The sequence below is a fragment of the Saccopteryx leptura genome, chromosome 2 (genome assembly GCF_036850995.1).
Source record: "Saccopteryx leptura isolate mSacLep1 chromosome 2, mSacLep1_pri_phased_curated, whole genome shotgun sequence".
Taxonomy (NCBI): Eukaryota; Metazoa; Chordata; class Mammalia; order Chiroptera; family Emballonuridae; genus Saccopteryx; species Saccopteryx leptura.
This window is the reverse complement of record NC_089504.1, coordinates 193,876,344-193,948,432: the sequence shown is the minus strand read 5'-3', so window position 1 is coordinate 193,948,432 and position 72,089 is coordinate 193,876,344. Positions and strand designations below refer to the sequence as shown.

The 72,089-nt window shown below is 39.2% G+C and overlaps 1 protein-coding gene across 4 annotated transcripts; it reads right to left on the bottom strand.

Annotated features, from left to right (window-relative positions):
• Positions 1 to 28,303: 28,303 nt before the first annotated feature.
• C2H21orf91 (chromosome 2 C21orf91 homolog) lies at positions 28,304 to 65,790 on the bottom strand. Of its 4 annotated transcripts, none has more exons than XM_066369878.1 (5): positions 65,649 to 65,787; positions 64,293 to 64,426; positions 43,124 to 43,663; positions 31,984 to 32,046; positions 28,304 to 30,576 (listed from the first exon to the last, which is right to left on the bottom strand). In XM_066369878.1, exons 1-5 carry the CDS (start codon positions 65,654 to 65,656, stop codon positions 30,410 to 30,412), a joined length of 912 nt encoding a protein of 303 aa, XP_066225975.1. In that variant the 5' UTR covers positions 65,657 to 65,787; the 3' UTR covers positions 28,304 to 30,409. The 4 variants fall into 4 exon arrangements, 3 of the variants coding, with proteins under 3 accessions (XP_066225975.1, XP_066225978.1, XP_066225977.1); XM_066369881.1 differs by lacking the exon at positions 65,649 to 65,787 and adding an exon at positions 65,276 to 65,377; XR_010749313.1 differs by having other exon boundaries at positions 30,558 to 30,576; positions 43,104 to 43,663; positions 65,649 to 65,790.
• Between the last annotated feature and the right edge of the window lie 6,299 nt (positions 65,791 to 72,089).

Genomic DNA, 72,089 nt, shown 5'->3' with positions numbered 1-72,089 from the left:
AATTTTAACTTATAAATTAGGACAATAAGTGATTAATAATAGTAATATAGAATGATTATCATAATATACTATAATAAAAGTTATGTGAATGTGGTTTCTCTCTGTCAATCTTAAAATACTTTATTGTATGATATCTTTTTCTTGAAAAATGATATGAAATGATAAGTCAAGAACTTTCCCCATTTCACTTAAAGGAAGTACTTTAGGGCTCCTCTTTGGCATATCTGAATTGCCAACATCATTACTTTGCATTTTGGGTCCACTATTAAGTAAAATAAAAGTTACTTGAACACAAGTCCTGCAATACCAAGACAGCCGACCTCATAACCAAGATAGCTACCAAATAGCTAAGTGGCAGGTAGTGTATACAGCATGGATATGCTGGACAAAAGGACCATTCATGGCTAGGGCATGAAAGAGTAGGATGGCACAAGATTTCATCGTGCTATTCAGAATAGCGCACAGGTCAAAATTTATGAATGGTTTATTTCTGGAATGTTCCATTTAGTATTTCCAGACCTCATTTGGCCACTGGTAAGCAAAACTGCGGTAAGTAGGGGCTACTGTGTGTGAGTCAGAAAGGAAGAATCTTTCCAGAGCTAGCATATTAAGATGCTATGATTTAAGAGATGGCCTAAGAAATGTTTGAGAGCAGCACATGCTTCTGTGTCCTACTTTTTTTGTTCGGGCACTCTGCTGTCTCTCATTTCAAGACATAACTGTTTGGGCTACATGGTTTTATTTGTTGCAATGAGCAGACTACTCTCTAATATTTTTATTAAGGAGCATAATTTCTGTCCTCACCACCCCCATATACTGGCTTCTTCTTTTCTCTCCTCTTTTCTTTTTTCTTTTTTTTTTTTTTTTGTATTTTTCTGAAGCTGGAAACGGGGAGAGACAGTCAGACAGACTCCCGCATGCACCAGACCGGGATCCACCCGGCACGCCCACCAGGGGCGATGCTCTGCCCACCAGGGGGCATGCTCTGCCCCTCCGGGGCTGTCGCTCTGTCACGACCAGAGCCACTCTAGCGCCTGGGGCAGAGGCCAAGGAGCCATCCCCAGCGCCCGGGCCATCTTTGCTCCAATGGAGCCTCGCTGCGGGAGGGGAAGAGAGAGACAGAGAGGAAGGAGAGGGGGAGGGGTGGAGAAGCAGATGGGCACTTCTCCTGTGTGCCCTGGCCAGGAATCGAACCTGAGACTTCTGCACGCCAGGCCGACGCTCTACCACTGAGCCAACTGGCCAGGGCCTCCTCTTTTCTTTTTTAAGTCCTTGAAAAAGCCTTGTTTTACAAAACCCTCCTGTGCAAGAATTAGTTTTCTCAGCAAAATTAAAAGTAAATCTTCTTTGAAACTCAGAGACTTTTATACATTTCTAAATTATTGAATTTCTCGTAAAAGTCCCTGTCTTCTAATGAAAATCTCTGCTGCTGGTTGTGTGTAATGCAAACAGCTGCCCTAGTTCTCTCCCCAGAGGTGAAGGGAATCTGTTTCTAAAGAAACCATGCAACATTTAAGAGTTGTAGAAATAAGGAGTGACGTCACAGAAATGGCGCCGTGAGCAGCGCGTCCGACAGATCTCCCCAAAATCACAACAAATTTATCAACTAGAAACAGGAAAATTTATTCTCGGAGCATTCCGGAGTTCCACACAAACTGAAAGCGAAAGGACTATTATCATTTGAATCTGAGAGACGAGGGTGTGGAGGAAGCTACCGCAGGGACGTTCATTCAAGCCGCGAGGAAGTGCGCCTGTGGTGAGTCAGCCCACACTCGGGAGCCGCGAGCAGCGAGCAGCAGCTGCGAGCAGCAGCAGGCGCGTGCCCGGTTCGGTTGCAGAGCGAGCACCGCCCACACTCCGGAGCGGCGAGCAGCCGCTGGCGCACCCGGTCCGGTTGCAGAGCGAGCACCGCTAATGTTCCCAGCGGCCCGCGCACTGCGAGTGAGAGTCACCAGCCACCGGTGCCCGGAGCACCCCATTCGCGCGTGTACCCTGGGCATTCCATGCTCCCAGAGCGCCCTGCTGGCCCGCACACCCAGGGTGCCCCATCATCCTGCGCCCGGTGCGCCCCAGCCGCCAGCAGCGGGGGGAGCGGGAGAGGCCCCAGGGCGGTATTCCCTACTTGGGAGATTCTCTCCGTGGGCGGGGCACCTCACCCAGCCATTCAAGCTAACAATCAAGCGTTGGGGGAGGGGCGCACGCAGGCAGCCTGAAATACCTTCGGGAGCACAGCTGCGACCCAATCACTGAAATTAGCTTAACCCGTGAAATCTGCGCACCCTCGGTTCTAATTGATAAGATCTCTCTCAGTTCAGCGACCCAAGACAAGAGGCGTGATATTTTTTAGTGCCTCTCGCTAAAGGGGCGGGGGCAACTTCTGATTGATAGAGCCTCCATATTCAGGGATAAACGCTAACAAGAAGGACTTGGCAGATAATAAGATCTATACTACACTAGTCGCAAGCAGAGACTAGTGCCTCTTCTTCCCAGCCGAAACAGGCTACAAAGTGTGGAAAGCCTGGGTTGAGAGGTCCAACTGAATGCTAGGCGCTGAACAGTCACCTTGACAACAATTGACTCCCACCCCCGCCTGATTACACTGGAGGCCCTGACTGCCAGAGCCTTTCCCAAAGCCTTGCACTGAGTGGGGATAGAGTGGGGATTTCCCAGCTCTTTGAGCCTCTTACTCCCCAGGCAGAAGCAGTTGCAGCCTTATAGCTGGATCACCAGGCTGCTAATTCAGGAAGGGGGGACTAGGAGAGAGAATCCAGGAAAGCAAACTCTCTCATCGTTGGACCCTGCAAACGCCAACAAGCCTTGACTACCAGCAAGACTAAAGCCAATTATATGACATTGCCATAGAATCCCATCAACTGCAAATCCCTACCTAAGTGTGACACAGGGGCAGAGCCTGGGGTAGAGTCACCGACCAGGAAGAGGGAGAGAAAAGAAAAAGGAAGAAGTTAACATCTCAAAATCAAGAAAAATCCACAGACTTTACAACTTGTTCCACTAATTTTTTTTTTTTGTTGTTGTTGTTTGTTTCTTCTATCTTATTGCCTTTATTTCCTCCACCTCGGTCCTTCTATTCTCTGCCCATCTTATGCTTCCCTTTTCTTGAACTACACTACCCATAAGTGTTACATTTTATTTCTCTTCTTCATCCTCACCCTCCTTTAAGGTTATACTCCAAAACACTTAACTCTCACTCTCTCCTCTTTTGTTTTATTTTGTTTTGCTTTATCTTGTTTTTTTCTCTTCCTTTTTTATTTCTTCCTTCGTTTTTCTCTTTTTCTTATTTTTTCCTTTCTATTCGTTTTTTCTTTTCTCGTTTTACTTTCATGCCATTTAATCCTCAATCACGAACAAATTAGTTAATTTGGGACTCAAGGCTTTTTTTGGCTTTCTTTTTCTTTTTCGCTTTTGTTTTTGTTTTTTTCTTGTTTGTTTATTTTTGTGGCATTTTGGGTCCTCCCAACCCAAGGTCTCCATTGTATTTAGTCTTCGCTCCACTTAATACAACAGATTTTTACTTATCATTTTTATTTTTTTCTTCTTTATTATTCTTTTTTTTGTCCTTTTTTCTGGTTCCCTCTTATCCCTCTCATTATATCTCTTAGTTGACCATCACTCACAAGCAAATCATCTTATGCTTGTCTAAGATTTTCTTCCTTTTTTTATTTTTTATTTTTTTTTGCATTTAGTAGGTCCCTACTCCCCTTTTTTTGCCCCTTGAACTCTTCACCCCAAATCAGGCCCTCCATTATAGGCACGATAGTTCCCTGAGGAGGGGAGAGGAGGGAAAGAGAAGAAAGAAAAAAAGGGGGAAATAAAAAATTATTACTGTTTTTTTTTGTGGGGTGTTTTACCTTTTTTTTTTTTTTTTTTTTTACTTTTTACTCTTTATTAATTCTAATTAGTGCTATCAAACAAGACCACCCTCAGATGCCAATAAGAAAGAGGAAATCGAATATTATGGATACAAAAGAAAGAGAGGTAACACAAATAGATGTGGAATAATCTATGGAGAAAAGACTTAACATATTGGAAGCCTTGGAGCTAAATGACAGAGAATTTAAAATAGAAATCTTAAAAATACTCAGAGATATACAAGAAAACACAGAAAGGCAATATAGGGAGATCAGAAAACAACTCAATGAACACAAAGAATATATTACCAAGGAAATTGAAACTATAAAAACAAATCAAACAGAAATGAAAAACTCAATTCACGAGCTGAAAAACGAGGTAACAAGCTTAGCTAGCAGAACAGCCCAGATTAAAGATAGGATTAGTGAAATAGAAGACAAACAACTTGAGGCACAACAGAGAGAAGAAGAAAGAGACTCAAAAATAATAAAAAACGAGAAAGCCCTACAGGAATTGTCTGACTCCATCAGAAAGAATAACATAAGAATAATAGGTATATCAGAGGGAGAAGAGAAAGAAAATGGAATGGAATGGAGAATATACTCAAACAAATAATAGACGAGAACTTCCCAAGCCTGTGGAAAGAACTAAAGCCTCAAATGCAAGAAGCAAACAGAACACCGAGTTTTCTTAACCCCAACAAACCCACTCCAAGGCACATCATAATAAAGATGACACAAACCAATGACAAAGAAAAAATTCTCAAGGCAGCCAGGGAAAAGAAGAGTACAACATATAAAGGAAGGCCTATTAGATTATCATCAGATTTCTCAGCAGAAACTCTACAAGCTAGAAGAGAGTGGACCCCAATATTTAAAGCCCTGAAAGAGAGGAACTTTCAGCCAAGAATACTATACCCATCAAAGCTATCCTTCAAGTATGAAGGAGATATAAAAACATTCACAAATACAGAAAAGATGAGAGAATTTATCACGAGAAAGCCCCCACTCCAGGAAATACTAAAGGGGGTTTTCCAACCAGATTCAAAGAACAAAAGAAAACAACACCACAAGTAACAGCTCCACCAAGAACACAATAAAACCAAACTTAAACTGTGACAACAAAGGGAAAAAAAGGGGGGAGAGGATGGAGATTAACAGTAGCAAAGGACGATGAAGTGCAGAAATACTCATAAGATAGGGTACTACAATGAATATGGTAGGTACCCTTTTCATTACTTAATGGTAACCACCCTAGAAAAAACCACCACAAAAACACTTGACTTAAAAAAGGTAGCAACAGAGGAAAGAAGTATGGAACACAAACAAACAAAAACAAATGATAGAAAAACAAAAGAGAAGAATCAAACTAGATACAAAACTAACAGAAAGCAATTTATAAAATGGCAGTAGGGAACCCACAAGTGTCAATAATTACACTAAATGTAAATGGATTTAACTTACCAATAAAAAGACACAGAGTAGCAGAATGGATTAAAAAAGAAAATCCAACTATATGCTGCCTACAAGAAACACATCTAAGCAACAAGGATAAAAACAAATTCAAAGTGAAAGGCTGGAAAACAATACTCCAAGCAAACAACACCCAAAAAAAAGCAGGCGTAGCAATACTCATATCTGATAATGCTGACTACAACACAGAAAAAGTACTCAGAGACAAAAATGGTCATTTCATAATGATTAAGGGGACACTGAATCAAGAAGACATAACAATCCTTAATATATATGCACCAAATCAAGGAGCACCAAAATATATAAGACAGCTACTTATTGACCTTAAAACAAAAACTAACAAAAATACAATCATACTTGGAGACCTCAATACTCCGCTGACGGCTCTAGGTCGGTCATCCAAACAGAGAATCAATAAAGAGATAGTGGCCTTAAACGAAATACTAGAACACCTGGATATGATAGACATCTACAGGACACTTCATCCCAAAGCGACAGAGTATACATTTTTCTCTAGTGTACATGGAACATGCTCAAGAATTGACCATATGTTGGGCCACAAAGACAATATCAGCAAATTTAGAAAAATTGAAATTGTACCAAGCATATTTTCTGATCATAAAGCCTTGAAACTAGAATTCAACTGCAAAAAAGAGGGGGAAAAACCCACAAAAATGTGGAAACTAAACAACATACTTCTAAAAAATGAATGGGTCAAAGAAGAAATAAGCGCAGAGATCAAAAGATATATACAGACAAATGAAAATGACAATACGACATATCAGAATCTCTGGGATGCAGCAAAAGCAGTAATAAGAGGAAAGTTCATATCACTTCAGGCCTATATGAACAAACAAGAGAGAGCCGAAGTAAACCACTTAACTTCACACCTTAAGGAACTAGAAAAAGAAGAACAAAGACAACCCAAAACCAGCCGAAGAAAGGAGATAATAAAAATCAGAGCAGAAATAAATGAAATAGAGAACAGAAAAACTATAGAAAAAATCAATAAAACAAGGAGCTGGTTCTTTGAAAAGATCAACAAAATTGACAAACCCTTGGCAAGACTCACCAAGGAAAAAAGGCACAGGACTCAAATAAATAAAATCCAAAATGAAAGAGGAGAGATCACCACAGATATCATAGATATACAAAGAATTATTGTAGAATACTATGAAAAATTATATGCCACCAAATACAACAATCTAGAAGAAATGGATAAATTCCTAGAACAATACAACCTTCCTAGACTGAGTCATGAAGAAGCAGAAAGCCTAAACAGACCAATCAGCAGGGAGGAAATAGAAAAAACTATTAAAAACCTCCCCAAAAATAAAAGTCCAGGCCCAGACGGTTATACTAGTGAATTCTATCAAACATTCAAAGAAGACTTGGTTCCTATTCTACTCAAAGTCTTCCAAAAACTTGAAGAAGAAGCAATACTTCCAAACACATTTTATGAGGCCAACATAACCCTCATACCAAAACCTGGCAAGGATGGCACAAAGAAAGAAAACTACAGACCAATATCTCTAATGAATACAGATGCTAAAATTCTAAACAAAATACTGGCAAACCGAATACAACAACATATTAAAAAAATAATACATCATGATCAAGTGGGATTCATCCCAGAATCTCAAGGATGGCTCAACATACGCAAAACGGTTAATGTAATACACCATATCAACAAAACAAAGAACAAAAACCACATGATCTTATCAATAGACGCAGAAAAGGCTTTTGATAAAATACAACACAATTTTATGTTTAAGACTCTCAACAAAATGGGTATAGAAGGAAAATATCTCAACATGATAAAGGCCATATATGATAAACCATCAGCCAACATCATTTTAAACGGCATAAAACTGAGGACTTTCTACCTTAAATCAGGAACAAGACAGGATTGTCCACTCTCTCCACTCTTATTTAACGTGGTGCTAGAAGTTCTGGCCAGAGCAATCAGACAAGACAAAGAAATAAAAGGCATCCATATCGGAAAAGAAGAAGTAAAGGTATCACTTTTTGCTGATGATATGATCCTATACATCGAAAACCTGAAGGACTCCACAAAAAGATTATTAGAAACAATAAACCAATACTGTAAGGTCGCAGGATACAAAATTAACATACAGAAGTCCATAGCCTTTCTCTATGCCAACAATGAAATATTAGGAAACGAACTCAAAAAAATAATCCCCTTCACGATTGCAACAAAAAAAATAAAATACCTAGGAATAAACATAACAAAGAATGTAAAGGACCTATATAATGAAAATTACAAAGCATTGTTAAGGGAAATCAAAAAAGATACAATGAGATGGAAAAATATTCCTTGTTCTTGGATAGGAAGAATAAATATAATCAAAATAGCCATATTACCCAAAGCAATATACAAATTTAATGCAATTCCCATCAAAATCCCTATGAGATTTTTTAAAGAAATGGAACAAAAAATCATCAGATTTATATGGAACTATCAAAAACCCCAAATAGCCAAAACAATCCTAAGGAAAAAGAATGAAGCTGGGGGCATTACAATACCTGACTTTAAACTATATTATAGGGCCACGATAATCAAAACAGCATGGTATTGGCAGAAAAATAGACACTCAGACCAATGGAACAGAATAGAAAGCCCAGAAATAAAACCACATATATATGGTCAAATAATCTTTGATAAAGGGGCCAACAACACACAATGGAGAAAAGAAAGCCTCTTCAACAAATGGTGTTGGGAAAACTGGAAAGCCACATGCAAAAGAATGAAACTCGACTACAGCCTGTCCCCGTGTACTAAAATTAATTCAAAATGGATCAAAGACCTAAATATAAGACCTGAAACAATAAAGTACATAGAAGAAGACATAGGTACTAAACTCATGGACCTGGGTTTTAAAGAACATTTTATGAACTTGACTCCAATGGCAAGAGAAGTGAAGGCAAAGATAAATGAATGGGACTACATCAGAATAAAAAGTTTTTGCTCAGCAAGAGAAGCTGATATCAAAATAAACAGACAGCCAACTAAATGGGAAATGATATTTTCAAACAACAGCTCAGATAAGGGCCTAATATCCAAAATTTACAAAGAACTCATAAAACTCAACAACAAACAAACAATCCAATAAAAAAATGGGAAGAGGACATGAACAGACACTTCTCCCAGGAAGAAATATAAATGGCCAACAGATATATGAAAAGATGCTCAGCTTCATTAGTTATTAGAGAAATGCAAATCAAAACTACAATGAGATACCACCTCACCCCTGTTAGATTAGCTATTATCAACAAGACGGGTAATAGCAAATGTTGGAGAGGCTGTGGAGAAAAAGGAACCCTCATTCACTGTTGGTGGGACTGTAAAGTAGTACAACCATTATGGAGGAAAGTATGGTGGTTCCTCAAAAAACTGCAAATAGAACTACCTTATGACCCAGCAATCCCTCTACTGGGTATATACCCCAAAACCTCAGAAACATTGATATGTGAAGACACATGTAGCCCCATGTTCATTGCAGCACTGTTCACAGTGGCCAAGACATGGAAACAACCAAAAAGCCCTTCAATAGAAGACTGGATAAAGAAGATGTGGCACATATACACTATGGAATACTACTCAGCCATAAGAAATGATGACATCAGATCATTTACAGCAAAATGGTGGGATCTTGATAACATTATAAGGAGTGAAATAAGTAAATCAGAAAAAAACAAGAACTACATGATTCCATACATTGGTGGAACATAAAAATGAGACTAAGAGACATGGACAAGAGTGTGGTGGTTACCAGGGGTGGGGGGAGGGAGGACAGGGGGAGAGTTAGGGGGAGGGGGAGGGGCACAGAGAACTAGATAGAGGATGGCGAAGGACAATCTGACTTTGGGCGAGGGGTATGCAACATAATCTAATGACAAAATAACCTAGACATGTTTTCTTTGAATATATGTACCCTGATTTATTAATGTCATCCCATTACCATTAATAAAAATTCATTTAAAAAAAAAAAAAGAGTTGTAGAAATATGTTAATTTTATGAAACATTTTAATTTCACCCCTCCCCAAATAAGGCATAAAATTTAATCCTTCCAATTCTTTAGAGTTTGAGAACTTGTTAAAAAGGGAGGCTCCCAAGTACCCAGAGTCCCTGCAATCAGCAGTGGTTTGTGGGTTTTTTTTAATGGCTTAGTAAGGTTTTTAAAAATGTTTTTAAGGATTTTATTTATTGATTTTTTTTAGAGAGAGGAGAAAGAGAGAAATGCAGGAGGGAGGGGGTAAGCAGCAAGCATCAACTCATACTTGCTTTTCATATACGCCTTGACCTGGCAAGCCCAGGGTTTCAAACTGGTGGCCTCAGCATTCCAGGTCAATGCCTTATCCATTATGCCACTACCGGACAGGTTCCAATGAACCGTTTTGACCTTGAACAGCTTTTCCCTGTTTATAAACTCTCCACAACAGAACCTTTGAAGTGCTTTGAAGGTCATCAAGTTCTTAGGATGTCAGGTTCTCTTTCAAAACATTAACACCATCTCACAATGCATCATGACATCATTTAATGGGCGTATGGAGTGGATAGGTGAGGGATCGCTCATGCATAGATTCTTTTTCTGCTTTTATAGTGTGAATGTTTAATAAGGATCTTTTGGTAATTGTGTCATTATTTAAGGAAGCAAGGACACTAGTGAGTTTTGTGTTCTCCTATTTGGTACAAAAATGCTATGGCAAATTTCATGTCCCAAATTCTGCTCCAACTTTTGGGGTGTGTGTGGGGTGGTGAGAGTGGGTTGAAACAATTAGATAGAAATAGGTTTGATAAGGGAGGTCAACACCCAGCCTCCTGGGGAACTATGATTTCACCTTCCTAACCCTATGGTCCTTACATAATTGTCTATTTTATGGCATTGCTCCATTTTCCTGCTTCCCCATCACTTCCCCCTGAAAAACCTGAAGTCCACTGAGCAAAAGATGCTGATGCCAAACATTCAAGCAGTTTCAGGAATGCTGAGAAGGTTGAAACATTTTATTTTGGTTCCCTCCCTGGCATGTTTGTCTACAGATGTTAAAGCAAAATGCTAGGAGTTATTGAAACAGGGTTTCCTTGATAACTGCTACAACTGCTGAGGCACCAGCATTCCCTCCCACATGGAAACTGTTTCTCTCAAATCTTGCTCCTATTGTTAAACTAACTAAAAGCAAACTAAAGATGAAGTATGATGACAAATTCCCAAGAAATGTTTCACTATTTGCTCCTTTAGAGTAAGGTAAAGTCATTCTTTAAACAATAACTACAGTCATAACAAAAAATCCCTACTCAGCAGAATGTGCTTTTGTTTTCCTTCATGTAAATTACTGCCTGGTTATGGTTTAGTAACACAATAGACTCTAGTTCAAGGCCCCTATAAAGCTTGCAGGCTGAGAAGAGCTTCAGTCGGATATATTGCCACTTTGGGTAAAGAAATGAAATCCCAGAGTTTAATTGTGGTGGAAGTGGAGCTGTGAAATTATAAAGCAAATCGAGTTGGGTAGACATTTCTGTTGAGGTGGAGCTGTGAAATTATAAAGCAAATCGAGTTGGGTAGACATTTCTGTTGAGGTAGGGTTGCTAAGACAGTCAAGTACTTGAAACCTCCCAGCGGCCTAACTCATCCAGCACACTTGACTTCTCTCACTTGGTTTAATTTCTGAACAAATTTATGAACATTTGTTTGTGTTGATTGTTCCTGTCAAGTGATTCAATACTGCAAGTGTTACCATTGAGTTGAATGAGTGCTTTAAAAACTTTTCCAAAGGAAAAAAAAAACTATTCTTGAATAACAGAGGGGTTAAGTCTACAGTGATCACGATGTGGTTTTCATTTTCTATTTCTTAAGAGAAAGATTTAAAAAAAAATTATTTTGTTGATATTGAAGGGATGCAGAAGGTGATGGGGTGTAGAGCCACTGAATTATAGGAGCTGTCTGTTTATGTGCCTGTTGCAAAATGGGTTTTTATGACCCAATGATGGGTTTATGAATAGGCATTTGAATGATCGCTGAAGAAACAGCATCTTTTGTTAGTTATTGCCGCTTTTTAAGCTAAAATACCATCTCTGATCTGGTCCATTTAGTTAATATATGACTATTTAAATTTATAATTTCTCCATTCATCTAGCTACTCTGTAGTATGAGGGCTGGTTACAATGCAAATCTGTTGATGCTTAAAAACCCAAACAAACAGGGAAAACCATAAAAGGTGACAAGAGCAGTACAGTTTATATAGAGAGATTAGAATGGCTCAATGTTGGAGCTACTGGTTGAGAGCCCAGCCCCTAACAGCCAGAATGCCTCATCTCAAATCCTACCTCTTATAACCAACCACATGAGGTAGTTAAGTCAGTTTTGGCGTGCCTCAGTTTCCCACCTATAAAGTAAGAGTACCCACCACTTACATGTTAAGAGGAATAATTTATTTAATGTATGTAAATTGTTAGAACTCATGGCATATGGCAATTATTGTATAGCTTTTTGTTGTCATTTCCTATTATAATTTATTGCATGGTCCTTTGGTCAGCTATCCTGACTTTTAGTCTAGTGCTCTTTATTTTCTATTGCAGCTACTCAGAGAAGAACCTAATCTGTAGTTTCAAATGTGCTACATTATGCTAGTAAAAACAAACCAAAAGTGTACGTAGGTATGGGTACACACTGTTTTTTTAATGCAGTAGTCTACACTTCAAGTACGGTGATGTGCTTCATAACAATGGAGCTATGTTCTGACAAATGTGCTGTTAGGCAATTTCATTGTGGGCAAACATTACAGAGTGTACTTAACCAGGCCTAAATGGTATATAGTCTACTACATACCTAGGTTACAAGCCTGTACAGATATCACTGTACAAAACAGCACAAGATTAAATCAAGTACACAAGAAAATGATGCAATCAAGAGACATGGTAAACATGAGATGTAAGAAAAACTGTTTTATGGGAATTTTTCTTCATAAGTAAAAAGAATACATTCTAAAGTAATGATAAAAGTATAGTACAGTAAATATCGTGGGCCTGTGTCGCTAGTAATTGCCCAGGTCCTGAGTAAGAACAGCACAGAATGAAGAAATAAACTGAGAGAAAAAGGGTGGGATTGGGAGGTCTCCGCAAACTGATAGCAATCCAGAGCAAAGCAATGGCAGGAGTCTGCTTTGTTATATAGTGCAGAGCTCTATGCAAATAAGGAAGTCTCTGATACAAAGTCACACATCTGAGGCATAAACAGGAATTCTCTTAAGGCCAAGAATCCATTTAAGGTATAAACAGGAATCCCCTCATCATGCATAACTGAAATCAACCAACATCAGAACAAACAAAGGGCCTGAGGAAGGGCATGTAACTTGCCTTTAGCAACTTAATCAAACAAGTGGGGATGGGATGAGTAGAAACATTCAGCTTTATCCCCAATTTGGAGGTGTGAGGAAGAGTTTAGCCTCAGCAACCTAATCAAGAAAGTGAGGTGGGAGGATAGGCAGCAAGGACCCTGTCAGCTTACTGCCAGTCTCCCACATCTGTCCCCCCAAAATCTAAACTGCAAGGACCCTGTCAGCTTGCAGTCTCCAACAAGTGAACACATCAATAACATAGTTGTTTATTATCAAGTATTATACACTGCACATAATTGTGCATGCTGTACTATATATGACTGGCAGGGCAGGTTTGTCTACACAGCATCACCACAAACACGTGAGTAGGGCATTGCACAATGACATTACAATAGCTATGACATTCTTAGGCAATAGGAATTTTTCAGCTCCATCTGAAATTTATGGGTCCACCATGGTATATGTGGTGGTCATTACCAGACTTCCTTATGAGGCACATGACTGTGATGGTACAGAAATGTCTCTGTTTCTTTCCATGGAAGAAGGTCATGTAGACTGTTGTAGGTGCCTAAGTGAGCTCTCCTTAGCCATCACGCTCACCATCCTGCCCCAGAGTGACCTTCCAAACAAATGTGAGCCATCTTCTAGTGGAAATTTTAAAGTCACCAGTGATAAGAGTTAGCAGTTGAAAACCTTAAAGAAAACATCTTGGCTGGATAGTTTGTCACAGTCTCGGTTTGCACAAGTCAAATGGGTGGGACTTTAGAGTCTGACACCTCATCAGAGTGATAATGGTCACAAATTCCAGGCCAAGACCAGAAACACACCTCCAAAACCTTTATATTTTTATAAGTGACACTAGGTTTTCATCACTGACCACAATCAGCATTGAATTAATTATTTCGGCTCTCTTCAAGATTCTGGCTCTGTTCTGAAAACAAAAAAGTACTTTTACCTTACGGCCAAAATGTAAATGTGTGACAAGTACTTTTCTCTGGGCAAGTGACTCACTGCAGTTGTAATGACAAGCTCTCTTCTGTTTGATAGTTGATCAGTGAACTGGATGTGGAACTGTAGGGAAGACGCAGTTTTCGGGAATAAGACAAGATCATCTATAAAAGAAACTTCTACTTGTTAAAGTCATCTACTCCAGCCCAAGTTAATGGCTATCCAAACTTGGAAAGAATGTTATTTATAGGTTCAATCCATCCTCTCAACATTAATTTAATGAGATTCTACTAACTACCAGTCCATGTGCAAGGTGTGAAGACACAAGATGAGGAAAATGCCTACAGGGCATTTTCAGGTTTTGGCTGAGACTGACCTTAGATAAATGCTTGTCAAAGTAGAGCTATCAGCAAAGGGTTATGGGAGCACAGAAATTTGGAGAAATCTTTTCTGAAGATTGGACATGTACAGTGGGGTCTTAAAAGGTAAAGAGGAATTTCCGGAGAGAGAATTGGGGCTGGGCATTCCAGAAATAGCCAGAGAGTGTATATGGAGGCAGAGAGGAGGGGCCATACATGATGTGTGTAGGGAATGACTAGAGGGTACATTTCATAGAAAAGTGTAGTAAAAACTAATGTTAGTAAAAGTAATTGTGTCCAATCATACAGAGCTTTGATTATTCTCTTGATGGGTTTGAAAGTTTGAACCCCACCCTCAGGCAATATGCCATTCGTAAGAGGGAGTATGATGTGAATCAATCAACATAAAAAAACCTTCCAAACCTGTAAGAATTTTTATAAGTTTATTTGAGCCAAACTGTAGACAATTGCCAGGAAGCAAAGCCTCAACAGATTGAGAAAGTGCTCCAGAAAATGGTGGTTTCACCACTTATTTTATACATCAGAATCAAAGGGGAAGTCATAAGGAGGTTACATAAAATTGTTTGGTGATAGATTAGGGAGGAGGGAGAAAGTAAAGTGGGGGGAGAGGAAATCTCTGGGATTAGGTAAAAAGTAAAAGTATATATGCTGAAACTTCTTTACATGGGTGGGAATGAGACAGTTAACAATTAAAGGGTCACACAACAGTAACAATGAGGGGTCTATTGGCTTCTATTCTGGTGGGATGTCTGGCCCTATGGAGAAGGAAGAGGACCCTTACATTCCAAAGGCATGTTATTAGGTGCATTATCATAGATGCAAAAGACAGCAGACAGGCATGAGCAAAAGCAAACATTGACCTTTGTTTAGAGAAAGTTCTTCCCTAGGACATGACTACCCATCATAAACTTCTCTTAGTTAGAAAGGTTTGATTTAGACCATCCTGTGTTTACCTTAGTTCCCTGAATTCATGTAAAGCCAGTAGCCACGGCCACCATCAGAGCCACCTGGCCCATGAAGGTTTGCATTTGATTTGGACAGATAGTAATGAAACAATAGAGCCAAGAACTGGTGGGCCATTAGCTTTAATCCTAGCTTGCACCCAGTGGACAAGAAATACACACAGTGGGAAAACACTTACCTTTCTGTTGTAGTAATATAAGATTATAGTAATTAAATATATAGAAATATAAAAATATGGAAGATATATAAAAGTAATTAAAATGATATTAAAAATAATTATTAAAATTAAATAAAGTTATGCTATTTAGATAGGAATTAATATAGTGGCTTAGTGCCATAACTCTGTAATGTGATAAACAGACTGATTTACAAGCAGGGGCCAGTTAGTATGTGTGTGAAGTTATATAATACATAGATAAGAAGTAACTTGGTACCATAACTCTGTAATGTGATAAACAGACTCTGACTTTCAAGAACAGCCCAGTTAGTATGTGTGTGAAGTTATATATAGATAAGAAGTGGCTTGGTATTATTTACATTAACTTTGTAAATTAATGTAAATAAGAGTATTTTAAAAAGTGGTTTAATGTAAACATTTCAGTAGATTGACATAGAGGGGATTCCCTGCAAGGAACTCCCAAAAAGGTGGTTTGAGGTGATAATCCTGTAGATTGACACCTGTTAGAAGGCATTGGCCAGAAATAGTACTAAAGCTGAGGGGCCCCCGTGCTGCAGTAGTCACCCAGACTCCAACGTTGATGTGGACTGTCTCCACACTGCTCTGAGCTCTGACCAAAGACAGCCAAGAGGATCACGTTGATGGGGCCCTCTTAAGCTGTACCCAGGCATGCCAAAAGGATTTGTGAGTAATAAATTCAATTGTCCCAGTAGAGCTCAAGCTCTACGTCGATCAGGTGTCCTTGATTCATCTTCCCCGTGCTTATCAGCAGGCCTGGCAGCCTCTTCGAGACTACTCTTGAGGTGGCTATGAGGATGCTACTGTTAACTGCCACTGGAGGAAAGACACGACCAACATACAAATTAGTTGCAATAATCACACAGGCAATTTATTACTCACAAATCCTTTTGGCGTGCTTGGGTACAGCTTAAGGGGACCTGTTGGCGTGCTCCTCTCGGCTGTCTTTGGTCAGAGCTCAGAGTGCCGTGGAGACAGTCCACATCAAAGTTGGAGTCTGGGTGACTACTGCAGCACGGGGCCCCTCAGCTTTAGTATCTTTTCCCATCATGTGTATTTCTCACCTGCTGGGTGCGAACTATGATTAAAGCTAATGGCCCACCAGTTTTTGGCTCCGTTGTTTCATTACCGTCTGTCTGAATCAAATGCAAACCTGCACAGGCCAGGCAGCTGTGATGGTGGCCGTGGCTACTGGCCATACAAATAATAAATATAATAAATACAACATAACATGGGACATTTAGGGCCTTTTACACAGAGATGCCATCACCTGTTGACAGAGGAAGTTCCACCCACATAGCTGAGAGCCTCTCAAACATATGACTGGAATAATATATAATTTCAGTGTTATAAAGTAGCGTACCTTAATTCCATAGGTTATATAGAGACACCAAGGCAGGATACAGAAGAATTTTTAAGAGGAGCTTTATTAATAAGACGGCTGCATATGACTTACATGAGGTATAGCTAACCCAAATCATGTAGTCTCGAATATAGCTCTGAGGCTAATTATATACACTTGATCACATACAGGTTGGGCAGAAAAGGAAGGGGAAACATGACACAATAATCAATCATTAACAATCTTATAACATTTGTCTGCAGGATCTATAAAAAACATTCCTACATATTAAAACATATAAGGTAACACAATAGTGATGTCATTTTACATATCAAAGACATTCACAAATCTTTTAGTGTCTACCTCCCATCCTTTTTTCTAGAGGTATATGTTACTCTCAGGATTCTAGGAAGGGAGGAAGAGTTAAAATCAGTGTAGGATAGGCAAATATTGTCTCTTATTGAAAGGGAAAGAAAGTTCTTCAGATAACCTTTATTCTTTCAATGCCTGAATTTTCCTTTTTAAAATGGCGTTGCCAATACTGAGTTTTATAGTTCTTTGGCACCTTACCACATCAGCATCTCTGCTTTCAAGAACCAGTCAGGATCCGCAGGATATGTGTTTTCCTTTTTTTTTTTCCCACTAGGTAATAGCAATGGGTATTTATAAGCTTTTAGATTTCCTAGAAATAAATTTTGCTGAAATTGGCTTTTTAAAGAAAATCAAATCAAAAGATTTGAGACTCTCAAAGGCCCCTTTGGCACCACACATCCAGTAGTTTCTTATGATATTTATGTATCTCACATGCAGATTTACTTGGTCCTGGGACACAAGGCCAAGTTGAGTCAGTCAGGACAGAAATTCCATCGCACTTGTTCTAAGTACCCAATCCACAATTCTGCGGATTTTCATAGAGGCACGTAGTCCAAATAAGTGTTTGAAAAGTTTTATTAAAGGAGGAAATTTATTAAATATGCCGGCCACATATATCTTACACAGGGCTGCAGTCCCAATCGTGTGTCTCATTAATATTCTAAGGGTTGGTTATATATCCTTAATGGGCAGGAAAAAAGCATGACATTACAATCTTAGTCTTTACCTACATAGGTTTGGGAAAAGGATGAAGGGAGGGGGGATGGGACACAATTCATTAGCAAGTTTATAACATCTGTCTATAGGATTCATAAAAATATGCATTATATGCATTATTATTCTACACATTAAAACTTACAAGACAACACAATGGTAAAAATGTCATCCTATATACCACAAGACATTCCTGTATTTCTAGTGTTCCTTTGGTATTCCTTTGCCCGGAAATACACACATTAACTACATGCTTTCCGGAGGGGAGAGGTAGTTTCCATGGGGACAAATGCCTATAAATGGCCCATTAAAATAAGAAAAGGTTTAATTTAATTTTCCCATTTCCAACAGGTGTCAGAGAATCCACGTCTCCTTCCCCTCTGCATTTACAACACAATGCCATTGGCCATCTTGGTTTTATGCTAATCACACAAGTACAGAGATCATTTACAAATCTTTCTGTACACCTAGCCCAAGTTAATAAAATGTTCTTTAAGCTTCCTCAAATATTAATATTAATTCTGTAGCCTTTGGTACCTTACAACACACCTGGGTGAAAAGCAGTAGAACCCTGCAGGATGTGGACATCCATTGGCTAGTACTTCTCTCTCACAGGTAATGTGGTTTTGCAGGTCACTGGCTCAACTTCCCCTGTGCTTTCCTTTCTGTTAAGTGTCCCAGTCTCTCTGTAAGGCAGCAGCAGTGTGCAGAGCTCCACATTTTTCTGGTGCTTTTGAGAGAAACAGTGTACAGCAACTGGAGAGGAACTTAGCAGGGGGTCCAGATGCTGCTTTGCCTATTCTCAGTTGTTGACCCCATACCTCATGGGTGGGGAGGGATCTCTCAAGCTCCTCTACCAACCAGGACTATGCAAATTTGTTTCAAGAATGTGTGCTTTGGGCTGGTAGTATTTGAGATTGAGCAATATCTTTCTCTGATACAAAACAATTCTCTGGAGAGTTAATTGTGAGGTGGAGGTAGGAGAAAGCAAGGAGAATAAGAGAGGTACACAACAAACATTATTACACAAAGGATTATTTTAAAAATAATGGAAAGCTATTCCTCTAAACCCCCTTAGAACTTATGGAAACACTTAGAACAGTGGAGGAGCCTCGTGAGTGCTTTTCCTTCTCTGGGGATCTGAGGATCTGAGCTGACTGTGGAGTGCTGCTGGAGCTCCTGGCTGTGGGGTGTCTGGATAAGGTACTGCCAGGACCATGGGTCCTGGAAGTACCGAATTCGTCAAGTGTCAAAATAAAATGAAAAGTAGAGATCAACTGTAATGGTTAATTTTATGTGTCAACTGTGTTATGCACAGTGGTCAGACACCAGTTAAGATGTTGCTGTGGAACTATTTTATTTTTAGATGTGATTAATATTTAAGTTGGGTATCTTTTTTTTATTTTAATTTTTAATTTATTGTGTTGACATGGTTTCAGGTGTTCCACTCAATATAACACCTTCTACACACCGCATCATGCCCCACACAAAGTCTCTTTCCACCCCCCTACCTTGCCCCTCTGCCCCTACCTGCATTCTCCCCTTTCCCTCTGGCTATTGCCACCATGCTGTGTCTATATGTTATATATATATCAAAGAAGGTGAAGAGATTAGCCAAAAGTGCTCAGGAGTGGAAAGAAGTGTTAGAACCCAAGTTCCCCAAAAGTCAGTTTAGCAATTGCCTTGCTCCTCATAACTTCCTCTTCTGACTTCATCACTTTCAGTTCAGTTGCCACTTTCCCCTAGAAGAGCCCTTTTCCTGTTACATTGCCTTTTCATGGCTTTGAAGACACCAACCAGAAACCCTGTTTAGCAATGCCTTGGCGTTCTTCCACATTCTACATATGACTGGTCTCTATAAACCTTCTTTTACCTAGATTAGACACTTACCCACATCTCTCTGATGAGAGAGGGCTTGGCCTTCAAAACAGTCCTAGTCACTCGTGCCTGTGGTCCCAATGCCTGAGGGGATGAATGAAAATAATTGCTTGAAAATTATTGTCTGTCCTGGCAGGATAGCTCAGTTGGTTGGAATGCCATCCCAAAGTGCAGAGGCTGCGGATTCGATCCTTAGGGCACATATAGGAACAGATCAATGTTCCTATCTTTCTCTCCCCCACCCCACTCCCCACTTCCTCTCTGTATAAAATCAATAAACTAAACATTTAAAAAATCTTGCCTAAGTTAAGGTTACAGAATTCATTCCCTCCCCCTTCACACTATTTGTGTAGCTTTTCATATTTCTCATTTTTCCTACACTTGAAATTTCATCTTTTGAGTAAGGTTTTGTCAGTTTTCTTTTGGAGCACAAACTTATCCAAATTCAGATTCTCACCTGTTTTCACTAGTGCTCTCAGTTTCATTTAGTCCAATTGCAAAAAAATGTACATAGTCATTCTCTGTGTATATTTACAACAACAAAGTCTGAATGCAACTTCAGAGCAGGTCAACCAACAGTGAGTCATGAACCTCAAATTTCCACTTCTAAACAGTCCAGCAACCCTTCCTGTTGTAGCCAAGATCCTCTCATTTCTCAGGAAGCAGCTACTCACCACTTCCCTTGAGCCATTCACCCCATCATCTCTTCCTTCTCACTCTACACAATAGGAGCAGCCAGGTGGGGACTCTGTCGTTACCCTCCAACAAATCTCCCCCAAGCATTCATCTGCAGTTTGACCTTCTCTCCATTGTCAAAGCCTGAGGTGACCCTAAACCTCTTCAAAGACAAATCATTCTAGGTGTGCTATCCTGTTTCATCTTTTCAGTACTTTATCCCTTCATTGCTACCTCTCTATCTTCAGCCTTTCCACTAGATTGGTCCTCTTAGTATCTATTCACTTTCAAGTACTTCTCAACTTAGAAAAAAAAAAAAAGAAGAACCTTGGATACACATCCTCTCTGACTTCACCTTTACTTTTTAGCTAAACTTAGAGGGCAGACCCCCCAATCCACTATCTTACTCCTCTCTCCACACACATTTTCAATTCATTGTGATCAATTTTTGCTTCCAAAGGTCCATTAAAATTGTTCTCATTGAATTCCTCATTGCTAAATCTACAGATATTTTCCAATCCTTATTTATTTAATCCCTTGGCAGAATCCTTTTTAGTTGACCAACAAAGTCTTCAAGGTTTATGTCTCTTGCCTATAGGACTTGTGAAAATTCCTAGCATAAAACAGTTTCAAGTTGATGAAAGAATTAAAATGGGAACTAGGTGGGAGCCAAATGGTGAAGGCTTTTACTGCTGAGCTAAGAGGACTTGTACTCTCTAGGCAATGGTAATCTAGAAAATCTTTGAGAAGGAGGTAGAATGATCACATCTTTGGAGTAGTAAACTCTGGATGGTTTGGAGCAATGGTATGCAATGCACTGTGTAAACCAGCGGCACTAACACCACCTGGGAACTTGTTAGAAGACCATTCTTAGGGTCCACCCCTGACCTTTTCATTCAGAAACACTGTTTGTGTGGCCTACTGATGTACGTTTCAGGAAACTCAAAGTCAGAGAACCACTGGTTGGGAGGAGAAATGGAGACAAAACAAATGCAAGTTAGCAAAAGCCTCCAAGTCACGGAGGTGCTGTGGAGCATGGACATGTGGAGTGGAGGTGCAGTGTTCAGGCATTGGAGGAGGGCCTGAAGCATTTCAGTCAGGAGCCACTGACTTACTCTTAGAGGCCATCCCGATGCTGCCTGAGAAGTTTTTCATTCTCTCAACGAATCCTTACTGGGCTGAGAGTCATTTAGTATCAATGGGGAGAACACAGGCCTAACCCAGAGCTCAATTTATAACCATTGCTGTTTCTTTTTAGACCATCTCCTCCAAGATCCTAGTAGATACAAACTGTGGCCACTTTTAGTAATTAGTGACTTTGGTAAGGTCTCCAAAGTCACCCTACCTGTGAAGAGTGAACAGTTAACAGGCACACTGACTATTGCATTACAAAAACATTTACTCTTTCCAGAATCTTCCTTTCAATTTCAGCTAGTCCAAAAGGCAGTCCACATAGTCCAGAAGGATAGTTTAGATACATGGTAGCTCTCAGCAGTTCACTTTTATTTTATTTTTTTTGTATTTTTCCAAGTGTGAGAAGTGACGGGGGTGGGGTGGGGGTAGGCAGTCAGACAGACTCCTGCATGCGCTCAGCCAGGATCCACCCGGCATGCCCACTAGGGGGCAATGCTCTGCCCATCTGAGGTGTTGTTCTGTTGCAACTGGAGCCATTCTAGTGCCTGAGGCAGAGGCCATAGAGCCGTCCTCAGCGCCTGGGCCAACTTTGCTCCAATGGAGCATTGGCTGCAGGAAGGAAGAGGGAGACAGAGAGAATAGAGAAGGGGAAGGGTGGAGAAACAGATGGGTGCTTCTCCTGTGTGCCCTGGCCGGGAATTGAACCCGAGACTTCCACATGCCAGGCCGACGCTCTACTGCTGAGCCAATTGGCCAGGGCAGCAGTTCACTTTTATAAACCAGTTTTGTAAGATTTCAGAGTAGGAGGGTGCTGGACGTGGACATGGACTCAGTGGATGAAGTTAGGTGTGACAGAGTTCTCAGTTGCAAGCTAGAGAAAGTGGCTAGTTGGCTTAGGCTAAAAGAAAATTTATCTAATAGGCAAGAGATCATCCAGGAGGCTTGGAAACCAGGCAGGAACAAAGGCGATTAATCAACTACTGGGTTCATAGCCCAATTTACAGAGCAGTGGCTGCTCAACTCCAGATGCCAGGAGTCCCCACTGGATGTAGGATAGCAGATGTTGCCTCTACCAGTAGTCAGATGCTGCTCCTTTTAACATGGTCCTTTCCTACCCACTTTCTTCATGTCAGCAGTCAGGGGCAGGTACCCCAGATGCAAGAGAGGCTGGAGGTGTAATTTTAAAAAATGCATTAATTTTAGAGAGGGAGGGGATAGAGAGAAAGAGTTGAAGAGAGAAACATTGATTTTTTGCTCTACCCATGTATGCATTCATTGGTTGCTTCTTTTATGTGCCCTGACCAGGTATTGAACCTGCAACCTTGGTGCACCCAGCCAACCCTCCAACCCAATGAGCCACCTGGCCATGGCCTGGGATTGTAATTTTTTGCTTCTAGTGGTGAAAGTAGTCTCTGCCATCTGACCACTGGGCTGGGATTCTGATGCAGGGAACCAAACACAAACATACAAGAAAATCACACTGATGCTAACTTGCAAACCGTGTGTAATTTTCAAGAAAAAAGAATCTAAGAAATCATCTCATTCAGATTCCAAAAGTAAAACCTTTGAAAATCTTTGTATGCGCTCTGTCTAGGTAGCTCAGTTAGTTAGAGCATTATCTGGATAGACATGCCCAGGCTTCAGGCTCGATCCCTGGTTTGGGCATATACAAGAATTAACCAGTGATGGCATGAATGAGTGGAACAACAAAATTAATGTCATTCTGTCCCTTCCTCTCTCTCTAAAGATCAATAAAAAAAACTAAAACCGAAGACTTTTTATGAATAGAGTACCAATATATAAATTACATGGAAGGGCATTGTTCTGCCTGCAGTTCTCCCTCAGCACACTCACACCTAGTTGCTAGTCTCTAAGACACCTGCAAGAATCCCAGGCCATCTCATGACACTTAAAAATGAGGGAGAGCAAATCATTTTACAGATTGTTTGAAAATTCCCAAGGCTTGGGAACTGAGCAGGAACAAAGGTGATAAACCAGTGGCAGGCTTACGTTACCAGTTGTTTGTTTGATCTAGCTGAGTGAATTCAGGCTTAGAAAGGTGACCTGAGGTCGCTGGTTCGAAACCTTGGGCTTCCCTGGTCAAGGCACATACGGGCAGCAATATTGCAAGTTGATTCTTCCCACTTTTCCTCTTTCTGTCTCTTAAAAAAAAAAATTAAATTAACAAATTTCCTGTAACGTCACTAAGTATTTTATATGGAACAACTTCATTTGTGGTCTGGTGTTCTTTTGAGTACCTTCTCCAAACCAGACTTTTTTGGCCATCATCTTCTGGAAAACAAAGTGGTGTGACTTAGACTGTTAAGACTTGTGAAGAGGCCCTTGCTGGGTAGCTCTGTTGGTTAGAGTGTCATCCCGATGCAACAAGGCTGTGAGTTTGATCCCTGGACAGGGCACTTAAGAATCAGCCAATCAATGCATAAAGAAGTGGAACAACAAATTGATGTTTCTCCTTTCCTCTCCCTAAAATCAATAAAAAAAACCAAACCCAATTTGTGAAACTAAACTTCTTAGTCCTCCAATTAAATGTTTCAATTCTCAAACACCCCTTATTTTGTATTCTGCCTCTAATCTTTTGTACAACTATCTTTGTTTCCTAGTTTTAAATTTTTAAAATTACTAACATATAAATTAGTTTAAAATCATTCATGAAGAAAATGGTAATAAATATTCAGATTCATAATACTAATCATAAGTGACTTTGAATATTTTGTTACATTTCTATTTTTAAAATTCTTTTAGTCCTGGCTGGTTAGGTTAGTTGGTTGGAGTGTCATCCTGAAACACCAAGGTTGTGGGCTTGATTCTTGGTCTGGGTACATATGGGTAGCAACCAATAAATGCACAGCTAAGTGGAACAACAAATGAATGCTTCTTGCTCTCTCGAAAGTCAATCAATAAAAAAAATCAACATATATATATTTTTCTTCTTTTTCCAAGTGAGAGGAGGGGAGATAAGACAGACTTCTGCATGTGTCCTGACTGGGATCCACCTGGCAACCCGTCTGGGGCTGATGCTCTGCCCATCTGGGCTTATGCTTGCAGTTGAGCTATTTTTAGCACCTGAGGTGGAGGCTCCATGGAGCCACCATCCTCAATGTCCAGGGCTTATGTGCTCGAACCAATTGAGCCATGGATGCAGGAGGGTAAGAGAGAGAGAGAGAGAGAGAGAGAGAGAGAGAAGGGGGAATGTGAGGGGGCGGAGAAGCAGATGGGTGCTTCTTCTGTGTTCTGACTGGGAATCAAACCTGGGACATCCAAACACTGGTTTGACGCTCTACCACTGAGCCGACCTGATCAGGGCCAAAAATATCAGTACTAAAAAAAAAAAAATTTGCCTGACCAGGCGGTGGGACAGTGTATAGAGCATTGGACTGGGATACAAAGGACCCAGGTTCAAAACCCCAAGGTCGCCAGCTTGAGTGTGGGCTCATCTGGCTTGAGCGCAGGGTAACTGACTTGAACATGGGATCATAGACATGACTCCATGGTCACTGGCTTGAGCCTAAAGGTTGCTGACTTGAAGACCAAGATTGCTGGCTTGAGCCCAAGGTTGCTGGTTTGAACACGGGGTCACAAGCTCTGCTGTAGCCCCCCCGTAAAGGCACATATGAGAAAGCAAGCCCCCCAGAAAAGGCACATATGAACAACCAAGGTACTGCAATGAAGAATTGATGCTTATCTTTCTCCCTTCCTGTCTGTCCCTATCTGTCCCTCTCTCTCTTTGTAAAAAAGAAAAATTCTTCTAAAAGCCAATCTAAAATAAATTCATAATAGATTCATTCCTATTAGCCCCAACTAGAAACAACTTATATGTCCATCAACAGGTAAATGAATAAACAAATTGTATTCAGCATAAAAAGGGACTAAACTTCTGATTCTTGCATTAATATATAAATTTCAAAACATCCAGTTGAATGAAAAAAGCCAGAGGCGAATAAGCACATACTGTATAACATTTGTATAAAGTTCTAGAGCAGGCAAACACAAATTATGACAGGTCAGAACAGCAGGTGGAAGAGAAATGAGGAGAAAGGAGATTGGAAAGGAGCACAGACGGGTGATGGTAATACAGTTGTAATACGTTTGTTAAAACTCAAAATGTATTTACTGTATGTCAAGTACACTCTAATTTAAAAAGTTACATAAACATCCACTGAATCACGGGACCCTTATCACCTGCATCTGGACTCTTGGGATGGAAATAATTTTCACTTAAGTTTCAAAGAAAAAGTCTCACAGTAATTATGAAATCATTAGATGACAATTCCAAGTAAGCCTTAAGCCTGCAAAATGAAACCCTCTATATAGGACAAGCATTAAAAAAAATGTTCTTGTAAAAATATTCACTGAGACTAACATAACAAAATATTTATTTTATTGTTATAAAATTAAAAATAGTAGATAAGCATAATTACAGTTCCAAAGCAGAGCAATACAAATATGTAAATCATTGCAGTTTTAAATAAAAAGTTTCACAGCCAAGTAATGTCTAAATAAACATTTTTAAGATCAATTTGCTTTTCGCCCCTGCAGCTGAATTTTCTTTTTCCTAAAATCTTAGCACAATTTTGTAAAAGAAAGTTCTAACCTCAAAGAGACATTAAGTTCAATGAGCTACTCAGACTTAAAGAAAGGTTAACACATATTGCAAAAGTAGGAATGGCTTGAACAGAAATCGTTACTGAACACTTCCTAAACTGCCTTTCAAGGCAGCAAAATGGAAATAAACATTCTATACATTTGAAAGAGGAAACACACATTTACTAAAATTCTCTTTGCTTTATGTGTAGGTGAGAAAAGTCCAATTGACACTTTTTTGGTGGTATGGGACGGGAAATATTTATCTCCATGATTTTGTTTCACTCCAGTATTACTAAAACACAGTCGTGATCTGGACTCTTATAAAAACTGAAAATAGGAAAAGTATGTATTACAAATTAGATGCTAAAAAATCTTAATGCTAGAGACTTGCCATGACATGGTTCACAGCAACATGACCAAATTGCTTAACACATTGAATGCACTGTAACAAGGGCAGTTATGACATGATGAAGGTAATAAAAATACTGAGTAGCAAGACAACCTTGTACAGTATTATAGCCCTTCTCTAAGATACCGGTACTTCTGTCAGAGCGTATTACCTTATTATCCAGGTTAAGTAAGCTCTCCCATCTCACCACCTAAAAAAACTGAATTTGGTAGAATAACTTGTTTTCTCTTACTTATTTTCACCATAAATTTTCTCAAGTATTTATTTCCACCAGCCTAAAATTAAAAATACAATTAAACCCTGAAATAAAATAAATTATTTTTGCTTTACAACCAATCTGAACAAAAAAATATTTAAAGAATTTAGTACTAAACTTCTCAGCAAGTACTTTAAAATACTCAAATATCTAACCTTAGCATAAGTAATAACATCTGTCAGTAAACTAATTGGCATAAATCAGACAAATAACACTACAATAACTTGACAATGCATCATTTAAATTTTCATGTCACGTAACCTAATTTTATGGTCACTAACCTGAACCTCTTACTAACCTACAGAAATAATTTATTCTTTAAAAGTTCCTACATAAGTTTAGAGCATATACATTTGGTATTACACTTTATACTAACAATGCAAAATTTCTTCCAAAACCAAAAACAAAACTGGCAAACATAATCAGATCCAAAAAATTAATTAAAAAAAAAACTAGCAAAAACTAACAAGACTTAAAATAGTGTAAACACTAAGGTAAAAGACATAAACAAAAAGAAAAGTACTTTAAACTATTTTCAGTGGTAAAGAATATGGTAAAATGAAAAACTCAAGAAATCTTAAGATGCCTGTCAAAATAAAATATATTTTGACTATATTTCTGAAATTACTTTCCAACATGAAATTCATTTTAAAAATAATCCTCAAGGCCCTGGCCGGTTGGCTCAGTGGTAGAGCATCGGCCTGGCGTGCAGGGGACCCGGGTTCGATTCCCGGCCAGGGCACATAGGAGAAGCCCCCATTTGCTTCTCCACCCCCCCCCTCCTTCCTCTCTGTCTCTCTCTTCCCCTCCCGCAGCCAAGGCTCCATTGGAGCAAAGATGGCCCGGGCGCTGGGGATGGCTCCTTGGCCTCTGCCCCAGGCGCTAGAGTGGCTCTGGTCGCAACAGAGTGACGCCCCGGAGGGGCAGAGCGTCGCCCCTGGTGGGCGTGCCGGGTGGATCCCGGTCGGGTGCATGCGGGAGTCTGTCTGGCTGTCTCTCCGTTTCCAGCTTCAGAAAAATACAAAAAAAAAAAAATAATAAATAAAATAAATAATCCTCAAATGTATACAAAAATAGGCAGTTTGTGGTGAAATGAGCATATGATTTTAAAAAAACAAACATTTCTTTGCCCAGAATCATGCATAAGAAACTACAAAACACTATTCTGCTGCCTGTGTCATCTATTGGTGTCTTGAGTGCGTAACTTTAAAAAAAAAAAGACAAATTAGGATATTAAATTCAAGGATCAAAGGATTACAAAAGGCCAAACAGATTTGAAAACTTAAATCAAGAGAACAGTCTTGGGTGGTCAAAATCACTTTGAGTTCAAACTGATTTTTGAAAACAATCCAACTTGCCTAATTATGAAATCTAACATGAAATAATGTCTTATTTCATTCCCCTTAAATCATATAAGCTCTGAAATAATTAATAATAGATAATTTGCAGTCTCTTTTGCCATTGTTGAAACTGAAGATATAGATTTTCTTCTCAACTTCCTCATGTTGTTAGGTTGTTTCATATTCTCTCAAGGTAGAATTCAATTCTGTCCCTTAACCTTATTTTAGAATATATAATAATTGCATATTCAAATAAGAAAACTAACACTGAAATATAAAATAAGTTTATAAACTGCTGTGCAAAATCCTCTAATAAATTTTTTTTAAAAACTAGTTTATCCAAATAAAGTACTAGGTTTGAGTACCAGCACCACAGATTTTTTAAGAGCACCTTTCCTTTGAGGAGCTTAATTTAAATGAAATAAATCAGAGTCCCTGATTAAGACCTTGATACTTGATAATCCCTACTTGTTCCTAACTCATTAGTAAAGCTGTGTATTTGCCAGAAATTCTTCAAGAAATAAGCGCATACTTTCTTTGGATAACACTGTTGTGTTCAGGGCTGCACCATATGGCTCATATTCTGGAAATATGGTATTACTGTTATCAAATGCAACACATCCCAAAGTTTTATGGCTGTCCCAGTGATCTAAACAGAAGCCGGAATGTGTGCAAGCACACTGGCTGGTAACATCCTTAATGGATAAGCACTAAGATGCTGGTAACATCCAGAAGTCTTTCATCAACCTGTAAATTTATGACTTTTGATATTGCACACATCCAATTTAAAGCTTATCAATAACTAAGGCAATGTATCCTCACGCCTGCATTTAAAATTCATTTTGGATGGTTCAAAGAATCCAGAGACATTGAAAGCATTTTTTAAATCACCCTCCAAAAAGCAGTTATATCATACTTCAAAGAAAACAAAACAAAAATGAATGAATGCAATATCAAGTAATACAACTTGAACATATTTTAGCATTGTAAAAAGCTGTTTTCTATTAGTCTGAGGTGTTTCTTTGCTTAGTCAAACACTGTCTGTGTTTAAGACTAAAATCTGACCCACACTAAGGCAGGCTGCCAAATTTAAGGCAGAAGTCATATATACCTTCATGCATGAAGCTGCCAAATAATGGGCTTTTTTGTAGATTCTTTCAAGCAAGGGAGCTTACCTTAAAAATACATTCTAAGCACCAGATGAAAACAGAATTTAGAGCCCATTTTAATTCTGCATTGGTTATAGTTTTTACTATAATACATTAAAAATTTGTCTAGCTGCTTGAGACAACCTATTAATTCAGAGCTCTTTGGAAACACAGGCAACAAATGAATATCCTTTTACAAATGGATTTTTGAATTCGAGTTTTGTTTTTTTATGTCAAGTAATCTTCTCTTTCTTTTAAATTCTGAAGTTCAGAAAAATACCTCAGCATTCTTTCTTTGGGCACTAATTTCAAAGATGTTGACACAGAATTTGGACAGTTCAAGGATTCTTAACCCTTTATCAGAAGTGGCACACAAAATAATTGTAATTTTTTTCAAAAACAGGACAATTATTTCATAGGCATTTAATTTGAATACCGATATTACATTTGATTTGCAAGTGAGGCTTCACTTATTCTGTCCCAATCCTAACACATCAAAGTTATTAGAACAAAAGTAATAATGAAATAGAAGAGGCTTTTACTTCTATGGAGACAAGTTGACAAACAAAAGCTGGATTAGCATTTTCTTCCTGAACAAACTCAGAACTTGCTTTCATTAGAAAAAATTAGATATTTTATTTTCTTGTATAGTTGCATTAAAAGGTTATTAATTCTTCTTTTACAAGAGTTATTAGAAGTCAATCAATTATCGATAGATTTCTACTCCAAAATACACTTATCTCTGGAAAACAAGGTAATAGTTGTAAAAGCAGAATATTAAGAGAATAAAATGTAGTGATCTGAAATATGTGTAACATATCCACACATAAAAATGTAAATTCAATATGCAGAGCCATTCAAACACACATTTACAAAGAGAACGGAAAGGTACCTAAAATAATAATTTTATATATAAAATTTTCATATTAAAATATTGCTTATAATAAATAAGAGGTGTATTATGAATTTCATTTCCCTCTTAAAATTTTTATCTTTAGTTCAGACTCATCTAAGGAGTTTATTTTCAAAACCTATTGTTTTGAAAGGTGAATTACATTTTAAACTAGGTTTAATAAAATCACACTGTAACAGTATAAATAGTCACATGTGGTAAAAGAGAGGGCCATTTAGTAATTATGGGAAAAGAGACTCCCCAAATAAACCAAAATGCTCAACCCCAGAAGACTGGATCTGCTCTATTTGACAAAGATGTCAATACTGCCTTTAAGCTTTGCAAATTTAATGACCATAACAAAATGGACCATAACTTTCTTCAACTTGTTCAAAGTTCGTATGCCTGGCAGACCAGTAGATACATAGCAGGACCCAGGAAGGAAGCTGCAGTTCAGTTCAGTTGTTTATGGGCAGGTGGGTCTTCATTCCTGCTCGCCCCACTTGCAGACATGGTAACTTGGAATAGTTCTTTAGAAGCTGTTCGATGGCAACATGGCGGACGTGGAGCTCTGAGGCCAAAGAATCTTTTTCTTGTACTTGGTGTGTTAACTCTTCAAAAACTTCTATAAAGATTTAAAAAGGAATTCCATTTTTAGCACACAGAAAGCAAATCCTATGATTTATATTTCAAGTACTTGAACTGAATGCACTGGGTGAATGTTTGCAATGAAAGTGATTTGACACCAAGGAAACAGTTGTGTTTTGATCATTCAAGGGTGCTGCACACTTTGCCCAGCCAGCTGGAGTGTGGTACTCTTCTCCATTAAGTGAAACTTAAGTGTCATAAGTAATGACTAGATAGATGAGCAGCAGAAGTGCAGTTACAGCTACCAAAACACTTCTCAATTCTAAATATATAGAAACAGGTTCAGTCAATATCTAATATGACTGATGGAAAGGAAAGGAAGTATACATTAGTGTCTAGGTCTGGAAACCCCTCTAAGAGGCTTTGAAATCAGACTACCTAGAATACTGACTCCCTGTTCTTACTCTTATGAATCTCAGGCAAGTAACTTAATCTGTTTTAATTCCCTCTTCTGCATTACCTCAATGAGTAAACCCTTCACAATTACTGTGAGAATTTGATAAACTCATACTTATAAACTACTTACCACAGAATATGTATATGATAAATATATGTTGCTATTACTATTATTATTATTATTTTCTTTTTGTGAGAGGCTTTGTGATGAAGAAATAACACTAGCTTTGGAGTTAAAAAGATAGGGGCATTAGAGTCTTTAATCTGTTACTGACTGAATGCATGATTTTTGTAAGCAACTTAACTGACTCTGCAGTGTAGTTTTCTCACCAAAATGGGAATTGTGAAATAAAAGAAAAAAGAGAAAATTCGGGAATTTGAACACTAACTGTTAATTTAACTGTTGGTGTTAGCATTGTGGTTCATGATGTTAAAAGAATAACAAACTTGTGTTATTATTTTTAGATGTGATGAGGTTGTGATTCCTTATAAAAAGTTATCTTTTTGAGAAAACAGTATGTTGTCTGGGATTAGTTTCAAAATAACCCATGCTGGCGGAGGTGGGGGGAGGCGAGGGAAAGGAGTGCGGGAAGAGAGGCAGGAAACTCAGCTGTGCTTCTTGTAATGGTTGAAGCTGATGAAGGGGGTCAAGGGACTCACTAGACTATTCTGACTCTTTTGTGTTTCAATTGTTCCAAACCAGGGCTAACTCCCTCTAACTGGCAGGGAGTTCAGAACTTGGCACAATAGGAGTCAACAGGAAAGAAGGTAGAGATTAAGCTGTCGTCTCCATTTCCACATAAAAAAGAAAAAAACGATTTCCCCTGCAACTCACAAGTTGTTCTCTTACTCTCTTTGCTCTGAAAACTCTAACAGGTTCTAATCCTATTTCCAGGTTTCAATGCAGATGAAACTAATGGTACTCGGTCATAAGGGATTTTCTGTATCCAAACTGTCACATGCAAGAAGACACTGAAAGACTCTTTACCCTGTACTTGCTGTCGGAGCCTTGCATTCAGTTGCGTTACCTCACCAAAAGTCATCGAATTCACTGAAACATGAAAATACAACCATTATTACCACAACAACCAGGGAAAATAAGCTGCCTACACCACTAACACAATATACTATTTATACACACACACACACACACACACACACACACACACACACACACACACACACACACACACACGTACTTAACTGCCAACATAACATTTGGCAGTACCTTAGGATTCCTTCATTAATTACTACTACAGTATGGAGGTTTAAAACCCTAACCTTAACCCACAGTAAGAAATGTATTTTACATCACACCCAGTATACCTCCCCTGAAACAAAAGTTTCACCATGTTCAGTCCACTGGATTCTGATATATCCCATTCTATTTGCTTTTAAAAAGTGTGAGTCACTACCCAAGTCAATTTTGCTTCAACAATACATAGTTTATGACCCCCAGTTTGCAAGATACTACTGGAAATTACTGTGAAAACAGTCTGAAAAATCAAGTTGTCTATTTAGTTATATAGCCTTATCTATGAAGAATCAAAAAGTTTTATAAAGATATACGGATGGTCCTTTCTTACTCTAAAATCAACTTGATTTTAAGTCAATTAAAATGATCTCAGCTTCTGTGGGTTTTTATTGATGCAGATGCAATGAGTCACTTTTCTAACTTTAAAATAACACATTACCCTTGGCCTTCAGTAAAATGTTAGATTTTTGCTTTTAAAATGTCACTCCCGAAAAACAAGAGATGACATCAGAGTAATGGCGGGGTAGGAACCGATACCGATAAATCTCCCCCAAAACTCAACAAGATCTTCAACCAGAAACAGAAAAACCTATACTTGGAGCCTCCAGATGCTTCGCAATATACCCGAAGGTATGGTCGAGTGAAAAATTGGCTAAATATATAACCAAACCCCGAAGGAAATAGGGAGTAAGAAATGCTCCGCCTTCCTCACTAACCTAAACAGGGTGGCTTCCTCTGGTAACTGTGAATATAGAAACTGAGGCGGTCAAAGGGGGTGAATAGATCTAGGCCACGGCACAAACGGCCGAACCAGGCTGTGGCACGGAGATCCAAGCCGAGGAAAAACTGATCCTGTGGCAACCTGGGCAATACAAGCTAACACTCGCGCCAAACCCAAAGAAAGAAAGACAAGCGGGGCAGCCATTTTACCCGATCTCCTGGTCGGTGCGCAGTTAGTGGGCGAGAAATTTCTTCATAAGCCCCGGGAATGGGTGTCCATGTTACCCCACAGAGAGGCAGAGTCAGAGGCCTTTCTGTGGGCCGAAAGCAGAATCTCTGGGCAGCCCCAGCACCCTGGGAAAGCCGCACATGGGAGGGAGTGAGAACTAATTCCAACGGTGGAAATTTTCCATGCTGGTGGGGGTTTCACTCAGAGGGAAACGCGGCCGGCCTCATATCCTGGTCTGCGTGCGCAGATAGTGAGTGAGAGAATCCTCCGAGTGCCTCGGCAGTGCGCGCCCGTGTTATCGCACAGGGGCAGAGTCAGGGGCCTTTGTGTGGGCCAAAGCGGAATCTCGGGCCGCCCCAGCGCCTTGCAAAAGCCGCACACGGGGACGCAGCGAGAGCCAATTCCAACGCTGCAACTTTTCCATGCGGTTGGGGGTTTCACTCAGAGCGTGAGACTGCTGGCCGGATATCCTGGTCTGCGCACACAGATAGTGAGGAGAGTTTCCTCCAAGCGCCCCGAAAGTGGGCGCCCGCCTGTGTTACTGGACAGAGTGGCAGAGCCAGTGGTCTTTGAGTGGTCGGAAAGCCCGCCTGATTATGCTAGCGGCTCTGACTGACTGAGCCTTACCCAGAGCCCTGTGCTGTGTGGAAATAGAGTGGGGAGTTGCCAGCTCTTTGAGCCTCTTACTGTCCAGGCAGAGGCAGCAGCAACCCCATAGCTGGATTATCAGGCTACTAATTGAGAAAGGAAAGACTAGGAGAAAGGCTCCAGGAACACAAACTCTCTCACTGTCGGAGCCTATAAATGCTAATGAGCCTTGACTGCCAATCAGACTAAAGCACAATACATGACATTGCCATAGAGACTTATCAACTGCAAACCTCTACCTGAGCGTGCCAAAGGGGCAGAACCCAGGGTACAGAGTCACCGACCAGGAAGAGGGAGAGAAAAGAAAAAGCAAGAAGATAACCTCTCAAAATCAAGAATAATCTGCAGACTTTATAACCTATCCCATTTTATTATATTTGTTCGTTTGTTTCTCTTATCTTCATTCTTGATACTTTTTTTTCCTCCTCCAATTTGGCCGATTAACTCTCTACCGGTCTTACTCTCTCCTCTCCTTGAACTACACTACCCATAAGTGTTACATCTCCCATTATCTTTTCTCTCCTCTACCTTTCTCTCTGAGGGTTGCACTCCAAAAGCCTTAACTCTCTCTCTTTCTTTTTTGTTCTTTTAGTGGTTCCCTCTTTTTTTCTCTCTCTCTCTTTCTTTTCTCCCTCTATATTAGTTTCTTCCTTTCTCCTTTACATCTCTTCTCATTCAAACCTCAATAACAAACAAATTATCTTATCTGGGACTCAAACTTATGTTTGTGGCATTTTGGGGTTTTTTTACTTCACCTTTTTAACTCACTAGCAGCGCTCCCATCCCTGGCTCTCCATTTTATCTAGTTCTTGTTCCACTAAATACAATAGTAATTTTTTAATTTGTCCCCCCAATTTTCTGTTTTCCTCTTATTCCTCTCATCATAACTCTTAGACAACCAACACCTAAAAGCAAATCATTTTCTTCTTGACCCAAATTTTTTCCTTATTTGCTTTTTGTGGGTCCATACCCTCTTTTTTTTTTTTGGCCCCTTTATTACTTTTCCCCAATTCAGGCCCTCCATCACAGTCATTGATTGTTATAATTCACAGTTAACCACAAGATTTTCTCGGAGACATCACGGAAATGGTGCCGTGAGCAGCGCGTCCGATCTCCCCAAAACCACAAAAAATTTATCAACTAGAAACAGGAAAATTTATCCTCGGAGCATTCCGGAGTTCCACACAAACTGAAAGCGAAAGGACTGTTATCATTTGAATCTGAGAGACGAGGGTGTGGAGGAAGCTACCGCAGGGACGTTCATTCAAGCCGCGAGGAAGTGCGCCTGTGGTGAGTCAGCCCACACTCGGGAGCCGCGAGCAGCAGCCACGAGCAGCAGCTGCGAGGAGCAGCAGCAGGCGCGCTCCCGGTTCAGTTGCAGAGCGAGCACCGCCCACACTCCGGAGCGGCGAGCAGCCGCTGGCGCACCCGGTCCGGTTGCAGAGCGAGCACCACTAACGTTCCCAGCGGCCCGCGCACTGCGAGTGAGAGTCGCCAGCCACCGGTGCCCGGAGCACCCCATTCGCGCGTGTACCCTGGGCATTCCACGCGCCCAGAGCGCCCTGCTGGCCCGCACACCCAGGGTGCCCCATCATCCTGCGCCCGGTGCGCCCCAGCCGCCAGCAGCGGGGGGAGCGGGAGAGGCCCCAGGGCGGTATTCCCTACTTGGGAGATTCTCTCCGCGGGCGGGGCACCTCACCCAGCCATTCAAGCTAACAATCAAGCGTTGGGGGAAGGGTGCGCGCAGGCAGCCTGAAATACCTCCGGGAGCACAGCTGCAACCCAATCACTGAAATTAGCTTAACCTGTGAAATCTGCGCACCCTCGGTTCTAATTGATAAGATCTCTCTCAGTTCAGCGACCCAGGACAAGAGGCGTGATATTTTTAGTGCCTCTCGCTAAAGGGGCGGGGGCAACTTCTGATTAATAGAGCCTCCATATTCAGGGATAAACGCTAACAAGAAGGACTTGGCAGATAATAAGATCTATACTACACTAGTCGTAAGCAGAGACTAGTGCCTCTTCTTCCCAGCCGAAACAGGCTACAAAGTGTGGAAAGCCTGGGTTGAGAGGTCCAACTGAATGCTAGGCGCTGAACAGTCACCTTGACAACAATTGATTCCCACCCCCGCCTGATTACACTGGAGGCCCTGACTGCCAGAGCCTTTCCCAAAGCCTTGCACTGAGTGGGGATAGAGTGGGGATTTCCCAGCTCTTTGAGCCTCTTACTCCCCAGGCAGAAGCAGTTGCAGCCTTATAGCTGGATCACCAGGCTGCTAATTCAGGAAGGGGGGACTAGGAGAGAGAATCCAGGAAAGCAAACTCTCTCATCGTTGGACCCTGCAAACGCCAACAAGCCTTGATTACCAGCAAGACTAAAGCCAATTATATGACATTGCCATAGAATCCCATCAACTGCAAATCCCTACCTAAGTGTGACACAGGGGCAGAGCCTGGGGTAGAGTCACCGACCAGGAAGAGGGAGAGAAAAGAAAAAGGAAGAAGTTAACATCTCAAAATCAAGAAAAATCCACAGACTTTACAACTTGTTCCACTAATTTTTTTTTTTTTGTTGTTGTTGTTTGTTTCTTCTATCTTATTGCCTTTATTTCCTCCACCTCGGTCCTTCTATTCTCTGCCCATCTTATGCTTCCCTTTTCTTGAACTACACTACCCATAAGTGTTACATTTTATTTCTCTTCTTCATCCTCACCCTCCTTTAAGGTTATACTCCAAAACACTTAACTCTCACTCTCTCCTCTTTTGTTTTATTTTGTTTTATCTTGTTTTTTTCTCTTCCTTTTTTATTTCTTCCTTCGTTTTTCTCTTTTTCTTATTTTTTCCTTTCTATTCGTTTTTTCTTTTCTCGTTTTACTTTCATCCCATTTAATCCTCAATCACGAACAAATTAGTTAATTTGGGACTCAAGGCTTTTTTTGGCTTTCTTTTTCTTTTTCGCTTTTGTTTTTGTTTTTTACTTGTTTGTTTATTTTTGTGGTATTTTGGGTCCTCCCAACCCAAGGTCCCCATTGTATTTAGTCTTCGCTCCACTTAATACAACAGATTTTTACTTATCATTTTTATTTTTTTCTTCTTTATTATTCTTTTTTTGTCCTTTTTTCTGGTTCCCTCTTATCCCTCTCATTATATCTCTTAGTTGACCATCACTCACAAGTAAATCATCTTATGCTTGTCTAAGATTTTCTTCCTTTTTTTTTTTTTTTTTTTTTTTGCATTTAGTAGGTCCCTACTCCCCTTTTTTGGCCCCTTGAACTCTTCACCCCAAATCAGGCCCTCCATTATAGGCACGATAGTTCCCTGAGGAGGGGAGAGGAGGGAAAGAGAAGAAAGAAAAAAAGGGGGAAATAATAAATTATTACTGTTTTTTTTTTGTGGGGTGTTTTCCTTTTTTTTTTTTTTTTTTACTTTCTACTCTTTATTAATTCTAATTAGTCCTATCAACAAGACCACCCTCAGATGCCAATAAGAAAGAGGAAATCGAATATTATGGATACAAAAGAAAGAGAGGTAACACAAATAGATGTGGAAAAATCTATGGAGAAAAGACTGAACATATTGGAAGCCTTGGAGCTAAATGACAGAGAATTTAAAATGGAAATCTTAAAAATACTCAGAGATATACAAGAAAACACAGAAAGGCAATTTAGGGAGATCAGAAAACAACTCAATGAACACAAAGAATATATTACCAAGGAAATTGAAACTATAAAAACAAATCAAACAGAAATGAAAAACTCAATTCACGAGCTGAAAAACGAGGTAACAAGCTTAGCTAGCAGAACAGCCCAGATTGAAGATAGGATTAGTGAAATAGAAGACAAACAACTTGAGGCACAACAGAGAGAAGAAGAAAGAGACTCAAATATAATAAAAAACGAGAAAGCCCTACAGGAATTGTTTGACTCCATCAGAAAGAATAACATAAGGATAATAGGTATATCAGAGGGAGAAGAGAAAGAAAATGGAATGGAGAATATACTCAAACAAATAATAGACGAGAACTTCCCAAGCCTGTGGAAAGAACTAAAGCCTCAAATTTAAGAAGCAAACAGAACACCGAGTTTTCTTAACCCCAACAAACCCACTCCAAGGCACATCATAATAAAGATGACACAAAGCAATGACAAAGAAAAAATTCTAAAGGCAGCCAGGGAAAAGAAGAGTACAACATATAAAGGAAGGCCTATTAGATTATCATCAGATTTCTCAGCAGAAACTCTACAAGCTAGAAGAGAGTGGACCCCAATATTTAAAGCCCTGAAAGAGAGGGACTTTCAGCCACGAATACTATACCCATCAAAGCTATCCTTCAAGTATGAAGGAGATATAAAAACATTCACAAATTCAGAAAAGATGAGGAATTTATCAACAGAAAGCCCCCACTCCAGGAAATACTAAAGGGGGTTTTCCAACCAGATTCAAAGAACAAAAGAAAACAACACCACAAGTAACAGCTCCACCAAGAACACAATAAAACCAAACTTAAACTGTGACAACCAAGGAAAAAAAGGGGGGAGAGAATGGAGATTAACAGTAGCAAAGGACGATGAAGTGCAGAAATACTCATAAGATAGGGTACTACAATGAATATGGTAGGTACCCTTTTCATTACTTAATGGTAACCACCCTAGAAAAAACCACCACAAAAACACTTGACTTAAAAAAGGTAGCAACAGAGGAAAGAAGTATGGAACACAAACAAACAAAAACAAATGATAGAAAAACAAAAGAGAAGAATCAAACTAGATACAAAACTAACAGAAAGCAATTTATAAAATGGCAGTAGGGAACCCACAAGTGTCAATAATTACACTAAATGTAAATGGATTTAACTTACCAATAAAAAGACACAGAGTAGCAGAATGGATTAAAAAAGAAAATCCAACTATATGCTGCCTACAAGAAACACATCTAAGCAACAAGGATAAAAACAAATTCAAAGTGAAAGGCTGGAAAACAATACTCCAAGCAAACAACACCCAAAAAAAAGCAGGCGTAGCAATACTCATATCTGATAATGCTGACTACAACACAGAAAAAGTACTCAGAGACAAAAATGGTCATTTCATAATGATTAAGGGGACACTGAATCAAGAAGACATAACAATCCTTAATATATATGCACCAAACCAAGGAGCACCAAAATATATAAGACAGCTACTTATTGATCTTAAAACAAAAACTGACAAAAATACAATCATACTTGGAGACCTCAATACACCGCTGACGGCTCTAGATCGGTCATCCAAACAGAGAATCAACAAAGACATAGTGGCCTTAAACAAAACACTAGAGCACCTGGATATGATAGACATCTACAGGACATTTCATCCCAAAGTGACTGAGTATACATTTTTCTCCAGAATTGACCATATGTTGGGCCACAAAAACAACATCAGCAAATTCAGAAAAACTGAAGTTGTACCAAGCATATTTTCTGATCATAAAGCCTTGAAACTAGAATTCAACTGCAAAAAAGAGGAAAAAAATCCCAAAAAAATGTGGAAACTAAACAACATACTTTTAAAAAATGAATGGGTCAAAGAAGAAATAAGTGCAGAGATCAAAAGATATATACAGACTAATGAAAATGACAATACGACATATCAGAATCTATGGGATGTAGCAAAAGCTGTGATAAGAGGGAAGTTCATATCACTTCAGGCATATATGAACAAACAAGAGAGAGCCCAAGTGAACCACTTAACTTCCCACCTTAAGGAACTAGAAAAAAAAGAACAAAGAAAACACAAAACCAGCCAAAGAAAGGAGATAATAAAAATCAGAGCAGAAATAAATGAATTAGAGAACAGAAAAACTATAGAAAAAATTAATAGAACAAGGAGCTGGTTCTTTGAAAAGATCAACAAAATTGACAAACCCTTGGCAAGACTTACCAAGGAAAAAAGAGAAAGAACTCATATAAACAAAATCCAAAATGAAAGAGGAGAAATCACCACGGACACCGTAGATATACAAAGAATTATTGTAGAATACAATGAAAAACTTTATGTCACTAAATTCAACAACCTAGAAGAAATGGATAAATTCCTAGAACAATACAGCCTTCCTAGACTGAGTCAAGAAGAAGCAGAAAGCCTAAACAGACCTATCAGTACAGAAGGAATAGAAAAAACCATTAAAAACCTCCCCAAAAATAAAAGTCCAGGCCCTGAGGCTATACCAGCGAATTTTATCAAACATTCAAAGAAGACTTGGTTCCTATTCTACTCAAAGTCTTCCAAAAAATTGAAGAAGAAGCAATACTTCCAAACACATTTTATGAGGCCAACATATCCCTCATACCAAAACCAGGCAAGGATGGCACAAAAAAAGAAAACTACAGACCAGTATCTCTAATGAATACAGATGCTAAAATACTAAACAAAATACTAGCAAATCGAATACAACAACATATTAAAAAAATAATACATCATGATCAAGTGGGATTCATCCCAGAATCTCAAGGATGGTTCAACATACGTAAAACGGTTAACGTAATATACCATATCAACAAAACAAAGAACAAAAACCACATGATCTTATCAATAGACGCAGAAAAGGCTTTCGATAAAATACAACACAATTTTATGTTTAAGACTCTCAACAAAATGGGTATGGAAGGAAAATATCTCAACATGATAAAGGCCATATATGATAAACCATCAGCTAACATCATATTAAATGGCACTAAACTGAAGGCTTTCCCCCTTAAATCAGGAACAAGACAGGGTTGTCCACTCTCTCCACTCTTATTTAATGTGGTAATAGAGGTTCTAGCCAGAGCAATCAGACAAGACAAAGAAATAAAAGGCATCCACATCGGAAAAGAAGTAAAGGTATCACTTTTTGCAGATGATATGATCCTATACATCGAAAACCCCAAAGAATCCACAAAAAGACTACTAGAAACAATAAGCCAATACAGTAAGGTCGCAGGATACAAAATTAACATACAGAAGTCAATAGCCTTTCTATATGCCAACAATGAAACAATTGAGAATGAACTCAAAAGAATAATCCCCTTCACGATTGCAACAAAAAAAATAAAATACTTAGGAATAAACATAACAAAGAATGTAAAGGACTTATATAATGAAAACTATAAACCATTGTTAAGGGAAATCGAAAAAGATATAATGAGATGGAAGAATACACCTTGTTCTTGGCTAGGAAGAATAAATATAATCAAGATGGCTATATTACCCAAAGCAATATACAAATTTAATGCAATTCCCATCAAACTTCCAATGACGGTTTTTAAAGAAATAGAGCAAAAAATCATCAGATTTATATGGATTTATAAAAAACCCCGAATAGCCAAAGCAATCCTAAAGAAAAAGAATGAAGCTGGGGGCATTATAATACCTGACTTCAAACTCTATTATAGGGCCACGACAATCAAAACAGCATGGTATTGGCAGAAAAATAGACACTCAGACCAATGGAACAGAATAGAAAGTCCAGAAATAAAACCACATATATATAGTCAAATAATTTTTGATAAAGGGGCCAACAACACACAATGGAGAAAAGAAAGCCTCTTCAATAAACGGTGCTGGGAAAACTGGAAAGCCACATGCAAAAGAATGAAACTGGACTACAGTCTCTCCCCCTGTACAAAAATTAACTCAAAATGGATCAAAGATCTAAACATAAGACCTGAAACAATTAAGTACATAGAAGAAGACATAGGTACTCAACTCATGGACCTGGGTTTTAAAGAGCATTTTATGAATTTGACTCCACAGGCAAGAGAAGTGAAGGCAAAAATAAATGAATGGGACTACATCAGACTAAGAAGATTTTGCTCAGCAAGAGAAACTGATAACAAAATAAACAGAAAGCCAACTAAATGGGAAATGATATTTTCAAACAACAGCTCAGATAAGGGCCTAATTTCCAAAATATACAAAGAACTCATAAAACTCAACAACAAACAAACAACCCAATAAAAAAATGGGAAGAGGATATGAACAGACACTTCTTCCAGGAAGAAATACAAATGGCCAACAGATATATGAAAAGATGCTCATCTTCTTTAGCTATTAGAGAAATGCAAATCAAAACTGCAATGAGATACCACCTCACACCTGTTCGATTAGCTGTTATTAGCAAGACAGGTAATAGCAAATGTTGGAGAGGCTGTGGAGAAAAAGGAACCCTCATCCACTGTTGGTGGGAATGTAAAGTAGTACAACCATTATGGAAGAAAGTATGGTGGTTCCTCAAAAAACTGAAAATAGAACTACCTTATGACCCAGCAATCCCTCTACTGGGTATATATCCCAAAAACTCAGAAACATTGATACGTAAAGACACATGCAGCCCCATGTTTATTGCAGCATTGTTCACAGTGGCCAGGACATGGAAACATCCAAAAAGCCCGTCAATAGATGACTGGATAAAGAAGATGTGGCACATATACACTATGGAATACTACCAGCCATAAGAAATGATGACATCGGAACATTTACAGCAAAATGGTGGGATCTTGATAACATGATACGAAGCGAAATAAGTAAATCAGAAAAAACCAGGAACTGCATTATTCCATATGTAGGTGGGACATAAAAGTGAAACTAAGAGACATTGATAAGAGTGTGGTGGTTAGGGGGGGGGGGGGGATGGGAGAGGGAAAGGGGGGGGGGGAGGGGCACAAAGAAAACAAGATAGAAGGTGACAGAGGACAATCTGACTTTGGGTGATGGGTATGCAACATAATTGAACGACAAGATAACCTGACTTGTTATCTTTGAATATATGTATCCTGATTTATTGATGTCACCCCATTAAAAAAATAAAATTATTAATAAAAAAAAAAAAATGTCACTCCCAGCCAATTAGGCTCATAGGGATTAGCAGTGTGACAGTGTGTGTAAGCCACAGTTGAGTCTGTATTTCTAAACTGTCTGGACCCTGAATTTTCCAATTCAGTCTGTTGATTCCACTTAGTTTAATAATTTAAAATGGCAAAATAAATCATGATACTCAGAACTCCAGTGCTTAGGACATTCTAATCTAAGGCATATTCCAGAGAACTGATGAAGAGTTTACAGACATCTCATTTTTTTTTTATGGAGTTAACCTTTAAATATTCCATTTACCACATCTATAATTCTACAGCAAAATTCTTGAAACATCACATATAGAAAAATGAAAAAAACTCCTTCCCCCAAAACACACACAACCTCGCCCCCTCATCCACCTGCCCCCAACAAACTCAAGCCTTCACCTTTCTTCCATTTCACTTACATTCCTCTCTGCTGTAATGTGGATGCCGGGTCGAGACATTAGCCTCTGGATTAGAGATCGTCTCTTCTTTATGCTGTGTCTGCCTGTGACTATGAGGCCACAATACATTATTGTGGCACAATGTGGCACCTGAATCTTGTAACACAGCCAGCCCAAAGTCTGTATTTTCCCTCTGCTCCAATATTCTCTGTGTGCAGTCCAAGAGGCTAGCCGTACTTCCATCTATCCACTTTGCAGAATACTTTGGTACTTGTGAGTCAAACTGTGGGCGTAGCTTTTTATCTGGTTTATGCCTGAAATTAAACAGGTGCTGCTGGGGATTTTTAGAACATTCAGACTCAGAATCCACATCCTTATTCTGTGCATACTGTACAATCCAGTTTATCTTCTTACTCAGGATGGTTTTAACGTCTTCATAATAAGTACTTTTGGAAAGCTTTGATTGAGGACAATCCTGGTTTGCAATCAAATGGTATTTTTCAAAGCAGTCTTTATGGCCCCTTAACGATGTGGTGTGTAAGAGATTAGATTTTGCTACTCCTATATGTGAAAAAAAATATGAGAAAATGTCATTTTTCTAAGTTGCATTAAGAATGTAAAAATAAAGACAAAAACCCCAATTACCAAAAAGAATATACAAATCTTAGCAAAATACCAACTCACTGACAGTCTATAAACTAGAGAAAAAATGCTAAAGAATGTTAGTATTATTAATACAAAATATGGTCTAATAATTCTGCTTCAGTGATATTAAATTCTTACAAATAGCAAAGGCTTTTTAAGAACTTAAAGATTCAATTTTGACCTTAGTCTAGAGGCATGTTATTGCATACAATATATAAAAAAAATACTACTGAACCAGCAATTTACATTTACAGAATCTGGGAAAGATAAGCCAGAACCAGAAAAATACACACTAATAAAAGCTTCAGGCCCTGACTGGTTGGCTCAATGGTAGAGCATTGGACCAGGCATGTCAATGTCCCAGGTTCAATTCCTGGTCAGAGCACACAGGAGAAGCAACCATATTCTTCTCCTTCCCTTCCCCTCCCTTCTCTCCTACTCTCTCTCTCTCCCCCTTCTGCAGCATGGCTGAATTGGTTCCAGTGCATCAGCTTGGGCACTGAGTATGGCTCCATGGAGCCTCCACCTCAGGTGCTAAAAATAGTTCAGTTGCAGCACGGCCCCAGATGGGCAGAGCATCAGTTCCAAACAAGGGTTATTGGGTGGATCCCGGTTGGGGAGCATGCAGGAGTCTGTCTATCTCCCTTTCTCTCACTTGGAAAAGAAAAAAAAAATGCTTTGAAAAGCCAATGATCTGCTAAGATTTGCTTTTTTTTAAAGAATTAAAGCATCTGGCGCTGGCTGGTTGGCTTGGTAGTAGAGTGTCAGCCTGTTGTGTGGATGTCCCAGGTTTAATTCCCAGACAGGGCACACAGGAGAAGCGTCCATCTCCTTCTCCAACCCTTCCCCTAAAGCTTCTCTCTCTCTCTTCCCCTCCCTCTTTCTCTCTTCCCCTCTTGCATCCATGGCTCTACTGGAGCGAGTTGGGCAGGGCGCTGAGGATGGCTTCATGGCATCCAACCTCAGGTGCTAAGAAGGGCTTGGTTGCTGAGCAACAGAGTGAAGCCCCCGATGGGCATACCATTGCCCCCGAGAGGGCTTGCTGGGTGGATCCCGGTCAGGTCATATGTGGGAGTCTGTCTCTGTCTCCACTCCTCTCACTGAATTAAAAAAAAAAAAAAAAAGCATCTTAAATGTTTTCACACTTCTATTTTACACTTATCAAAACTTTATCAAGATAATTTTATCTTCTATAAAAAAAGCATTATACAAAATTTTTTTCATATACTGTAGCAGTAAATTCAATCTGACTAGATAAAATGGATAGGATAATTTAACTCACTAATGTTTATTATATGCCATAAATAATGGAAATATTCATATTACACTTTACTATCTCCCATATTTTTAGTAAAGCTTTCATGGTAACTCAGTTGTTTTTAAAAATATAGAATATATTTTCAATTATAAAATTCAAAATACAGAATACATTCATACATTTTCATACACTCAAGCCATATTAGTCAAGTCAAATACAGTGTATCTGTAAAGTCATGGTGAACTTTTGACCAGTCACAGGAAAGCAACAAACACGATAGAAATGTGAAATCTGCACCAAATAAAAGAAAAACTCTCCCAGTTTTATACCTATTCAGTGCAGTTCGATGCGGGTTCATGCACAGATTTTTTAGGGCTCCTTAGGTAGCTACCCCATATAGCCTCTACAGACTCGTCACTGACTGATGGTCTACCACAACGGGGTTTCTCCACCAAACTGCCGGTTTCCTTCAACTGCTTATCCCACCGAGTAATGTTATTCCTATGTGGTGGTGCTTTGTTATAAACACGCCGATATTCATGTTACACTTTGGTCACGGATTCGAATTTAGCAAGCCACAGAACACACTGAACTTTCCTCTGTACCATCCACATCTCCACTGGCATGGCCATGGGCTGCTCCGCTGTATACACGGTGTTATGTCATCATCTGCGCATGCGCACATGCTGCCACATCATCCTACAGAAACTGGGAGGGTTTTCCTTTTATTTGGTGCAGATTTCACATTTTTATCATCTTTTGTTGCTTTCCGGTCAAAAGTGCACCATGACTTGATGGACACACTGTAGCAGTACTTTTGTACTGAATATGAGTGTGGGATGTGGAGCTGAAAATTAAAGCCTGCCAGAACTACACACTGAATCTGCTTAGCGTAGAAAACAGGAAGTGGAGAGCCACTCAGGTGTGAGGTAAAACAAAAAAAAAGTTTTAGTTGACTCATCAAAAAAATTACATCCTTTGTTTCAAAAATTAAAGTTGTAACAATTTTATTAACTAAGCTCCAAACTCTGGCAAATAGTAAGATAATGAAATATATGCATTTTAACGGTAATAAATCAGGTATAAAAATGCTTGCAAATATTAATGTGTTCCAACATAATAAAATGTCAGGCAATGGTGGGACCTGCTGAGGCTGCCAAAACCAATGCTCAAATGGACTTGCCATCAGTTCCCTCACAAGTAAGCTCTGAGTGCACTTGCTGAACACTGATATTGTAAGCATATGTGAATGACTGCTCTCACGAGGTAAACTCAAATATCTGTGTCATTTCTTCCACTGAACACAAAAATTGAACTTAGAATATTGTACACATTTTATTTACACCCTTGCTACTTGTACTACAGTTACACGTGTGTGTATATGTATTTTATCAGTTATTGTCTAATTAGGCCAATTTTTCAGCAAAATTAAAATACTTAAGTGCAAACCCCAAAACTCTGTTTGATAACCCAGGAGTGTACACCTTAGAAACTACTATAGGTAAATTAACATAAAAAGTTTACAAACCTTGCTTATCAGAAAAATATTAAAGTTTTTTTTCATTTCTTAAGTTTTTATTAATTTTAATTTATTGTGTTAACATGGATTCAAGGTTTTAGATTATAAGTAAGACAAACAGTAGTTAGTATGAATTATAAATCCAAATAGTTCCATTCTGCTGTTTCACTCTAATACTTACTGCTCTGGATACAAAGCAGGTAGATAGAACTTGAAACGTGTTTACTTTACTAACTTCAGAAACTTTATTAAAGAGCTGTTTCATCATCTATAAAATCTGTTAGGTCTCGCTGCCAGCAGACGGCTAGCCAGTTCCCCTCCCCTCAACAGTATATGGTCTCATTCTCATTCCACTGCCACAGCTCTAACCCATGTAGCAATGATCCAGTTGAACCTAAACAGTAAATGTAAAGATTCTTCTTAAGTGTATATGAAAAGAAATTCTTTAGTATATGGCCCTGGCCAGGAGGTTCAGTTGGTTACAACATCACCCCAATATGCCAAGGTTCGATCCCTGATCAGGGTACATACAAGGATCCATCCACAAATGCATAAATAAGTGGAACAACAAACTGATGTTTCCCTCTCTCCCTCTCTCTCTTTCTCTCCCTCGCTCCATCTTTCTTTAAAAATCAATTTTAAAAAAGGTTCTAAACTAAACAATTTTGATGCTAAATTTTTAAAATTTATCTAGAAACTTCAGAAATTATATTAAAAATTATATGCACCCCGACCTGGATCCACCTGCAATACTCTGCCCATCTGTGACTGGTGCTCTGTTGCTTAGCAATTGAACTATTTTAGTGCCTGAGGTGAGGCCATGAAGCCATCCTCAGTGCCTGGGGCCAACTTGCTCCAATCAAGTGATGGTTACAGGAATGGAAGAGAGAGAGAGAGAGAGAGAGAGAGAGAGAGAGAGAGAGAGAGAGAGTGTGTGTGTGTGGGGAAGGGTGGAGAAGCAGATGGTTGCTTCTCCTATGTGCCCAGACCAGGAATTGAACCCAGGACATCAACATGCATGGCTGGTGCTCTACCACTGAGCCAAACAGCCAGGGCGAAAAAATGAATTTCTTTTTTTTGTTTTGTTTTAAATTCAGTGAGAGGAGAAGGGGCAGAGAGACAGACTCCTGCATGTGCCCCGGACCAGGATCCACCTGGCAAGCCCACTAGGGGGAGATGCTCTGCCCATCTGGGGCATTGCTCATTGTTCAGCAACTGAGCTCTTCTTAGCGTCTGAGACAGAGGCCATGAAGCCATCCTCAGTGCCCAGGGCCAACTCGCTCCAATTGAGCCATGGCTGCAGGAAGTGGTAGGAGAGGGAAGGAGGGGGAAGGTGGGAGGAGAATGAGTGAGAGAGAGAGAGAGAGAAAGAGAAAAAGAGAAAGAGAGAGAGAGAGAAGCAGATAGGTGCTTTTCCTGTGTGTCCTGACTGGGAATAGAATCTGGGACTTCCACATGCCAGGCTAATACTCTACCACTGAGCCAACAGGTCAATGCCAAAACAATGAATTTCTTAATGTATCCCAGAGCTTTAACAACAGGTCAATATAATAGATGTCTAATTGAAGAATAATGTAGACTTTTAAAATTAAAGATTTTTTATTCAATGTTTTTTCTTAGAAACTCATGTAATACAACTTTCTCCAGAAATAATTTTTCTTTTAACTCTACCTTAACCCTTTGAGTAGTACAAACGTTCTTGTACGTTCTCATGCCTCCTGAACATCCAGAGTACGATTGATTTATTTTAAAAATGTGTAAGGCAATATTAAAAAAAGGAAAATGTCTGTTCTTGTTTCCATAAATTGGTTATCACACAAACACGATTGTAACAGGAATTGATTTCATTAAAAAAAAAAAACACTCCCAGGGGTCAGCAAACTCACTACTCAAAGGGTTAAATCCCCAAATGACTACTGGGAACCCAGCTAAGCACATGATAATATGCCCATAAGTAATCTATTGAGATGAACAGCAAACCAGAGAACCACGGTACTCACCTTACTGTGAATATATATATATATAAAACTAAAAATTCAGATTCTTTCAGATAAGCAGGAGAAAAATTCTCTAAAAAAGACACGAAAATCAAGTGTCATGGCCAGAAGTTCTGACATGGTGTACATTCCCACTTAGATGTCCTTTGAGCCTCTCAAACTCTCCTGCCTAAATGACTTCCCTTTCTTTATTCTTAAGACTCACACCCCAAACCCTGCACCTCTTTCCGAGTTGGGCACCAACCGCTTAAGGAAGAGACCTGAGTGCCCTCCTTGAGAGTTCCTCCTCCAGCTCCCTCCAAGATGTTTTGCTGTCCATCTTAATAGATTCCTGCTCCCCCCCCCCCCCCCCAACCTAGCAGCACACCATCTGAAATCCCACTTAATCCACTCCATTACCACTCCCACTGCACTGTCTGGGTCATTATCATCTCCTGTCTAATTTTCATCTCCTCCAAAAAACCTTTTCTTTTTTTTTTTTAAGACTTTCTTCATTTTAGAGAGAAGAATGAGAGAGAGAGAGAGAAGTGGGGGAAGAGCAGAAAGCATCAACTCCTGTGTGTGCCTTGACCAGGCAAGCCCAGGGTTTCGAACCATTGACCTCAGCAATCTAGGTTGACGCTTTATACTCTGCATCACCACAGGTTAGGCAAAGAAACCTTTCTAACCAATATATCTGATTAGTTTATACAATTGTCTGTTCACTGGCCTTTAGCTACTGTTAGTAAGTTCTGTGAGAAAGGGGACTTATATCTGTTTTATATGCATCCAGAAAAAGTAGTTTGTGAATAAAAGAAAATTAAAATTATACTGAAAACAAACCAGTTATAATTCAGGGTCTACTGCAATGAAACTTCTTGGCCATCCTAGCAAGGGAACCAGGATGTGCACTTTGCCAGGCTGTGCAGAGGTTGGTCAAAGGCATCTCCAGTGAAGTGATTCCTATGTTTAATTTAATGGGCCACGCATCTGAAGAACTGATGAGTGGCACTGAAACAGAGATGCCATTCCTGTGGTGCCATTCAATTTGCCAAGCAAAATCAGGAACTTCTACTCAATTATGTATTTCAAGAGAAATTTACATATACTGAATATTTAAAAAGGCTGCTTTTATAAACTGTAGCTCCTTCATCCAGATCAGTACCTCTCCTTTTAGCTCACTAAAAACTTAAAACTTGACTGAGTTTTAAAGTTCAATTTGAAAATATTTGTTTTAAACATAGTTTAACTGGCTCGGTAGCACAGTTGGTTCCACCCTGTTGGGGCACATGCAGGAATGAATACATAAATAGGCAGAACAACAAGTTGATGTTCCTTGCTCTCTTGCACTGTGTCTAAAACATCAATAAAAAAATTTTAAAAAATTCATGCAGTAGCAAAGGACACAAAAACTTAAAAAAATATAATACACCAACTACTTCAGACACTTGAATAAGTTACTTTTTTGTCTTTTTCTGAAGTGAGAAGCAGGGAGGCAGAGAGACAGACTCCTGCAAGTGCCCAACCAGGTTCCACCCGGCATGCCCACTAGGGGGCGATGCTCTGCTCATCTGGGGCATTGCTCCATTTCAACTGGAGCCATTCTAGCACCTGAAGCGGAGGCCATGGAGTCATCCTCAGCACCTGGGCCAACTTTGCTCCAATAGGGGAAGAGAGAAAGGACAGGGGAAGGGTGGAGAAGGAGATGGGCACCTCTGTGTGCTGTTGTGGGAAATTGAACCTGGGACTTCTACATGCTGGGATGACGCTCTACCACTGAGCCAACCGGCCAAGGCCCATTACTTTTTAATTTAGAAAAGAATATCAGTCCACTTAATTTGTATCCAATATACATACCATTTTATAAACTCGTGAAGTTATAAAATTGTTTTTTCTACCTCATCAGTTCAAATTTATATGAGAAAAAACAATTGCTATCTTCAGAGATCCTAGAGTTTCCCAACTGACTTTTCAATTTTAATTGCATTTATAAGTGTAAATAGCTCTGAGCACCAATTTGTTTCCTCAGCAGTTCCTGAAAAGGAATGAATCTAAATGCAATTAAATGGGTTGGTATTTTTGAAGACCTGAGTTACAAGGAATTTCCAAACCAGTTCAAGAAAACCTGCACTACAACTTGTTTACCAATAAAAATTTTCAAGCCCAATAAAACCGACATGTTAACTATTAGGAAAACTTCTTTAGAGAAGTCTAGGTAATGTTTAGAGATGTCTAGGTAATGTTGTTGTGTTTTTCTTTGTCACAAGGTCATTATTTTTAGAGAACCAAGACATTAACTGCAACCATAATTGCTAATCTTTAAAAAGTACTAGTTTCTTTTAGATAGAGGCTTTTTAGAAATTTACATAGGCAATATATTTCTGTATCAGCAGTGGTATTTTTAAAAAAGTTAATCTGTCTCTATTCAAAAGTTTTCTTTCTTTTCTATCGTTTCCCACTTCCATCTCTGCTTTTGTTACACTATTTTCACATACTCTGAGAACCCTCCTGCTAACCCATCGGGCATGCTGTCACCATTTCTATTCTTTAAGTTCCTTCTGATGATCAATTTAAGAAAAGCTGGTTAAACCCACAAAAGAGCAAAAGCCACTCAAATGCAGATCTTTCTATCAATGACTGTTGTCTTTTTAAAATAAGGGTATTATTTCCATGTTTATTTTTAATCTGCCTACATTAGTGACATATTTTCCCCCCAATAAGATGACACTCCAAATGACACTAAAAAATAGCCACAGAAACCAAAACATTTAAGTTCTATCACATGTCCCACCCAGCCTCTGGAAGAAAACCTTATTGATGATTTGGTTATAATGAGGTAAAACAAGCAACCATTTCCTGAGGGTTCAGCAGCTGATCTAGGCAAATGGCACTGTCTCTCAGCTGACTACATTCACGCTATATGGCTCTGTAGTTCATACACTTTTGAATTGTATTATCTGATATACTTATGCATGTTTACTCTGTCAGACTTCACTCTGAATTTGATTACTATATTTCATTGCCCAATCAAAAGAATGGCTTAATATAATTTGGTATTCCACAGGTAGATTAAATAGAATATGACCAGTATCATAATTATATAAAGCTGTAATACACATGTTATCCTATCAGCAGTGGACTAGAATGCCCTAAGGGAGCAAACAATTCAACTTTAACTTAAAACAGAATTTGAAAACTGGCAGTATTGGTTTTCTGAATGGTGAGTTTTTGTGTTCTTCCTTAATATTGAAATAAGGCAAGAAAACTTAGTTATGATTTAAGTCTCAGCTTGTTAACACGTTGTGAAGAAATTTTCAATATATGCTTTCCAACATGACCAACAATTTGTGCAGTATTGCTTCAAAAAAATTTCTTTATGAAGGAAGGCTCACATGTTGCCCAGCTGCAAGAATTTCTTAAGAGTAAGGTTTTTCTTCTCATGATGATCTTACCCTGGTTGCTAAGAGAACAAGCACTTGCATGCTTATGTGCTGCCCATATTAAGAATCCTGAGCTTTCAGAAGCAAGTCTTAACTGTAAAAATGGGACACGTGCCGACTTTAATTGTACTAAGACTCAGAGGACTGAGATGCTATGCTTTGTTTCGAGGCTCAGATTCCCATTTCTGACAAAAAGGATAAAGGAAAAGCTCTGTAAGCAGAGGTGGCACCCACAACCTGAGGTCTGGATCCATATGCAGACAAGCTTTATTTCAACTGAGTGTGCTTTAAAAGAAAGAAAGAAAAAAAAAGATCACACACAATATTCAATTTCTTAGTTTCTCCTGAAAAGAAAAGCAAAAGATCTGGCAGCAGCTGGCCAGTATGAGAAGCAGGGCTGAAATAGGGCAAGCGCTCTTCAATCTGAACCAGTGTTTGTCTCCCTCAGGAGTCTGCAGGTACTGCGATCTAGTGGGCTCTGCAGCCACCTCAGTTAGTCACACTGGTACTATATACCAAGACTGCGCAGTGATATGGGTTAGGGTGGCTTCTGTATAAATACTGCTTGTTCCAATGATGCTTTCACAGCCAATTCAATCAGGCTACTCTGCATTTGATGAGCAAGCAACAGTAGCCAAGCCATCATTCAAGAAGTGTTAGTAGCATTCTATCTATTTCTGATCATAATGGCTTCTCAGTACTGCTCAGACTGTCTATTCTGCCATGGGACTAAAGGTAGAACATTAGACCAAATGCAAGAAGGCAAGGATGCATTGTCAAAGCACCTACTTCCTTTCTAAATCAACAACAAGATAGGCTTTTACCTCCTGCAAAGTCTTATAGGTCATCTTCTGTGCCTTAGTGAGTACTGTGAAAGAGTGCACACATCCCTCCCCCCACGCCTTTAGCTACCTCAGGAGTCACTTCAGAGTCAGTCATGTCCAATCAACCAGCGTACTATTCGAAAGTAATAGATAACTGTTGATTTTGTATTGCTAGCAGATGCAACTGGCAACCACACCAAGCCAATACACAGATGGGCTCAGCAACTTGTTTTTCCACATTTTGAGAATCATTGCCTTAAAGAAAGATGTATCAACAGGTGGTCTTTAGACAGCGGATTTCAGCTTAGAGATATTTTATTCCACTTTAAAGTTTTTGTATGTGCTAAGAGAAAGATTAAGCAATTAAAGCAGCTTAATCCAGTAAGTGAATTGTAAAGACAAATTTCAGTGAGGCACGAGTTCAGAGAGATAATGTTAAAAGATAAACTTAACCTTAAATAACCAAGGAATTACGGTAGAGCTGAATTCTTATTTTGAAAGGAGATGCGGTCCTGGCTGGTGGCTCAGTGGATACAGAGTGTTGGCCCAGCCTATGGATGTCCCAGGTTCAAGCCCCAGTTAGGGCACACAGAAGAAGTTTAAGTGATGATCTGCTCCCCCCCCCCCCCACCACCACCGTTTTCCCCTTCTCCACCTCTTCCCCTCCCACAGCCAGTGGCTGAATTGGTTTAAGCATGGGCCAGGCACTGAGGATAGCTCTGTAGGGAGCAAGATAGCCTAAAAATAGATTGATACTCAAGCATTGGGCTCAGATGGGGTTGCTAGATGGGTCCCCTCATCTCACTAAAACAAACAAACAAACAAATTTCCGCCCAAAAAAAAACAAAAGAAGAAAGGAGATACCAAAATTGCAAATGAGTTGTCAAAAGAAAAACCTTTTAGTGAATTTCACTAACCCAACCCCCCAAAAAGAGAAACAAAAAAAACAAAGGAGTTAACAAAATAGCAAATGAGTTGTCAAAAGGAAAAACTTAGTCAATTTTACTTTTTCACTAAACAGATGGGAAACTGGGGAAACACATCTACATAACAACTGTTTATTACTAACAGGGTATGAAAATAACAACCATACTCAATTCTACTCCCTAATGTAGCTACGTGTTTTTTTACCAGCAATGCCCAATAGAACTTTGAGACAATGGGCATGTTCTGTATCTGTGCTGTGTATACTGCTCACAAAAAATGTAATACACTTAAGTGTAGCCAGTGGGACTGAGAAACTGAAGTTTTAACTTTAGTTTTAATTCACTTAAATTAGATAACTACCTTGTGGCTAGGCCACCAAATTGGATAGAGCAGTTTGCCCAAAGGTAATTTATTAAGCAAAGGGGTATTTGCAATGATGGAAACTATCCCTGTTCTTCCATGTCCTTTCTGATAGTCTGATATGAATACTACTGGTAAGTTCACGGTAGCATAGAATAGAAAAAGCTAAATTTGTTTTTCTAGTACTTAAAATATATTAAAATTAGATCAATAATCCAAGTGACACAAGTAACTCTCTACTTATTCAAAATTTCCCCCAAATATCTCTAATTAAATGGAGATATATTCTAGAATAAATATATTCTAAATTTTTGTACATGAGGGTGTCACACTCAAATTAACTATAATACAATTGAGTTATCAGTTTTAAAGATCCACTTATATATGGCACATGGAGACACTAATTTGCAGAAAAGAAAATTCTTTCCTAAAGATAAAGTTTAAAAAACATGTTACTTAAAAGAGAACCTGAAAAAAATACCTTCATAGTAACACCAGATGAATGGGGGCATCAACTAAATTTATAGGTTGGAAAGCAAGAAATATGATAGCCATGTGAACTCCTTGCCCTTCATCTCCTGAACTGCCATCTGCCCAGTTCAAGTTCTGCATGATTTTCTTAAACGCAAGAAAAACAACAGGAAAAGCTGTCTTGCAGCTTTTTGAAACCGTTTTTGCATTTTATTTGCATACAGTTAAATCCCTGTTCTTTAAAAAATTTTTCCACTGATGAGAGAGAGAGGCCCGCATCAACTCATTGTATCACTTAGTTGTTCCATTTAGTTGTGTACTCATTGCTTCTCATACGGGCTCTGACTAGGGGTTGAAGCCTTGACTTCTAGTGTGCTGGGTTGATGTTTTATCCACTGAATCACAAGATCACAGTCTGAGTCATTGTTCTTGAAATTCTAGTTGACTATACCTTAAATAAATGCTTTGTAGCAGCATCTAAGAAATACATATACCAGCTAATAAATTTGAAGGCATTTATAATTCAATCACTAATACAGGTTAATAGTAAAAATGCAGGCTGATGGGAAACAATCACTACAACTCATCAACCATTGATAAGAAAATCTAAAATTAGAAAAAGCAACAATAATTGATGAATCATCCTACAAAATGCTAAACCACCGTATTTTATTTTTATTTTTCCGAAGTGAGAATGGGGGAGGCAGACAGATTCCTGCATGCACTCAACTGGGATTCACCTGGCATGCCTACCAGGGGGCGATGCTCAGCTCATCTGGAGCATTGCTCCACTGCAATCAGAGCCATTCTAGTGCCTGAGGCAGAGGCCATGGAGCCATCCTCAGTGCCCAGGGCCAACTTTGCTCCAATGGAGCCTTGGCTTCAGGAAGGAAGAGAGAGACAGAGAGAATGGAGAGGGGTAAGGGTGGAGAAGCAGATGGGCTTCTCCTCTGTGCCCTGGCCAGGTACTAAACCTGGGACTTCCATACACCGGGCCAACACTCTACCGCTGAGTCAACAAGCCAGGGTCAAAACAAATATTTTGACCATTTGTTATAGTTGAATCATAGCAATTCTAGAATAAAAAGAACTTTGATATAAAAGGAGTTAGAAAACTGGCATACAGTAAAAATTTTTCATTATGAAACAAATAGTTTTTTATTTTTAAATAGTTGCTTTTATAGTGTTAATTCAGCAGTAGTGGAAGACATAACAAATGACAGGACTGCAACTTGGGACACGACTTTGACCCAAAAGTCTTCCTTTGGAACTTTAAGCTACAATGAAAAAGGAATTTAATCAGAAAAGCAAAGAAGATGTACATATAAGAACATTTTAGTACTGGTAAACTGGAAGCAAGCAAAACATTCACTAATGGAATACTGGTTAAATAAATTATGGTATAATGGGATGCAACCTTTAAAAAAAATTGAGATGGTAGAATTTTACCTACAAATAAGAAAAAGATGTTCCTAACATATAATGAAAAGGCTGGTTATGAAGTAATATACAGAGCCTGATTCCATTTCTTAAACACAGTTTACCACATATGAGACTGTGCATGCACATACACACACACTCTAATGCAGAAAATAATTTAGAAAAACCAAAAAAGATTAAAAGATTATTGGTGGGATTATGATTCTTAATATATATTTTTTGCTATCTGTTTTAATTTTTTCTGTAATAGGCAAACTTTTCTTTTTCCAATAATAAACATTAAAAATGCCTATAAGAAATATATTTTGGTTTGGGGAAAAACACAGTGTTCTTTAATCTACAACAAATTAGTCTTTATGTACTTTACTGTATGTTCCAATGAATTAAATGAAAAAAAAAATTAAGACACTGAAATAGTAAAAGACACACATACTACCTGAAACTCTGAATTTCTTTTAGGATTGTGAGTATGTTTTAAAAATCATAACCACATTACAGTTTTAGTTGGCAATGATTGTTGGAGATCCAAAGACCCAAAGGGAATCAGGGAAAAAAAAGACACTGATAACTGAATACAAATCATATTGTTGATAAAAAACAAAGAAACTGGGGTGAAAAGATGTGCTGAGCAGCTGCTACATAAGAAAAATAATGACAGCCAGAGTAGAAAAACCTACTGTAAACCAACTCAGGATAAATTCAAACCTCTTCAATGTACAGAAAACATTAAATTACTCTGGCAGCAGAGAAGCTGTTTCATATACCACCCAATGAAGCAATTTTTTCTGTAGTATTTCATCTTTTCAGATGAAATGAGAACAAAATCCTTCTATATTTGAATTTAGTAACATTTGCATCACAAACTGTATTACCAAAAGGCTCCCATATTTATCATCTGTTGTGATCCTCAGAGTAGCCCTGTGAACTTAGGCAATGTATGAATTACTATCATCTCCATTAAATACATGTACTCCAAAAATTAAGCAGTTGTATACAAAGAGAAAGGAGAAGTAAATGGTGTTTAGGGGAGAAAGGGAGGGAGGGGCAGGGAAGGAGGGGAAGAGAAAATATGGCTGACTCATACAGTATATCTAAAGGGGTAATAAACATTGGGAAATTTTCTTAAATTTTATTAGAATGTCAACAGAGGGACATTATTTCTAAATATCTCTTAAATATTTCTAAAATGTTCTATCAATGTTAGTGAAGTTCAACTTTCACTATCTTCTAAACTCACATTAAGCTTTGTATTTAATACCAATGCATGCTGTTTGCCATTATGAGAAACAAGACAAAGAAACGAATGCCAGATGGAGTTACCTATATACAACTTCCCTACCACAAGAGGTGGCCGCCTTTACTTAAGTGGAAAGATACTATCAAATACTGAGATTTGCAAACTGCTCCCTGACCACTGAACATGTGAACAGCATTTCAGTAAAAGACAGAGAATCAAGAATGAGATTAACTGTAAACAATGGATTCAATAGTGTCTTAACCAAGAGAAAATACCTATTGATTTTTTTGTTGTTGGGATGATTACTAAGAATCTGAATTTGGGCTGCCTTCTATACTGCTCACAAAAATTAGGGGATATTTTAAAGTGAATATGAAGTGATAAAATATCCCCTAGTTTTTGTGAGTAGTGTAGAAAAGTTCGATGAACTAGGGGAGAATAAAGAGTGAGATGGACTATTAAGTCTGACATGAATCAGGAAGTATTAGTAAAGCATACTAGACAGACAACTAGAAAAGTCAACTTAAACTGGAACCTTTGTTTAGCATATGGGGAATTCACCCATTCTCATAAAAAAGTTTCTCTATATAGAAAAGGAAGGAAACAAACTATTAGAGACAGGTAGAAATATTAATAATATGCACAGCATTTTGCCACAAAATGAAAACAGATAGATAGCACAGATCGGGGCCCTGGTTCTCCCTTTCTAGTTTCATTTCTGACTTTGTTAGATTACAGTTGAGTTTCATAAATGGCTCCTGACCATTTTGGTCTACCTTCCTCCCAGCCTTAACAGCTTAGGGATAGTAGTAATTTGGTCATTAACTGACTTTAGAAATTTTAGCACAAGGAACTAGGATGCATATTAGTGTAATCATATACTCATAAAAAAGTTTATAGTGTCTTAAGCTCAAGGGCAGACTATAAATACTATATTAGAAGTTTATGTACCTGTCTCCTAATCCTAGACATAGACAAGTTATTTTAATGGTGAACAATAGCTAAAAGAAAAAGAAATCTTGTGAACATTTAAAAACATTAAGTGTTCAAAGTATAATTCTTAAGTCCTTGAACTATACCATCTATGTCTTGTAAGTATAGAAAATTTAGATAACCATTTTTTCTTTTTTGTAAGTGAGAGGAGGGGAAATAGACTCCCGCATGTGCACCGTTCGGGATCCACCTGGCAACCATCTGGGACTGATGCTCTGCCCACTGGCTAGGGCCCCCATTTCTTTTTAATAACCATAAAGTCACAGAAAAAGGCAACATAGAGCCATGCTCAGAATACAAAATTTCTCCCACAAATTAGACTGTCTTTTGTTACTTCTCTTTCTTCTTTTGTCTTCATTTTATAAATATATGCAGGCACACAGCTTTTAAACAAGAGACCATTTGATTGGAACAGTTTTGATTTAACATAAGCAATAATCTAGAAGTTAAAATTTGTAAAACATTTTTATTTACTACAAATGTGTGGACTTTAAGCCAACCTAATTGTGCACTCAATAACTAACCTTGGGCCAACTATATGGTGACAGAAGATGATCTGACTTTGGGTGATGAGTGCACAATGCAACATACAGATCATTTAACAGAAATGTACACTTAAAACCTATATAATCTTATTACCCAATGTTACCCCAATTAAAAAACTAAGAATTTTTAACTAGCTCCTTAGCTATAAAAACAAAAAAAAACAAAAAGAAACTTAAAGTAAATTTAGCAATTAGTAAGCTAAGAAACCAAACAATAGCAACACTATGTATTAAAGTTATACCAAATCTACTGAAGTTAAATATCCTATTTTCTCTGTATTTTTTTATTGAGAGAGGAAGGGGGGAAAAGGAGAAAAAGAGAGAAGCATTAACTCGTTCTATTTAGTTGTGCCATTGATTGCTTCTCATTTGTGCCCTGACTGGAACTTGAACTAGTGACCCCAAAATTGAGCCAGCAACTTTGGGATCGGTGACCTTGGGCTCGAGCTGGCGAACCTGGAGCTCCCAGATGACACTCTATCCACAGGGCAACTGTCATATTTTTTAAAGTCCCTCTTGCATTTTAACATTTATTGGCTGGCACTGTGCTGAGAACATGGTTGGGGAAAGGACACTGCAAAAACATTTAAAAATGTTTACTGACATAGAACAAGAATATATCTTGTTATTTTTTTATTTTTGGTTACTTTTTTTTTTTAAACTGAGAGCAGGGGAGGCTGAGACAGATTCCCTGATCACAATCTACCTGGCAAGCCTCCTATGGGGCAATGCTCTGCCCATCTGGGGTGTTGCTCCTTTACAGAGCTATTTTTAGCACCTGAGGCAGAGACCACTGAGCCATTCTCAGCACCAACCTTGGGCCAACTTGCTAGAATCAATCAGAGGAAGAGATGGGGAGAGAGGGAAAAAGGACAAGAAGGGGGAGAAAAGGGAGAGACAAGGAAATAGGGAGGGAGGGAGAGAGAGAGAGAGAGAGAAAGGGAGGGGTAGAGAAGCAGATGGTCGCTTTTCCTGTGTGCCCTGACTGGGAATTGAACTCGGGACAACCACATGCCAGGCTAACGCTCTACCACCAGGGGTCTCCAAACTTTTTACACAGGGGGCCAGTTCACTGTCCCTCAGACCACTGGAGCGCTGCCAAATACAGTGGTCCTCTCACTGACCACCAATGAAAGAGGTGCCCCTTCCAGAAGTGCAGTGGGGGCTGGATAAATGGCCTCAGGTGGCCGCAGTTTGGGGACGCCTGAAAGACAATGGGCCAGGGCCCACAATGGTTTCTGAAAACTTGTACACTCATACAAAAGTTTTTGTGGAATTCAAGGTTCTCATTTTATTCCTTTTTTCCTAAAATTTCTAAGACTTAATCATAGGATAATAAAATTATTATTATTTTTTTTGTGACAAGAGACACAGAGAGAGAAACAGAGAGAGGAACAGATAGGGACAGACAGACAAGAAGGGAGAGAGATGAGAAGCATCAATTCTTCATTCCAGCTCCTTAGTTGTTCATTCATTGCTTTCTCATATGTTCCTTGACCAGGGGGACTGCAGCAGAGCAAGTGATATCTTGCTCAAGCCAGTAACCTTGGGCTCCAGCCAGCAACCTTGGGCTTCAACCCAGTTACCTTTGGGCTCAAGCCAGCAACCATGGGGTCATGTCTATGATCCCATACTTAAGCCAGAGACACTGCGCTCAAGCTGGGGAGCCCACACTCAAGCCGGTGACCTCTGGGTTTTAAACCTGGGTCCTTCGCATCCCAGTCCGATGTTCTATGGTCAGGCAGTAAAATGATTACAATGCACTAGTTCAACAGCATAGTCAATGTGAAAATTTATATTTGTAAAAACTGAGAACTGACCAGATAAATTAAGAAAATTTAATCCTAAATTAATTTTTCTCACAAAGGTTTAATTGGCATTAAAAATATAAAACCTTGAGTGTACATAGAATATAAAATAGTTCTAACTCAAATTGAGAACTGTTTTTGACTTTTAAAGACAATTATTTCAACAATGTAGGACTTATGTCATGCTTATTGGGCTAGATATTGTAAGAGATAAAATATTTATAAAGATAGTACCTGAAGAATATTTGTATATTTTTTATATAATGATTGAGAACTAGTTAAAAGACATACAAAAAAATAAAAAATAAAAACCAAACAGCAAGAAAAGCAATGGTGAAAGTTTAGATTTCTATTGAAATATTCCATCACAGCATGAATACCATTAATGATTTAGCAGGAAGCACTAGTCAGGAAAAGCTGTTTAACCAATTAGGATTCAGGAAAACAAGTTTCTAATATTAGCCCTATTAACTGAAATAACTATTGGCAGTAGATCAATGATTTAAGATCACATACATAAAAGCTAGATCGTCAGGCTTCAAGGCCTATGACTGTCAACTACTGCTGTGAATCTTCAAAGTATATTTCTTAGGTCTCAAAGGTTAGGTTCCATAACCTCTAAAATGGGTAACAGTAGTTATCCCAGAGCTATTTTGAACCAAGTAAAATAATCCAGGGGTAAGGTGCTTAATACAATGCCTGGCATGGAGTTGCTCACAGTAAGCACCTGGGACTTAACAATAAGCTGGCAATTACCACTAGTGTAACCTTGAACAATCCAACTATCATCCTCTGTTTCCTTCCATGTAAAACACAGGTTTGAGCTAGATCATTTTTAATGCTTTTGCCCACCTAAAATTAAAAACTACAAGAAAAAGACTATATAGGGATAACTCTATTTCCAAAGAACATAAATTTATAATCTTTCACTCTAGCATAACGAATGGCATGGTAATTTAAATGCTACAGAAGAATTATATTTTTTAAGTTATTCCTTTGAAATCAGTTATATTTAGTACACTTACTAAAGTTTTATGTATAAAATCTACAGGAAATCCATGACGGTCCATTAATTATCATGTTCATAGCAACCACAATTCTTCCAGAAAGTGTAATAGTAAAACTGTCAGAACCAATATGATTGTTAATCCAAATTCGGAGGGACCCGAATTATGGAAGACAGAAGCAAGGTCCGTCGTTTACACATTAAAGCTTTATTGTCTAGCTTGGCCAAGCGGCGGGAACTCCGACAGAAATCTGACGGAGAGCGCGCCGGCCCTTTGTTCTACTTAGTTTTTATAGTTTTGTAAGTGGGAAGTACAGAAGCAAAAATTGCAATTAGGAGCCCCTTACCGCTATTGGTTATAGTCATATGTCCTTTAACATGATAGGACCACGTTCAATTTGCAAACCATACATCATTTTGGAGAGAACAAAATTTACAAGTCAACACAATGGTAGAAAGATGTCTCTTTACATATTAAAAGGCCTTCCTATATTTTCTAGTGTTCATCCGCCATCTCTCTGTCCAGAGTCAGATGTATTAACCACATGCATTTACATAAGAGAGGTAGTTTCCGTGGGCCAAATGCCCGCAAATGGCTCATTGCTATAAGAAAAGGTTTATTTTGGCTTTTCCCTTCCTGCACCTGGCTAGCCATTCACTCATTTCACCCACAGGTGTGGTGGAATGTCAGGGAATCTATGCTTCCTTCCCTTTTCATTTACAATACAATGGCAAGAGCCATCCTAGTTATGCTAATCACACAGCACAGAGACTATTCTCACAATTTCTCTTAACCCAAATTAATAAAATGTTCACCAAGCCTCCTAAAATATTAATATTAATTCTGTAGCCTTTGGTACTTTACAACACCTGTGGGTGAAATGGCTCAGTGGCTCCTCAATGATCTTATATAAAAGTGACTGTTCCATAATTTTGAGTTTTACTATAGATAGTATCTAAACATATTAATTTGGTGCCTATAACAATTTCTTAAAAGTCTTAGTAGGAATTTCAAGGTGGATAACCCTAATGTATTTTTCTTCTTTCTTTTTCTTTTATTATTCCAGTATAGGAACATTTCATCTTTCCTACTTAATAAATAGAAGTCAAGATAAAGATAATTTGCAAATATGTCAACCAGCAAAAAGAATTAAATACTGCATTGAAATCACCCAAAATCCACACACAGGTCTAATAAAAACCTTTTTTATTGCTAGAATACTAAGATTACTTTTTACCGTGACTCAAATATTTTTAAAAATTGGAGTTTTACAGACACTTCTCCCAGGAAGAAATACAAATGGCCAACAGATATATGAAAAGATGCTCAGCTTCATTAGTTATTAGAGAAATGCAAATCAAAACTACAATGAGATACCACCTCACCCCTGTTAGATTAGCTATTATCAACAAGTCGGGTAATAACAAATGTTGGAGAGGCTGTGGAGAAAAAGGAACCCTCATACACTGTTGGTGGGAATGTAAAGTAGTACAACCACTATGGAGGAAAGTATGGTGGTTCCTCAAAAAACTGAAAATAGAACTACCTTATGACCCAGCAATCCCTCTACTGGGTATATACCCCAAAACCTCAGAATCATTGATACGTAAAGACACATGTAGCCCCATGTTCATAGCAGCATTGTTCACAGTGGCCAAGACATGGAAACAACCAAAAAGCCCTTCAATAGAAGACTAGATAAAGAAGATGTGGCACATATACACTATGGAATACTACTCAGCCATAAGAAATGATGACATTAGATCATTTATAGCAAAATGGTGGGATCTTGATAACATTATACGGAGTGAAATAAGTAAATCAGAAAAAAACAAGAACTACATGATTCCATACATTGGTGGAACATAAAAACGAGACTAAGAGACATGGACAAGAGTGTGGTGGTTACCAGGGGTGGGGGGAGGGAGGACGCAGGAGGGAGGGAGGGAGAGATTTAGGGGGAGGGGGAGGGGCACAGAGAAAACTAGATAGAGGGTGACGGAGGACAATCTGACTCTGGGCGAGGGGTATGCAACATAATTTAATGACAAGATAACTTAGACATGTTTTTCTTTGAATATATGTACCCTGAATTATTAATGTCATCCCATTAACATTAATAAAAATTTATAAAAAAAAAAAAAAAAAAAAAAAAAAAAAATTGGAGTTTTAGCATGATGATATCAAGTTTAAAAAAATATCTCCCACTCTTAGGGGTAAATTATTAAATTATAAAAGCCTTTTTAATTTTAAATTATTAAAGGTGTGTGATCATTGGAAAGAGGTTATCTAAAAATTTTTAAATACTTTTAAGATAATAAGATAGCACTAGGGAAAAGAGTTCTAGCTCATGTCAGGTACTATTTAGAATGGTAGGCCAAAGGAATGAAATTACATGTCCCCCGACCCCTCACACACAGACAAAGGCAAGAAAAAATGTCTGTTACAGCCTGACAATTTCATAAGCTCTCAAAGCAGAAAACATGTTTACTAGTCAATACTCACACCTAATTCTTATGTTAGCAAAAATGGGGCTAGTACCGTGGTAGTTTAACAATAAGATTTTTCTTAAATTCATGGTTGTGCTAACTTCAGTTTCATTTCCATAACAGATCTTCACACTTCATACCTGGCATAATTTGCAGCCATTTAAGAAATTTCAGTTTAACTTTATACCTAGTTCACACAAAGTCGTTGTATAAAGTTTGTGCCATAAAATGAATCTATATTCCGTACTTACCCTCAATATCTAGCTCAAAACAAACGTGGCAGAAGGAGAGTGTTTCTTTGTCTGTTTCCAGTTTACAAACACTGCAAATGTTGTCATCATTCAAATCAATGTTTACAAACTGCTCTTCTTCGTTCATAGTGCCCCTATTAAGAAACAGAAAAGGAAAGTTACGCAACTTCAAGAACTTGCCCTTACTGCATTACTAGGAACTTCTAGGAAGAGTAGGATGCTGTACAGTTTATCTAAAAAGCAGGGGTCCCCAAACTACGGCCAGGCGGGCCGCATGCGGCCCCCTGAGGCCATTTATCTGGCCCCCGCTGCACTTCTGGAAGGGGCACCTCTTTCATTGGTGGTCAGTGAGAGGAGCCTAGTTCCCATTGAAATACTGGTCAGTTTGTTGATTTAAATTTACTTGTTCTTTATTTTAAATATTGTATTTGTTCCCGTTTGTTTTTTTACTTTAAAATAAGATATGTGCAGTGTGCATAGGGATTTGTTCATAGTTTTTTTTATAGTACGCCCTCCAACAGTCTGAGGGACAGTGAACTGGCCCCCTGTGTAAAAAGTTTGGGGACCCCTGATCTAATTTAACAGCCCCATAAAGCAAGCATCGCCAAACTTGCACTTCAACATCATACTTTCATTGTACAAAGACACAAACCTAGTAAAACTTAAGGCCTTGCTAAGTTTTTAGTTGTTACGGTGACACCATGCCTAAGGGCCTGTTCGGTTCCCCGTTTCATTTGGTTGAGGAGGGGACCTGAAGGAAAGCTGTCTGTGGGGATTCTAGTTCACCCTTCCGTCCCCCGAACTCGCACAGAACGAGCTTAGCAGCGAAGCGTTTTCAGCTGCCGGATTAAGGCTGTGAACCGCAGGCAAAACGACCTGTTCCGGAACCGGCTTTGCTAACTTCATCGTGAGAACCTGACAAGAGTTTCCTTAACTCGGCAAAGCGAGGCTTCCTGTTGGGTATTAGGAGCAGGAAAACGCACGTGGAAACGTGAACACCAGGGGTAGGGCGACCCGCCCGCGTCCCCAACCGCACAGCTGCCCCGCAGCGTGGGTCGGGCACCACGGGAAGCAAGGTAGCCAAGCCGGGCCGAAGAGCCCCGGGTTCTCGCCCATCCAGAGCCGAATCCGAGGACCACCGCCGCGGGACTCGGCGCCCAGGGGAGTCGGACCCCGCCGCGTCTCCGGTGTTGGGGGGGGGGGGCGCCCACCCCTGACCGCGGACTGGAGTCCGTCTCTCCGTCCGGCCCTCGAGGCGCCCCAAACGGAGCAGCGCGAAGAGCCGTGGGAATAGGAGCGCGAAGACGGCGGGGCCACGGCACAGGCTGACCGGAGACCAGAACGCTAAGTCCTTACCGTTTCATTCCACGACCCTGCAGCAGTCTGCGCAGCTCGGACTCCCGCCCTATTGTTTCCGGCCGCCCCCACCCGCCTGTGCCATCCTCCGCTGGCTCCGGGGGTGCTGGCGCGGCTGCGGGCCGAGGGCGCGCGCGCTCGGGGGCTGTAGCCCTTCGGCTCCGGTCCTGCCCCGACGCCGCGGGCTCTACTGGAAGCTGTCGTGATTCCACGTCGCTTGGCCTGGCTGTCTTGCCATTTCCTGGAACGCGGTGCCTCGCGCGCCCCCGCTTCGGGCTGGTAGATAGAGGAGTCCGTGACAGCATCTCCGGGCGTAGTGGAAACTTCGGCCCCGGGGCGGGGTGGAAAAGTGACGAGTAGGTGCGAGGAAGGGGCCGCGATGCATGGGGAGGGCTTTGTTTGAAGTCGGTAGACTGAAGCAAAATAGTGTCATTGAACTTTGAGTTAGGTGCCAGTTGAAGTATTTCAACTGAGGGAAAAGTTCATATGTCAAGTTTCATCTTTGAGGGATAATGGTACATACAGAAGCTGATATTTTACAGTTTATTTTTGAGATGGGGCGCCTCTGTTTTATAATATGGCACATTCCGGCCCTGGCCGGTTGGCTCAGCGGTAGAGCGTAGGCCTAGCGTGCGGAGGACCCGGGTTCGATTCCCGGCCAGGGCACACAGGAGAAGCGCCCATTTGCTTCTCCACTCCTCTGCCGCGCTTTCCTCTCTGTCTCTCTCTTCCCCTCCCGCAGCCAAGGCTCCATTGGAGCAAAGATGGCCCGGGCGCTGGGGATGGCTCTGTGGCCTCTGCCTCAGGCGCTAGAGTGGCTCTGGTCGCAATATGGCGACACCCAGGATGGGCAGAGCATCGCCCCCTGGTGGGCAGAGCGTCGCCCCTGGTGGGCGTGCCGGGTGGATCCCGGTCGGGCGCATGCGGGAGTCTGTCTGACTGTCTCTCCCCGTTTCCAGCTTCAGAAAAAGGAAAAAAAAAAAAAAAATGGCACATTCCTTGCGCGCCCACAGGGGTAATCCCCGGGCCTCACCTCTTTATATTAGGTCCGGCTCCTTTTAAAAATCGTGATATTTGAGATCTTGTTTTGCTCACTTTTGCTTAACAGTTTAAATCATTCTTTTTTCTTTTTAGATTATAATTCATGCAATTACGATCACTTACATTTTTCTATTGTAATCCTCTAGATAGCCTAGAGAGGAGAAACCGAAACAGTTCTCTCATTTTGTGGTTTAGAGGCGGTAACCCAGGTTATCTGTTGGTTAGAAACAACCTGGGAAAAGAACCAAGAGCTGCTACTTGTAAACTCACTGTTATTTTACAGAGTATCATGGACGTCTGAACTGGTTACATTTACAAATAGAAAGTGGGCTGAGTTGTCAATCTACGTGTAACTAATGGTAGAATGGAGTCCATAGATCTTGGAAATTTACAGACCAAATTGTCACTTGATAGAAATCATCAATCCCTCAGAAAAATAATGTGTTCTTGCTGCTTCAAGTGTAGCAGATTTACCAGCAACATCCACATCGCCTAGCGTTTTGTTAGAAATGTAGAGAATATCAAGTTTCATCTGAGGCTAAATCAGTATCTCCACTTTAACAAGACCTAAGTGATTACTATGCACATTAATGTGAAGCACAAATTGACACACAAAAGGCTATGTGGTGTCTATTAAATTTCTCATTTTAGGTAAAAATGACTAAAATGTCTTGCCTCCTGAATTCTACCCATCTTTTTGATAAAAGTGTTTTTCTGAAATGCCTAGCAATTTCCTTGTAGCAAAACAAGATCTTTTCAGTTATCAGTTATCTTTCTGTGACATTTAACCCTGGTAACTATCCTTAAAACACTCTTCCCTTTTATTTATTTTTTTAAAAATTATTATTTTTTAAGTGAAAGGTGGGAAGTAGAGAGAGAGAGAGACCCAGCAACACCTATCTGCAGCCCATGCTCGAATCAACCAAGCTATCCTCAGTGCCTTGGCTGATGCTGGGGCCAACCTAGCTGTCTTCAGTTCCCTGGGGCTGACCCTGGAACCAGTTGAGCCACTGGCTGAGAGAAGGGATGAGAGAGAGAGAAAGGGGAGAAGGAAGGGAAGAGAAGCAGATGGTAGCTTCTCATGTGTGCCCTGATATGAAATTTACAGGGAATCAAATCCTGGACTTCTGCACTGGAGGTTGACACTCTATCCACTGAGAAAACTGGCCAGAACCAGTAGTTGCTTTTTATTGCTGAATAATAGTCCACATTTGTGTATCCATTCATATGTTGGTAAACACTTGAGTTATTCCTAGTTTTGGGACTAATAACAAAAAGCTGCTATACACCTGACCAGGTGGTAGGGCAGTGGATAGATCATTAGACTGGGATGCAGAGGACCCAGATTTGAAACCCTGAGGGCGCTGGCTTAAGCGCCGGCTCACCAGCTTGAGCCCAAAGGTTGCTGGCTTGAGCAAGGGGTCACTTGCTCTGCTGGAGCCCCCTGATCAAGGCTCATATGAGAAAGCAATTGATGAACAACTAAGGTACCACAACGAAGAATTGATGCTTCCCATCTCTCTCCCTTCCTGCTTGTCTGTCTCTCTCGCTAAAAAAAAAAAAAAAAAAAGCAAAAAACCCCCCAAAACTGCTGTGAACATTTATGTAAAAGTATTTTTGGCCCTGGCTAGGTAGCTCAGTTGGTTGCAGCATCATCCCAATATGCTAAAGTTTCGGGTTGGATCCTGGTCAAGGCACATACACAAATCAACCAATGAATACATAAATAAATGGAACAAATAAATGTTTTTCTCTCTTCCTTCCTCTCTCTGTCTAAAATCAAATAAAAAATTATTCTTGTATATTTATGTTTTTTTTTCTAGTAGGTAAATACTTAGGAGTGGAATTGCTCAGTCATATATTAAGTGTGTATTTACTTTTAAAAGAAATTGCCAAGTTGCTTTCTCAAGTGGTAATAGTATTTTGCAGTCAGGGCTGTTATGTCTTCTAGATGAAATTGACCCTTTATCACTGTAAAAGTACTTTTTATCTCTGGTAATATTTCTTTTCCTGAAATCTACTTTCACTGATGTTAATTTAGCCACCCCTGCTTTCTTATGATGCTTCTATATGTATCTTTTCCCATCTTTATTTTTACCTGTTCTGTCTTATTAAAGTTGTAGACAACATAGTTGTTTTGCTTTTTTAATCTAGTCTGACAGTTTGTTTCTTTTACTTGGTGTGTTTAATTCATTTACATTTAATGAATTATTGATTTAGTTGGGGTTAAGTCTGCCATCTTACAATTTGCTTTCTATTTGTCCTATATGTTCTTTATTCCTTTCTCTTCTCTTCATGCCTTATTTAGATTAATTGAATATTTTTGTCCTGTCATTTTATCTCCTCTATTAGCTATGTTTTATATATGTATATATGGTTTCATGGATATACTTATATATTTTGGGGCTGCAAAAACTCTAGGGTTTCTGAAATAATATTATGTAATTCTAAAATAATATACCATATTATGTAAAATATAAGAAATTTACAATAGTGGTGGGCAAAAGTAGGTTAATAATAAGTAATACAAAAAGTAGTAAATAAGTATACAAGAGTAAACTCTGTGTTTTGTGTATTCACAACTATAAACCTACTTTTGCCAGCCCCTGTGTATTTCTCCACTCTGATTCGTTATTGTCGTATATTTACTTCACATGTGTCATAGACTCCAAATACAATGTCATTTATTCCTTAATCATTATATCAATCTGTATATCCATATTTCACCTGGTATAATTTTCCTTCACATGAAGAACCTCCTTTATATTTTTTGTAATGTTGCTCTGTTGGTAACAATTTCTTTCAGCTACTGATGTATCTGAAAATGTATTTTTCTTTCGGTTTTAAAGGAATCATTTCATAGATACGAGGTTTTTCCCCTTTCAGTCTTTTAAAGATGATGTTCTTTGTGATTGCATTATTTCTGATAAAACGTCAGCAATACATTGACCCTTGAACATTGTAGGGGTTAGGGGAACCAACCTCGGCACAGTTGAAAATCCACTTACAACCTTTAAGTACCCAGAAACTTAGTTGTCTCTTGGCATCCACGGGGGGTTGATTCCAAGAATCCCATTCTTATGCTTGTTCAGTGAAAATTTTATTTCAGGATTGTATTATTAACAACAACAAAAAATCCATTTAGTTCTCTTTGGTAGTTTCCATAGTGTCTTCCTGTTTTTCCTTAAAACAATTTATGTTTATAATAGCTATTAAAAAAATCTTATCTGCTAATTTATCACCTTTGTCACTGCTGCCTATTTCAATTAAGAGATTATTTCCCCCTCTTAGATATGAGTCATATTTTCTTGCTCCTTATCTGACATGCGTTGATTGGATACTAGACATTTTAAGCGTGACATTCTCAAGTATGGTAGGCAGAATAGCTCCCCAAAGATGTTCACACTCTAATTCCTGAATCCTGTGAATATGTATGTAACATAACAAAAGTGACTTGGCAGATACAGTTAAGATTATGGATATTAACATAGGGAGATTATCCTGGATTATTGGAGTGAACCCAGTCTAATCACTTGAAAGTAAAGAACTTTTTTCAGCTAAAGTCAGAGAGATGCTCCAGAGAGGAGGTCAAGGTGGTTGAAAGAATGAGAGGGTTTAGACACCAGCTAACAGTCAGCAAGGAAATGAGGATTTTGGTTCTTTTTCTCTTTCTTTTTATTGAATTTATTGGGGTGGCACTGGTTAACAAAATTATATAGGCCTCAGGTGCCCAATTCTACAACACATCATATATGTACTGCATTGTGTGTTCAACCCCTAAGTTAGGGGTCGGGAACCTTTTTGGCTGAGAGAGCCATGAACACCACATATTTTAAAATGTAATTCTGTGACAGCCATACAATATGTTTAACACTAAATATTATACAAGTAAATGTGTGCATTTTATGTAAGACCAACACTTTTAAAGTACAATAAGTCTCTGAATTCTTTTTAATAACATTGTTATGCTGTTGCTAACCAATGATGAATAAAGTACTTTTTACCATTAATGCAACTTCTGGTGCTGCATGGTTTTGCTGATGGCTTTGTAGTCTGGTTCATACGTGGTGAGGTTAAGCTTCATGCAGGCGTTGAGACTTCCATCCGTTAAACGTGATCGTAGCTTGGTCTTAACGTTCTTTAGATGTGAGAAAGACTGCTCACATGCATATGTAGAGCCGAACGTTGTCAGTACAGCAATACTCATATGCTACAGTGTGTGAGTATGTGACAAGAAGCGTGTTCCAAGTTTTGACAATCAGCTGGTCTGCGAGTTGAAGTTTTTTCATTTCTCCCCACTTGTGTTTGCTCGCCAACTCTGCTTGCTATTATGCAAGTCTTTCCAAATCTTCATTCAGTGACTTGAACTTATTCACCCACATGTCTAAGGCCTTTAGGTCAGCAGCTAGTAGCTCAAAATGTCTGATGGAGACACCGGGGCTATAACTCAGGTTGGCACTGTCCACTGCACACTTGTGTGGATGGGTGATGAATTTAAAAAGACGAGTGTGCTCATGAAATTCTCCAAAGCGCGCTTTGAATGACTGCAGGATTAGATGTGAAGCCCACTAGCTGCTGGAGATCAAGATGTTGAGCAGGGTCACTAGCTGTGCATGCATCTTTAAACTCTCCCAATTTTCCAAAGCGTAGTAAACGACCTGTTTCAATGTCAGTGATGAAGAGTTCCAGCTTGTTTTCAAATGCAAACACTGCTTGTTGAAGGGATAAGGCTGTATTTCCAACACCTTGCATTTTCACATTGAGCTGGTTCAGATGTTCTGTCATGTCCATGAGATAGAACTTCAGGAGCCGCTCAGTGTTAGCTAACTTAGGATGCTCGATGTTTTCCATTTCAAGAAAAGTCTGGATTTCGTTCAGACTAGCCGCAAAATGGCTGAGCACGTTCTCTCTTGACAACCAATGCACATTGCTGTACAGAAGCAGACCAGGATAATTATTCCCAACTTCATCCAGCAGTGTTTTAAACTGGAAATCATTTGAAGCTCGGACAACAATAAAGTTGACCACCTGAATGAACAGTGACATCACCTCACCAAGCTGTTTGCCACACATCTGAGCACAAAGCGCCTCCTGATATAGGATACAGTGAACACTTAGAATGGGTCTCTTTGCATGTTCATAAAGAAGCACTACGAATCCTCTGTTTTTCCCCACCATGCATAGAGCACCTTCAGTATACACTGAAATAAGTTTATCCATTGGTAGATTTTTTTCTTTAGTGAACTCAGTGAAAGACTTGAATAAATCTTCCCCTCTTGTTGTCTCTTTCATAAACGAAACAGTAAGACCTTCCTCACATAGTGTGTCACCTACAGCATACCTTGCAATCATGCTGAACTGGGATAAATGGCTTACGTCTGTTGACTTATCCAAAGTGAG

Excerpts from the sequence above, each read along its gene's own strand:
- C2H21orf91 (XM_066369878.1), bottom strand. Across the intron at positions 43,664-64,292 it reads TTTTGAGCTAGATATTGAGG|GAGTAGCAAAATCTAATCTC; the intron begins GTAAGTACGGAA and ends TTTCACATATAG. Across the intron at positions 30,577-31,983 it reads GCTCCGACAGCAAGTACAGG|AAGTTTTTGAAGAGTTAACA; the intron begins GTAAAGAGTCTT and ends AAATCTTTATAG.